The sequence below is a fragment of the Protopterus annectens genome, chromosome 7.part0, assembly GCF_019279795.1.
Source record: "Protopterus annectens isolate FY-2018-M chromosome 7.part0, PAN1.0, whole genome shotgun sequence".
Taxonomy (NCBI): domain Eukaryota; kingdom Metazoa; phylum Chordata; order Ceratodontiformes; family Protopteridae; genus Protopterus; species Protopterus annectens.
This window is the reverse complement of record NC_056739.1, coordinates 913,926,007-913,998,095: the sequence shown is the minus strand read 5'-3', so window position 1 is coordinate 913,998,095 and position 72,089 is coordinate 913,926,007.

Below are 72,089 nucleotides of genomic sequence, written 5' to 3'. Positions count from 1 at the left end.
TTGGAGCTCATTTGGACACAACCAAAACTATGTTTTTTTCTACCTCCAGACAGTGTGTCAACTCAGCGAATTCATGTCTCCCTGTCCCAGCAATTGCATCCCCTCCAGCAAAATTAGTACTAAGGGCATTAAGCTGTATGGCTGCCATGATAACACTACTACCTACAGCACGCTTACACATGCAAATCATACAGTGGACGTCATCAGTTCAGTGATCATTACATCAACATCCTCTGACTCAACCTATAATACTGTTACAAACATGCAAAGATTCTCTTCACTGGTAGCTTCATTCCTCAGAAGTTAACCAAGGTCATCCCTTTGTTCTTCCTCCATCGAATGTCATGCTGACCACAGATGCCTCCTAGTTGGGGGGGGCATTTTCTGGGACAGACAGTCCAAGGCACGAGACATCTCAGGTGACCAATTTGCATATTGATGTTCTGGAGATGAAAGTGGTGGTTCTGGCACTGCAAGCACTACACAACTTTCTTCCTCTGGGGACCATTGCAATTCAGACGGACAATATGTTCATAGTGTGGTACATCTACAAGCACAGGGGAACCAGATCTTATGCAGTGTCGAGGAGCAATGAGAGTGTGGCAATGGGTGATCTCTACCAACCACTTTCTAATTATAATGCACATTCTGAGGGAATCCAACCTTTTAGCAGATAGGCTCAGCAGAATTTTACTGATGCCTCACAAGTGGTCTCTAACCAGTCAGTAGCAAACATGATCTTCCTCAAGTGGGGTCAACCTTGCTGCGATCTCTCTGCCTCTCCCCACAACAACAAATGCAGCAAGTTCTTTGACTTGATCCCTCCTCAGGGACAGTCCCAAGAGATGCTCTAATCCATGCTTGGCCTCCTGGTCAACTTTATGCATTCCCTCACTTACCTCTGATTCCCAAATTCCTTAAGAAAGCTCATTGGTTGAAGAGCAAGGTAATCCTCATTACTCCTTTCTGGCCTCACCAGGTCTGGTTCACCTTCCTCTGGTCTCATCTAGTTTGTCCTCCATGGACTCTGGAACTGCTTCCAGACCTGTTGTCCCACCCCTCATGGCAGACTCATCTGAATCTTCAAGGTCTAAAATTGACTACATGGTTTCTCCATTTTCACTGATGGCTAGACATTCCAGGCTTTCATCTCCGGTCTGAGATATTCTGATATCAGCTTACAAAGCATCTACCAGAAAGCTATATTAGAGTAACTGGAAAAGATTCTCCATTTGGGCTCAACATAAGGTAATAGATCCTTTTACGGCTCCTGTTCCTGTGATTTTAGATCTCTTGGCTTCCCTCTTCCAGAATGGAGCCAGCTGTTCCACACTGAAGGTTCAGTTAGCCATTTTGCATTTCCACATTGGGGAAACTCTTCTTCTCTAGCTTCTTCTAAACTATGTAAGGTTTTTCTCAGAGGCACCTTTTTACTTCGTCCCCCAGTCAAGGATCCAACTCCCTTTTGGGATCTTACTTTGGTTTTACAAGCTTTGCCCCCCCCCTTATCATCCAGCAGCCAAGGTAGATCTAAAGTTTCTGTCCTGGAAAACAGCCTTTTTAGTATCTATTACACCATCAATAAAAGTATCCGAGCTTCAAGCCCTCTCTTCTAAATCTCCTTATTTAATCTTCTATAAGGACAGAGTATCTTTCTAGAGCAATACATTTTTTTTTATCTAAAGGGGCTACAGAAATATCAATCAGTCCATTCATCTTCCAGTTTTCTTAACCAGTTTTCAGAACAAGGGAGACTACACGCTACATCTTCCTGATGTTCATAGGCAGTTACGTTTTTATCTAGACAGGAAAATCCTTCAAAAAATCTGACCAGCTGTTCATATCCTTTTCAGAGGTTAGGAAAGGTACAGCAGTTACCAAACTTACTCTGGCCAAATGGTTACAAGATTGCATCTCCTTTGTTTATTCATCAAAAGGTATGTCTTTGTTGGGACATGTTAAAGCTCATTCTACAAGATCTATGGCAACTTCTCAAGCCTTTTGCTCAAGAATGTCAGTTGATGATTGTGCGGCTCTCTTGCTCAAGGTCTCATACCTTTATTTCTCATTACAAGCTAGACATTATTTTTAGGAATAGAACTGTTTTTGTCTCTATGGTGCCTTGGAATATCCTTCCATGAAGGCCACCCTAGGGATGGGTAGCTGGTGACTGTCTCACAGGTTGAGGAATGAATGACAATGACATCAGATAAAGGAAGTTATGTTCTTACCATAATGTTCCATCTGTATTGTTCATTTTCATTCTTCCTCAACCCTCCCCACCATTCCTCCCCCTGCCCTTTTTCTATGTAGACCTGATGGAGTTGGCTTCTTTTAGAAACTGTAGTTCCTGTGTGAGCCCCTGAACCTTTCTCCTCCTCTTTGACTATGTAGGTTTCTTAGGTGTATATTTCTAGAAGACTCAATCTGAGGTAATTTGGGGGACTGGGGCATTATGGGATGGAGAGGAGGAGCTTGAGCTTCAAATCTTAAGCTTGGAAAAGTGGCTGAGTCAGATCCAAGGTTGGAACCGAAACCCCCAAGTTGAGGAAGAATGAAAATGGACAACACAGATGGAACATTATGGTAAGAACATAACTTCTTTTTACCCTTTTGTGGTATCTCTGAGTACAGCAGTTAAGTCATTGACTCTGCCATTTACTATTTTACAGATTCTGTGGTTTTACTGTATAAGTCTTGGATTAGATTTGAGTTGTAATCTTCCTAGAGTCTTTTGATTCTTTCTGTATAGAGAGATAGAGACTGGCATATATAGACCCGCATATGCTGAGGTACATATAAGTAACCTACCTAAATCACAAAGGCTTTTTAAATGTAACTCAAGAAACAAATACCCTCAGCCACCACACAAACTCTTATGTCAAGCAACACCTACCATTAAACATACATTTGAGTCACACAGACTCAGTCCAAAAGCCCGTAAGGCAAACCACCAAACATACCAATATCCTCATCATAAGTGACTTCATAGTGAGACTCACTGATACACAGCTGTCCTGGCTGTGCAAAGAGAGGGTCATGGTTCACCACATCACACAAGTGCACATATGACACAGTCATTGTACATATGGGTGTATATGACTTGAGATATACTTCCCTGGACTGTATGAAGAGAGAGACATGATGTAGATTTCAGAATGTATCTGAGGCAGGTATGAACCTAGCTTTAACCGGTATTCCACGCTCACTAAGAGTGATGCCATAATATGATCAAAAGATAACTGGATTCATCAGTTGTCTTAGTGGTATCATTCTAAGAGGGTGCAACGTATATTGGCCAGGGAAGAAATGGTAGCTAGTCCAAACTGCTTTGCCAGAGATGGCCTGCACTTCTCCACCCAAGGCTTCTGTAAATTGGTTAAAATCTTGTCCGCCTTACTGTCTTTTTTTTTTAGGCAAAGTCAAGTCTTCCGTAATTTTAGCATAACTAAACCGAATCAAGACAACATTAAGGTACTGATACTCCAAGCTAGGAAGCCAGAAGCCTTAAAAACTCCACACCCTACAAGCACTATGTACTCTGGAAAATGTAAATATATGCATTGTCACGGAGATCTGGTTTAAGATTAGTGAAAATACTCCCATCAGTGAAAGGCTTAAATGCTTGTAACTCGTACAAGCCCACTGCATTAGAAGTAAGCACTAAAGTCGGAGGTGTCTCTATAGTCTTGAAAAAAAAATCTCACCTTCAGGTGTGTTAGACAACAAGATAGCAAATTTGAGCTCCTCCATGCCCAGCTTACTGTAAACAAAACCTTTTTATCACATCATTGCTAACAGGGCCCCTTCTGTATTCCCCGATGACCCAAAACTCCTACCTTACCAGTAATGGAGTCCCTATGTATTGAGCCAAACACCATTCTCCTAGGAAATTTCAAATATCCCACCATCAACTGGGGGACTTGTACATCCTCCGACATGAGCACCCAAAGATTTTTGGACTTCATAAGTACAAGCTCCGTGGACCCATTAGTCTATACCCCAACCAAGGGAGATAAAGTCATGGACCTGGTCTTTACTAATATGGGGCACTTCTGCTCCCTGCCTGTTGTAACCTTCTTCCTGGTCAAATTGGACCACTAGTTAGTCACTTTCCCCTTAAGACTTAAGCCAGAAGAGGGGGCTTTGCCTCTTGTTCTTCTGATAATAAAGCTCAGAGAGACTATGCCAGTGAAACCTTTTCCAGTGTTCCAAAGGAAAATGTTTGAGAGACAGAAAAGCATAAGAGCTGAGAAGAAGAACCAGGAGTATGTTGAAAATAGTTGGGAGGTGGAGATCAACAAGAAGAAAACCAGCAATTCAGAAATTAATGAAAAAAAATGTGGGATTACAAAGCATCAGTCACATTTTTGAAATATATTGGAACAAGAAAATATATTGGACTTTTTTGACTTTGTTAAACTTGTAAGGGACTCCAAGTCATATACCCTACTTCATGTCTTCAATGTTTGAAAGAACATTAAGGAGAGGGGAAGAGGAAGGAAAGGGGTAACTATAAGTAAACGTTTTTGTTCTTTTTATAAAGCATGACATATGCTGCCTTTTAGCAAAGCATTTTTAGTTATTTTTTGTGCTATAGGGATACTAACGTAAACAGGTGCCCTTTTTCCTTCTTTCTTTCTTCTTTAGTATTAAGAAATGTAGGCACTGCATTGTAAAAAGGGAAGAAAGCCTGGACAAAAGCATGTTTAAAATAGTTTGTAATCTTAAGGTGCTGAGGGTGAGGGACTAGTTGTAAAAAGTGTACAGAGCATAAGTAAAGTTGATATGCTTTTTCTTTTGCATTGGGGAATGACTGGAATAAGGCCTTAGGCTTGAACTACCAGTTAGTTTTAGGTGGAAGCAAATAAAGGAACACTGAATGTAATGAAATGATCCACTGTTGTCCAGATTCATATGATTCAGAACTCTGTTCTGACTTGGATCAAGCCTTGGCAACTTCAAACCTTGAGTCCTCACCTACCCATAATTCCCTCACCATTTTCAAATTACCTCAGGTCTCATTTGCTTTTTCAACTAAGTGGTCTCAGAGGTGTGAGCTCTTATTGGGAATAAGTGATTTTTCTCGCTTTCTCTTTCCTATACCATCAGAAATTGTTAATATGTCATACTTTTTTCTTTTATTTCTTCTCCTTGCCTTTCATATATAAAAAAATTCCTAGTAGAGTATTAGTTACTGTAATTTGAAATTTTTATAGCTACTACTTCTAGTTTTTTTTTGTACTTACTAGGTACTGTTGCTTAAGTGAGAATTGTAGGCTGTCCAAACTTTTCTCAAAATGTTGTAGAAAAGTTTTAAAAAATGTGACCACAAAATCCCTCCACAGGAACCCCATCCCATGGGCTTATATTGTTTGGGACTAGTGCACTTGGATACTGAATGCAAAGTCTGTGCTTCTTTTAACCATAAACTCTTCAGAACAGAAGAGACAGCTAATTCTAAATGGGCTACTACTTGATCTGCAGTGGTGTCTTCTGCATCTTTGACCCTGAGGGGAGAAAAAAATGAAAAAGATAAGGTAGCTTCCAATTTGAAGGAGCCTTCTAAATACAAGACTTCCAGAAAGGGCAGTGAAAAAGTCCCCAGATCCCCACAGCCTCAGTGGGCCCGTGCTAAAAATGCAGAAGCCCTCGGATCTGCTCTCCATCTCCGTCCAGGCTTTTCACTCAAGATCCAATTAGTCCTCTTCTCTGTTCCTCTAATCTTAAACAATGATCCAGGACTTCATCAGTTATTTCTTCAAAGTCTGTCTGTCCTAGTAAGAGTTGCACAGAAGCCAACATCAGGATGATGCAGAAATTCCTCAAGACAGATGCATTTGGAGGGCTCTCCCAGCTCTGTCCCCATTGATCGAGTCTGGAGCATCACCATCAACCCTTCCATGTTCAATTCAATTGCAGATCTGTTCATTGGAACTGAATCCCTCAGATCAGAAAAACTCCAGAGCACTTATAGTGCCATCCACTTTGGCTCTGACTATGACCCAGTCTTTCTTCACTCAAAGCCTCTCAGATTGAGATGAGAATTGGAGAAGTTGTCAGAGACGTACCTTCCTCTGAGTGTCAGCTCTCAATAGCTCTGCTCCAATATCAGCCTCAGAGCCAGGGAAAGCTGAGGCTTTGGGGTCTCTTTCAATACCTGTTGTTGGAGAGATTTCCTTGGCATCTCTCTCTTTTACTTGGCTTTTGAGACTTTCCATCAGCTTCTCTCACATTCAAGAGAAGAGGTGCCACCACCCCTTCTGGATCCAACCCAACCTTAAACATGTTTGGCTCTGAAATCCATTTCTCCTTGACAAGAACTTTTGAGACTCCAAGTCTTGGAAATACTGTCTTTGAGTTCTCAGTCTGGTTCAGACCTGTCACTAAATATTCCCCAATGGCAGGTACATAGAAAACAGACATATGAAAGGAAGCACTTAGATTCATCATAAGACACTGTCACAGAAGACAAGGATTTGGAAGAAAGGGAGATGTCTCCTTCAGAGAAATTCTGTAATTGGTCAAACAGGAAGGTGATTGGTCTACAGTTACACCTTCTCAGATAGCGTACATGTTCCTGTATGGCTGTTCTACAACCTGTATGGTTCCCCTCCCCTCAATACCCTTATCAGTGTGGTGGCTTAGCGAGCCTGGAAGGAGCCTGATAAAGCAGACCCCATACCTAGAAAGTCTAATAGGATTCTGGTGGTGGTGCCAAAAGACTTCACTGAAGTAAGGGTCTGCCTGTGGATACCGTAGTTGTAGCAGCAGCCTCAAAAATGGAGCTATAGAAGGAGGGTTTCTTTCCACCCCTCCCCCAGCAAGGAATCCAGGGCCTTGGACAGATTTGGAAAATGGACATATGCTTCACAGACTTTTTCCCTTACAGCGCTGAACTACATGGATGGGCTACATTATTCAGTTCCAAAGATAATTGACCAAATAGATTACCAGTTCTCCTTCAGGTAATTTGCCAGTGGATATCCAGAAGACAGTGGATCCCAGCTTTCTACTGTATCTTCTATTTTGAATATCTCCATGTGTCTGCTTTCAGATGCAGCTGATAGGGACAACCAGAGCAGCAGGCACCAGTTTAGCCTTATACTGTCATGCCTGGATGCTTTTGTAATTTTGGGAAGGGCTTTAAGACAGCCTTCATCAGTGCTCCTTTTAATGGTACTACATTGTTTGACCTAGAACCCAAGAGCACATGAGAAGTGAACAAGATGGTAAAACTCTTTTTGCTGTTGGAATCTTTCTCTCTGCTCTTCAGAGCTCCAGGAATCAGAAAAGGAGGGAAGAAAATGTGGTCCCCAAAATTGTAAGGTTCTACATAGGATGTTTCTTTGGAATGACCTTTCTGTGGCAGAGGAGGAGGTGATTTCAATAGATGTTACCCCCACTGGCAGAAGTGCACATCAAAACCAAGGATTCCACGGACCTTTTTCCAAGAAATCCTTCCAACACTCCTAAAGGGTTGCCCAACTGACACACCGTGGAAGCAGTCAGGAGCAGCTGTCCCTTACACCCTCAAACCAGGCGGACCATCATCTCAGATTCTTAGGTGCTAAGGATGATAACCAGAGAATACTCAAAACATTTCTAATAATGCCGCAGGCAAAATCAAGGGATGTTCTTTGTGTTTCACTGTTGCAGTCATCACATTTGGGTCATCTGCTTGTTGTAGCCCTCAGTTGGACTGATTATCAAAGTCTTGGGTCCTGCGTCGGTTGCTGTCTCATCTTCCATGACGTCAGGTAGTCAGGGGTATAAAGCATCCAGTCGACGACATTACATCAGTCTTTCTTGCCGTGTGGTGCCCGAAGCAGAAGCAGTTCGCAAGTGCCGGTTGGCCGACTCCTGAAATTTTCGTTTTCAAGTTTCAGAACCAAAGTCTTCAACTAAAGCTAAGTACCGCATTGGGGAAACTTTTTCTTGCTCTAAACTGATGTCAGTAAAGGTAATTGTTTTTCTTGTGGAAAGCAAATACCTCATAAAGATTTTCATTCGTACTGTATTCCTTGCCTAGGCCCTGACCACAACGTACCTCGCCGTCGGTTTTGTGCCTTATTTAAACCACGAACTATTCATTGTCGGTACATTTTCACTTCTAAATATTTTGTTACTCAGTTCAACTATCCAGATATGTCTTCTGTAAGCCACCCGACTACCAACATTCCGAAAAAACACAAAGATAAAGACAGAGACAGGCCCGCCTCAGTCCAAAGCTGCCAACAACGCTTCTCTTAAGCTAGTCACCAGTTTGCTGGTACTCAGTGAGGTGCTTTCGCAGCCCGTGATACCCGCTACTTCAGAATCACAGGCCTCTACTGAGACCCATTCAGAGTTCGGTATGCCGCGAGATGCTTCCAACTGTGGAACCTGTGGATGTCTCTACCTTGGATGGGTCCAGAGCCGCTGTGCAGGCACCGGCTTCTGAGGATGTATTCAGGCCTACTGACCTGCATATTAAACCAACGCCATCTTCTTCTTCTAGGCCTAAAACTCGAACCATGCCTAGGAAACCGATGCCCAGACCATATGGTCAGGCCTCTATGCCTAAAAAAACAAGTGATAAGAATGGCTGAAGACCGTATTACTTTAATCAGGGGAAGCCAGCCTTCCCCCTCTAAGAGACCTAGAACTGAATTTGCTTATGATACTTCTGACCAGGATTCTGAAATTTCTTGTCTCCTCTGATGACCAGGATTTACCCTTATCTACCTATGATGATTCTGATGCAGAGAACTCTATTCCCTCTGCTTCACCCCCAAAGGATTTTTCTTTTGGTGAAACCTTGCATACTCTTAGGGAGCATTTTCACTGGGAAAGCCAGGATTATGCTGATTCTAAAAAGAGGCTTAGAGATTTCTTACTCCTGCCCCAGCACAGGCCTTTAGCTATCCCTCCTGTGCTGGACATTGTTGATGCCTTTTCGGAATCTAGCTTGGCCTCTGACTCTTTACCTCATGCTCCCAGAAAACCTGATAGATGTTACTGGGTTCCTGATTCTCACAAGTTCCTTTTTAAAAATCCTACTGTGAATCCTGAGACCATTTCACAGGGACCCAAGGGCATTAAGGCTACTACTGCCAAAAATCCTACCCCCTCTGTTAGAGATTCCAGGGCCCTGGATAGATGGGGTAAGAAGGTATACACCTCTGCAACCGTGGCCATCCGGGCCTTAAATTGCCAGTTTCATATGTTGAAGTATCAGCAGCATATTATTGGATTGTTTAAACAGAAAATGCTGTTGATTCCTGATTGTGCTGAAAATAAGGATTTACAGGATTTAATGCCTTCTGCTAAACCGGTTGGAAAACATACTTTGCAATGTGGTTTTGATTTTGCCTAGAGGCATCTTGCAGGGCTGTTGTCACCAGGTCTGCATTTAGAAGGCATGCTTGGCTTAAGGAGCAATCTTTGCCAGATCATGTTAAAACTAAATTGCTGGATGCTTCTTTAAATCAGGACCACCTGTTTGGCGAAAAAGCAGAAGTTCTTAAAAAGATGGAGGAAAAAGCTAAATCTATGCAAATTGTCTAAGATTGCTTACAAGTACAGCCTCCTAGATTTAGTAGGCATTGGCCCTCAAAAAATTGGTCCTTTCCTGCCTCTCTCAGGCCTTCTTAGTTCAAACCCAGAACCAGCAGGATACCCAGGCTTCAGTTCTAGGGTATGCACAGGACTAAGCAGTGGGGGGGGCTCTCGCTTCCAAATCAGGGAGTAGTAAGACTCCCCCCTATGGTAAGCTGTCTCAATGACTTAATTTTAAATCTTCCAAGTACTTCTCAACTGACTGCTCCTTTAGGTGGAAAGATTGCTCTGCAAGCAAAAAACTGGGAAATCATTACCCAGGACAAATGGGTTTTAAACATAGTTTCCCAAGGATTCAGATTTCACTTCCACACATTACCAACCCCAAACGGTTGGCCAGATCTACCCCCAAATCAGTGGGCAGAGGCTCAAATGCAAGTACTTTAAGATTAGAGGCTATTCAGACTGTACCAGAAGGGGAAAAGGGACTAGGTTTCTACTCAGACTTTTCCTGGTACCCAGAAAAGACAACTCATGGCGTTCTATCCTGGACCTGTCTATCCTAAACACCTTTTTGGTGATTCCAAAATTCAAGATGCTAACTCTTCACCAGTTGCTTCCCATGATAGGCAAAGATGCCTGGTTGGCAATACTGGATTTAAAGGAAGCCTACCTGCACATCCCAATCAGGGAATCTTGCAGAAAATACTTATGCTTCAGAGCAGGCTGCATGCACTATCAGTTCTCTGCACTGCCCTGTGGCTTATCTACTGCGCCCAGGGTATTCACAAAGTGCCTAGTTCCCGTCATTGCATTTTGCAGGCAACAAAGTATTCAAATATACCCATACCTGGATGATTGTCTAATTCAGGCAGAAAGCCAGGACATACTTCTGAATCATATGGCATTTGTACAAAAGGTGTTAATTTGTCTGGGGTATACCATAAACGAAAATAAATCACATCTGGTACCCTGTCAACAAATTATATTCCTGGGAGCAAGCTTGAACACAACTTCCCAGATGGCTTTCCTCACACCAGAGAAACAAATTCGTTTGACAACTTACTTCAAACTAGTGGCCACAAAAACCCTGCTATTTGCAAGGCAAATACTGCAAGCCTTGGGGTTCATGGCCTCATGCATTCTACTAATTCCATATGTAAGACTGCATATGAGGAAACTACAGTGGTATCTAAAAGGTCTATGGTGTCAACATTCTCAGGATCTAGAAGCAATGATTCCTATCATACCTTGCCTACGGTTAGAATTCCTTTGGTGGGCAGAGGCCTGCCACCAAAACAAGGGACTACCATTCACTCTACCCCCTGCCACCCAAACCCTAACAACAGATGCATCAGACTATGCATGGGGGGCTCACCTGGCAGGGAAGTGCATTCAGGGCAAATGGAGCCCAAGTCAAATGCACCTGCATATCAATTTAAAAGAAATGTTAGCTGTACAGAATGCTCTGACAGCCTTCAAGGACCACATTCTTCTAGGACAATTAATGGTAAAGACAGACAACACCACTGTTATGTGGTACATAAACAAGCAAGGGGGTACCCATTCTTACCCCCTCTGCAGACTAGCCATGGCTCTGTGGAACACAGCCTTGAGCTACCTAAGTGCATCTGCAGTCTCAATTCCTGCCAGGAAAACTAAATACACTGGCAGACGAACTAAGCAGAAATCTCATGGACCCACACAAGTGGAAACTGGAACCAAAGATTTTCAACATGTTGATCAACAAATGGGGGATCCCAGATATAGACCGGTTTGCCTCCCCCCAGAACTACCAATTGGACAAATTCTGCACAAGGACTCCCCACAAACAAGCTTGGAAAGTGGATGCTCTGTCCTTCAGCTGGAAAAATCTATCAGTTTATGCCTTTACTCCTCTGCCTGTCCTCTCCAAAGTACTACTAAAGATCAAACAGGACAAACCAAGGATGATACTGATTGCACCAGACAGGCCATGCCAACACTGGTACCCCCTCTTGCGCAGTGTGTCACAGCTGGCCCCATGGCACCTACCTCAGACCCCTACCCTGCTGTCTCATCAGGAGAGCCGGATTCTGCACCCCCAGCTTCAAACCCTGAGCCTGGCTAATTACCTAATCTCTCTGTTACCATCCCTCAGTAAATAAGTCTTGGATGTCATTTTGGAGGCAAGGAGGCCTAGTACTAGAATATCTTATGCTGAAAAATGGAAAAAATTCTGTGCCTGGAACCAAACTCAAGAGATGGGCACAGCATCGCCCAATTTACGTCAGATTCTTCAATACTTAACTGAGATGCTTCACAAGGGCCTTTCCTTTTCCTCCATCAGAATTCATGCCTCAGCCATTTCAGCTCATTACAACACAGAACCACCTCTCTTTTCTCACCCACTGCTCAAGCAGTTCCTCAGAGGGGCCAAAAACTTAAGACCACCCAGGAGAGCCCCAACTCCAGCCTGGGACCTTAATTTTGTATTGGAGAAACTCACTCTTCCTCCTTTTGAGCCAGCTGCAACTGCAGAGTTAAAATTCATTTCTTGGAAAACAGCTTTCCTTTTAGCAAATCACTTCAGCAAGAAGGATATCTGAATTACAGGCCCTTATGGCAGTGGAGCCTTTGATCATCTTTCAGGCGGACAGGGTGTCCCTCAGGACCAGTCCCTCTTTCATGCCCAAGGTGGTATCCAGTGTGGCTCTTAATTGGTCCGTTCATTTGCCAACCTTCTTTTCTAATCCACAGAACAAAGGGGAATGGATACTGCACTCAGATGTGCACAGACAACTTAGATTTTACTTGAACAGCATTAAACCTCAAAGGAAATCTGAACAACTGCTGGTGGCATTTGCTGCAGGGACAGAGGGGAAGGCTTTTTCAAAGCAAATCACTTCTAAGTGGATAGGCCATTGCATTCATTTCCACTATAAGCACCATGAAAAACCTATCCCACAGGGGATTAGACCCCATCCAACCAGGGCTGCATCTACCTCTACTGCCTTTCTCAGAGGTGTCCCTACCAGAGACATCCTAAAAGCTGCTGCCTGGAGTTTTGTACATACTTTCACCAAGCATTACCATTTGACAATTTTCTCTAAATCCAGAGCTGGCTTTGCCACTGCAGTCTTGCAGGGCCTTATAGCTGGTCCTAATGCTATCTAAAGTCCTCCTCCCATTCTTAGCTTTGGAAATCTACCCAAATGTGATGACTACAACAGTGAAACACGAAGAACATATTACAGTCGTGTAGACTTACCATAAATGTAGATGTTCCAGTGTATTCACTGTTGCAGTCCTGGTTACCATCCCTCCAGCCCCGACTTCTTTTGGCTATACCTCTATTCTCCTTTACTATACTTAAAAGTTTTTTTTTAATTGCTTCCCATTAAGGGGGGCACCTAACATCTGGGGCAAGAAAAACTGATGTAATGGCGTTGGCTGCATGCTTTATACCCCTGACTACCTGACGTCGTGGAAGATGAGACAGCAACTGACACAGGACCCAAGACTTTGATAATCAGGCCGACTGAGGGCTACTGCAAGCAGATAACCCAGATGTGATGACTGCAACAGTGAAAACACTCAAACATCTACATTTATGGTAAGTGTACACAACTGTACTTTGTTAGTGCCACCCAATCATTTGGAATATGCAACAGTAGAAATAGACAAGCTGTTTGGGAAAAAAAAATAATCTAGCAGGCCCCACCAGACCAGATAATATCCAATGTCTACTCCAGGTACTTTTTAGTTCCAAAAACTTAGGTCATTTAAACCAATACATGAGATGGACAAAGTTCGGGATGGTCACTGTTCAGTCCGTTTTGCCTTCATTCAAAAAAGACAACCGGATGTGCTCCATCGAGCTCCAGGATGCTTATTACCATATAAAGATACACATGCACTCTAGGCGATTCCTCTGTTTCAGTATGGGAGAATCATTTTCATTTCAGAGCTCTGCCCTTTGGACTCACCATAGCCCCTCCAGGGTGTTTACCAAATGCATGACAGCAGTAACAGCCTACTTTGGTCTGCAAGGTTTCCAGGTGTTCCTATACTTTAATGATTGGCTACTTACTGCTCCAACCAAGGATCTGCTGATCATCCAAAAGGACCTCCTACTCCAACTACTTCACCTTCTGGGAATTACGATGAGCAGACAGAAGAGCAGTTTGCTTCTGACTCAAAGTTTATCTGATGCCACCTAAATACAGATAGCCACCTCACCTATGCATGATTCATTCAGTCCATCAAGTAGCATCACAAGTACTAAACAATTTGTCCCCTCCAGCACTCTTAATTCTAAAACTTCTCAGGCTGATGGCTTCAGCTATCATTCTTGTTCCTGTGTCCAGATTCTATATAAGGGTTCTGCAATGGACTCTCTCAGTCCAGTGGTCTCAATGTTATCAGCCCCTCAACACCCCAATCAAGTTAACTTTGGTATGCAGAACCCACATAAATTGGTGGTTCATATCAACATTGACAGATGGTTATCTGTCTACTCCACTCTCCCCCATGGCAGTAATTACCATGGATGCTTTCCTTTTAGGGTGGGGAGGCATTACAAGGGGACGATAGTTCAAGGTACATGGGCACACACACACAACCCAATCTTCACATCAGTGTTCTGGAAATGAGAGTAGTCCTTTTGATGTTTCAGGCATTTCAAGTTTCTCTTCCAGTGGGTGTGATTGTAATCCAGCCAGATGTGTCAATGGTCTGCTGCATCAAAAAACAGAGGGAACCAAATCTTTACCCTTTTGTGTTGAGAGGCCATGAGGGTTTGGCAATGGGCAGTGTCTTTCAATTGCCTCCTGATAGCAACACACATCCCAGGGTCTACCAATGTACTAGCCGACAAACTGAGCAGACGCATTCTTTTGTCTTACAAGTGGTCCCTCAATACTTCAGTGGCAAACAAAGTCTTCAGTCACTGGAGCCAACCTTGCTGCAACCTGTTTGCTCCTCACTGAACAACAAATGCCACATTTACTTTGCTGTGATCCCTCCACATAGTCAGTGAAGGACACTCTGATCTATAATTGTCTATGGATCTTCTTTATGCATTCCCTCCATTCCTCCTAATTATGAAATTCATTCAGAAAGGTCAAGGCCAAGGTGATTTTTATTGCTCCATACTGGCCTCAACAGGTTTGATTCCCACATCTTTGGTCTTAACTGCTCAGTCTACACTGGATTCTGGCCCATAGGCTGGATCTAATCTTTCATGGGTATCCTGTGTCAGACCTAGACTTCCTGAAATTAGTCACTTGGTTACTCCAATTCTAATGATAGCCAGGGGTGCCAGGTTTACAGAAAATGTTATTCATATTCTTTCTGCTTCACAACAAAATAAAGCACCAGAAGTGAGTATCAAAGCAAATGGAAAAGATTTGGATTCATTCTCAGCTCCTCTTCCCTGTATTCTAGAATTCCTGTTTAACCTATTTTAAAAGTGTTTAGTAAAGAGCAAAATGCACTCAGGCCCAGAAAGTGATTTAAACGCTTTTGTTCTGTTATTCCACAGAACTTCATCAGAAACCCTAACCAAATAATACAACTCTCTTTTATAATGATACCTTAATTAATTAATTAATTAACCAACCAATAACATTCAGTCCTCAATTGAATGCTAAAAATGCACAAATTCTAAAATAATAATTTGTTCTTTCACAAAAAAATTGTACTACCTTAAAAAAATCATTTAACAAGGTTCTTGTACAAAACACACACAAATATTTGCTATTTAAATGTTCTTAAATTTTGAGAAGCAGTTTATATTTTTTCATTAATTCCGGCCAAAATATCTGCCCTTAAAAAAAATCTGCAGTTTGAGTTCTAAATGCTCTAAATATGCATTAGAAGTGTCAGTAAACCTTTCATTGTTAACCTTTTCCAGTACCATGAATTGAAACTTTTTAAATTCTAAGTATGCCTGAGAGGGTTGTCATTCTTCATCATTGCCAAAATATGTTCCCTTATTCTATTCGCTGATCTGCATGTAGTTTTATATATGTAAAAATCTTACACGTTGAATATATTGCAACATAAACTAACCCCTCTGTCTGGCATGCAAATCTTTCTTTAGCCATATAAAGGAATTATTATGTTCAAAATAAAAATTACTCATAGTTAAAATGTGCCTGCATTGTGAACATCAATTACATGGGAAAGTTCCTACTCTCTTAATGATAGCCAGGGGCACCAAGTTTACAGAAAATGTTATTCATATTCTTCCTGCTTCACAACAAAATAAAACACCAGAAGTGAGAATCAAAACTGTTTTAAAAAAAGTTTAGTTTTTCAACAAAGTTCAACTGTTAAACATTTCAAATTTTCAGATGGGCCATAAGACTCTTATAGCTTCATTAAAGGTGTCTAAGGCTTTGCTTATGGGTATTTTTCTTCTTCACCCTCCAATCGGAGATCCTGTCCAGCTACAGGCTATCACACAATCCCCTTTTGAACCAGCATGTTCAGTGGATCTTAAGTTCTTGACATGGAAAATAATCATTTTTGTTGACAATCACTTCTGCTAAGAGGATTTCAGAACTTCAAGCTCTTTCATGTAAACTACCTTACTTGTTTTTTTCATAAGGATGAGATTTTCCTAAAGCTAAATCTCTTTTTTATTGCTAAGGTGTCAACAGAGTCCAACACAAATTAGACCATCAAGTAGCCTGTATTCTTTCCAAAATACTCTTAATAAAGGAGAATATGCACTGCACTTACTTGACGTATATAGACAACTTAGATTTTGCTTGCATAGAACTAAGAACTTCAAGAAGTCAGACCAATTATTCATTGCATTCTCTAAATCTGGGCTGGAACAAGGAGTTTCAAAGATCACTTTTTGAAGATGGCTGTTGAGCTGTATATCCTTTGTTTATGAAAAACTGGATCTGAAACTCTTAAAAAAAGAAAAAAAAGCTCTTTCCACAAGAGCTGTGGTAACTTCTACAGTTTTTCAACACCATTATCCAGTTGATGAGACTTGTGCAGCTGCTACAATGGTCTACAGGGTATAACTTTGTGTCTCACTGTAAATTGGATGTACATTCCTGAACTCATTCCTTGTTTGGCTCTGCTATTCTCAGTGACATCCTTCCACAAGTCCATTCAGGAAACTATGTAGCTAGGGATTTGTCCCAAATGTTGAATCAGATGAAAATGGACAACATCGGATACAAAAGTTATGTACTTACTACAACGATAGAGCCATGTTGTCCTGTTTTCATCTGGTTCAATATCCCTCCCACCATCCCCCTTCCAAATTATCACCTACAGCTCCTGGGAGAATGGGTAGCGTCTACGAGAGTCTACTTGTCTCTAACCTCAACAGGTTAGTTAGCATGCTATCTGTTTAGTATTCTTGCCATTCCATTCCCACTTAATTATTTTTGCCCATCTGTAATTTATTACTTGTTAGGTGTGTTCTTACATGAGGCAAACACGATCTGAGGTAATTTGACAGTGGCGAAGGAAATATGGGTAGGGGAGAAGTCATAGCCTTAGATCCAAAGGTTTGAAGTTGGTGAAGCTGGATCTGAGTTGGATCTAAGTTCCAAAGATTGAATCAGACAGGAAATAGGACAACACAGATCTATCGTTATGGTGAGTGCATAACGTTTGAAGTTCTGTAGTCCTATCTCGCCTTCATTCTTACATATGGGTTCGGAGCCGATTACAAATCTCAAAGTCTCTCAGTTGGCTCGTGGCAAGGTAGGTATCCCATAATGCACTAGTAAGAATCCCCAGATCTCCTTTGCCACGTCTACAAGTTCAGAAGTGCTTCTTTCTTGGCCGTGGCCTAGTTGGATATTTTCATTACTATTCTTATTCTTATTGATATTTTTGCATGTTTTATAACTTAGTTTTCATAGTTTAGGTAATAGTTCTTATTAGGTAGTAAACAGAAGTGTGTTTTGCTATTTTATGTAGTTATTGCTGAGAACTTCTTGGCCATTTCTAGGCCCTTTTTTTTTCTCCGAGTGGTATCCCTTGTGTGTGCTAGTTTTTTGAGATAGTTTTCTATTAGCATAGTTCCGCATTTATGTTAGGTCCTTTTCTTCTAGTATTGTATTTCACTAGAATAGTTTTTGTGTGTGCAGTGTGGTTTACTATTCTTATTGGCTAAATTTTAGCCTGTTTAAAATTTACAGCTAGTGGTGTCTTTGTTGACGTAGCTTTCATGTTTCTGTGACAGCTAGGTCCGTTTAAATTAGAGGACCTAGTCCTCTATTATTCTTTTCTGGTGTTCCTCATCTGGGCTAGGCCCGTTTAAGTTAGAGGACCTAGTCCTCTTGTTTTTGCTTGTCTGTGTGCGTGTTTATCTTTACGAGGGCTAGGTCCATTTAAGTTAGAGGACCTTGTCCTGTCTTTTGTCTTTGATAGTGTTCGGTCAGTAGTAAGCATGTCTAAGGAGTCTAAAGACCATAAACCTTCGGGTTTTAAAAAGTGCCTTAAGTGCTCCCAAAAAAATGTCTATAACTGACGGGCATAGTAACTGTGTTTACTGCCTCGGCGCCACTCATCTGCAGGAAACTTGTTCTTTCTGTCACTTCTTCAGCTCTCGAGTTCTCCAAGAAAGGAAGAACAAGCTAATCCTGAAAGGTCTCCTTAAGCCTTCCTTTGAGGAGGATTTAGCCAGCTCATCATCCTCACACTCCAAATCTCGTTCTTCAAAGGAAGAGATGGTCAAGTTGGCCAAGAGACATTCTCCTGCACCGACTATTTTGTCTGGACCGCCTCAAAAAGTTTTGATATTAGACAAGCATTCTACCTCTTCAGCTCCACTGTCCTCGGAGCCGGTCGAGGTTATCGATATTGACACTGCAGTGTCGACTCCCAAGTTTTTCAGAGCTGACCACTGAGAAATTACCTCGGAGCCGGTCCAGAGAATTATTGCCAGTCTCCCCAACTTTACGATTTCCCATATTGCAGAGATCTAGGTCGCCTAGCCTGTCATCCAGATCCTCCAAGAGCCTTTCTGAAGTGGATGTACAGAGAGTAGTGCTTAGACTCTTGAAGTCGTCTGCTTTACCAAAAGTGTTGCTGGCTCCGACGCAGTCGGTTGCAGAGCCATCTAAAACCATTCCCCCTGTTGCTGTTCCTCCACCAATCCATGTTGGTCCTTTGGAGCCACAGCTTTTGTTGCCACTTGTTGTGGAACACTTGGTTCCAGCACCCCATGTGTCTGTCTTGGAGCCAAGTTCTGCTCAGACACCTTCAGCGCCATCCTTGGTGTCTAGAAGCCAAAGCTCACCAGTCGGCCCCGACAGGGATGCTTGGACCTGAACTTCTTCGGTTCCGAGCCTACCTCTCGGTGCGTCTGCCAGGATGAGCTCGGTTCCTACATCCATCTCGGAGCCGATCGCTTTGGAGCTGAGGGCTACTTCCATTTCCCTCGGAACTGGGGCTGTACTCTGAGCAGTGGAGATCTGCATTCGAGATGATGAGTGTGCTGTCCAGGTCAGCTCCGCGTAAGGGTACCGATGCTCTTCCCCCTCAAGCACTGACCTCTGTCTCAGCACTCTCTCTCTTGGCAGCAGAGACCCGCGGTCTCAGCAGCCCCCGTTGGGTGGCCCCCAGTCTTCCGAGACCTCCCCAGAATACCCTTCTGAGGAGCCCCCTCAGAAGAAGACTTGCAAGAGGAAGCATGTAGACTCCCTGGATGAGTCCATCACCTCAGACACTGACCTTGAGGAATCAGAAGGGTCCCCTAGGTCATCCTCTGATGATATCTTCTTTGTAGATATCCTAGAGATCCTGAAGCAGAGAGGTGTCTGACCCACTGTCACCCCTTCTGATGAGGATTCAGTGTACCTGAAGGCTTTCGGGTCTCAACCTTCAGCCTCTTGGGTGTCTCCACCTTTTGATGAGCTGCTGGACCTAGTTAGTCGAAAGGTGTGGGAAACTCCTGAAGCTGTGGAACCAGTCCCCAGAAGGCCCAACAAATTTCTCTCAGCCCCCAAAGAGAAAGAGTTCTTGACCAAAGGTGTGCCTGTAGATGCCATGATGGTGGTGACAGCCACAAGGAAGGAACTAGCGGAGATTTCTTCATCTGTCCATCCACCAAACAAGGAGTCTTGAACAATGGATAGATACAGGAAGCGTATCTTCTCTTCAGCGACTTCCACTCTCAGATCGCTGAATTACCTTACCCATTTTACTAGGCTTCAAAGAGATCTTTTAAAGAACTAGGAGATACTCTCCAAAGTGCATCAATTGAAGGAGTTCCTGCTCAGTTGTCTACCTTAAACTCCATTGTTAACTCCTCCATGAGGCTGATATCCTATGCAGCAGATGGAGCGAGTAGGGCAGCAGGTTCAGGAGTTTCCCTTAGGAGACACTCCTGGATGCGCTTATGTAACTTTGTGGAGCCCTTCAAATCTACTTTTACCAATGCCCCCTGTGATGGTTCCTCTTTGTTTAGACCAAAGGTAAAAGATACACTCACCAGATGCTAGCAGGAAGGAAAACTCTCTCTGCCATGAGAGTACATTTTTCCTTCTCTTCTAGACCATACCCCAAGGGTCAGAGAGGCGGGAAAATGTGGTTCAAGAAATCCCAGTGATTTTTCCTGGATGCACAGGGTGATTCCGCCTTCAGAGGCAGAGGAGGAGCTAATGGTAGACGTCACCCTAGAGGCAGGGGGGTCCGCAAAACCAGGGTGGCCGTGATTCCTTTCGTGGTCGTCTCTATCAGCGCTCCTGAAGTGGGGCCCAACTGCGCTTCTCTGGAGCCAGTCGGGGGTCGTTTATCTTTGTATCCAGAAGCCTGGCTCAGCATCACCCAAGACAAGTGGGTACAAAGAATAATCACCAGAGGATACTCCTTACCCTTCTTTCTCCCACCTTATACCACCAAGAAGATCCCAGATGTTCCACCCAATCACAGGGATCAAGCAACCATAGAAATTCAAAAGTTGCTTACAAAGAGAGAGTCATCCAAACTGTCCCCACAGACCAGGTAGAATTCGGAACTTACTCCAGATTCGTTTTAGTGCCAAAACGAACAGGGGACTGGAGGCCCATTTTGGACCTCAGGAAATTAAATGAATCAGTAAAGAAGTCCAGGTTCTGAATGGTAACTCTGCAGTCAGTACTCCCTCTGTTAGGGAAAGCCAATTGGATGTGCTCCATAGACCTCCAAGATGCATACTACCACATCAAAATGGACAGAGCATCGAGGAGTCATTTATGCTTCTGGTTGGTAGCCAGTCATTACCAATTTCGTGCTCTGCCCTTTGGTCTCACCACAGCCCCCAGGGTTTTCAAATGCATGGCGTTAGTGACAGCTCACATGAGACATCTTGGATTCCAAGTGTTTCCGTACCTGGATGACTGGCTCCTGACCACCACCACCAGGCATCTACTTCTACAAGTCAGGAATTCAACCATTCAGCTCTGCACCCACCTAGGAATTATGATAAAATGGGAAAAGTCTGCCTTGTCGCCCTGTCAATATGTGACTTTTATAGGCACAGAAATAGACACAGTCGCCATGATGGCTTGTCTTCCCGCAGACAGAATTCAAAATTTCAGGCAACAGATATACACCCTACTTCCTCAACAGAGAGTCAAAGCCAAGACAGTATTGAAACGTTTAGGGACCATAGCTTCTACCATAATTCTAGTTCCACTAGCCAGACTACATATGCGAATCCTTCAATGTCTACTCTTTTCTCAGTGGTTTATCCAACAACTACCTCTGTCTCACCATATTCTGATAATGGAATCTTGCAAAAAGGACCTTCATTGGAAGATTCATCCCAATCAACTAACGAGAGGAACACCCTTCCTTCCTTCCTCACCAACCTATTGCTACTGTGACCACAGATGCCTCCCAGATGGGGGGGGACATTATCTAGGAAGGACTGTCCAAGGCACATAGTAAGATCACGAGGCTCACCCGCATATCAATGTCCTAGAGATGAGAGCAGTGGTACTAGCATTGCAAGCACTTCATGACTTTCTTCTTCTAGAGACGATAGCAATCCAATCGGGCAATATGTCAGTGGTATGGTATTTAAACAAACAAGGAGGAACCAGATCTTGCCCCCTATGTCGAGAAGCTTTTTGTGTTTTTGTCAGTGGGTGATATCTTCCCAGCGCTTTCTGGTAGCAACACATATCCCGGGGACAACCAGTGTGATAGCCAACAAGCTCAGCAGGGCAATCTTGATGCCTCATGAGTGGTCTCTGAATCAGAAAGTCACGGAGCAGATTTTCCGCAAATGGGGACAGCCTTGCTGCAATCTGTTTGCCAGTCCAATCAATGCCATATGCAGCAGCTACTTCTCCCTTATCCCCCCTCTGGGGGAGACGCCCAGAGATGCACTTGTTCACAATTGGCCTCCGGGACCTCTCTATGCATTTCCCCCCTTTCTGCTCATATCGAAAGTGATTCAGAAAGCAAAGTCCTTGGGAAGCAGAATGATTCTGAGACTCTATGCATTTCCCCCCTTTCCGCTCATATCAAAAGTGATTCAGAAAGCAGAGTCCTTGGGAAGCAGAATGATTCTGATAACTCCAATCTGGCCTCATCAGATTTGGTTCCCCTTTCTCGGGCCTCATCTTTTACACGACCCATGGAGTCTAGACCCAGTTCCAGACCTCTTGACACATGTCAGGCACCCTCCACCCCTGCCTCCACACCCTCAACTTGACAGCGTGGTTGCTCCACTTCCATCCCTAGTCAGGCTTCATAATCTTTCGCCTGCAGTTACCCATATCCTCACGTCTTCCCACAAACCTTCCACGAGGATATTATATGCTAGCAAATGGAAACGATTTTCTATTTGGGCAAGAGAGAAAAATGTCGATCCTTATACAGCATCCATTCCCTTGGTGTTAGAATTCCTAACTGAGCTTTTTCATCAGAGATCAGCTGCTGCTACAATCAAAGTTCAACTGGCAATGATATCCAGTTTTCTTTTGGGACAACATGAGCCTAATCATATGGCTCACAGATTGTGTAAGACTTTCCTCAAAGGCACTACCTTGCTAAGACCTCCGATTCAGGAACCTATGTCTCCTTGGGATCTAAATTTTGTTCTGTCCAAACTTACTTTCCAGCCTTTTGAACCCACACATTCTTGTGAACTGAAGTTCCTGTCTTGGAAGACCACTTTTTTAGTAGCTGTTACATCCATCAGAAGAGTGTCAGAGTTACAAGCACTGTCTGTCAAACCTCCTTACTTGCTTTTTCATAGAGACAGAGTTTCCCTTTGTACAAACTCATCTTTCGTCCCCAAGGTTTGCTCTGTCTAATTTGACTCAAACTATCGAACTGCCAATATTGTTTCAAACAGTGCAGAATATAAGTTTCATATCTTTTTCTGAGACTAGGATGGGTATGCCAGCCTCTAAGATAACTATCAAATTGGACCACAAACTGTATCTGGTTTATTTACTTTTCCAGTGGCAACCAACTTCCGTTTAAAATTAAGGCTCATTCAACCAGATCTTTATCCACATATGCTGCTTTTCAAGGCAGAGTTCCAACTGACAGTATTTGTGCAGCAGCAAATTGGGCTACCCCTCATACTTTTATTACTCATTAAAAATGGGATTTGACCTCCAGGGGTAGAGCCTCCTTTGGTTCTACGGTTCTTAGGAGTATATTCTTGTGAGCCACCCAAGAAAAAGGTGCTAGTGGCGCTGTCCCACATGTACAAATGAAGGCGAGATAGGACTACAGAACATAAAGAAGTTATGTACTCACTATAGCGTTCCATGTTTCTAGTTCATCTCGCCCTTCATTCTTATGAACCAACCACCTAATCCCTGACCATGTATTCTTGGAGGATCTGGAGACAAGATAGTATTGCTTCTTTGTAGAGACCTTTCATCTTGTGGTTCCTTGTGGAAAACTTGCCTATCACTTTTATAGTCAGCAGCAAACAAGATCTGGGGATTCTTACTAGTGCACTATGGGATACCTACCTTGCTACGAGCCAACTGAGAGACTTTGAGCTTTGTAATTGGCTGAGTCGGAGCTGAGGATTGGCTCCAAACCCATATGTAAGAATGAAGGGCGAGATGGACTACAAACATGGAATGTTATGGTGAGTACATAACTTCTTTTTTTTTCCCTTAGCAAATAAATGTTTCCAGTACAACATGATAAGCTTGTAGCTGAAGGCAACTGTGTGTCTGGTTGTCATGCTTCTATGGAGACAATCTGATAACAGGGCAATAAAAACAGAATAGTTTTTTCTTTCATTGGCTAAAAGATGATGTTTTCTGAAAGCATTCATGTTGTTTTCTATATCCGAGAGAGGAGTAAAGATAAGTCAAAAACAGAAAGCATTTGATGTAAGTAGAAGCACAGGCTGTACCATGGGTGTCTTACAATGGATAACCTTCATTATAGGTCAGTTAAAGGCTGTGACTGTAGCTGTCAGTTTGGAACAATTCCTATTAGGATGGTTAAACTTAATTATTTGATGTACATAGTTTTGAGTGCTTGTATTAAGTTAATAGGTTATGGGTTTGTTTCAGCAAGTTTTTTTTCATTACAACAAAGTCAAGTAAGAAGTGACATAAGTTCAAATGGATATGACAAGAAACAACTGTATAAAAGATCAACCTGCCAAACATTAGTGTATGCATGTAACAAAAACTGAAACTAGACATTTAAAAATGCTGTTATACTTAGGTGGGAAAATAATTTCTTATAATGACAGCACTTTCCATATACACATTTGGAAAGAACTGAGCTTGTGAATTTCATAAAGGATTTCAGGATGGTTATTCGTTGCACTATCTGGGACAAAGGAAACTGGGAGTGCTTAATATTAATTGCTAGAGGAGCTCCAATAGTGATAAAAGAGGAGAAAAAACACAGTGGCAGATTTGTAGTAATACGGGGGAGGAGGATTATGCTGGCATGTATTTATATTCCACCTAAAACTGCTACATTGGAGTTTAAGAAAATTATAGGGTAAATCACCTTTCAGCAGGGAATATTACTTATAGGTAGGGACTGCAATTTGATTTGCAGCAGTGAGGGTGTATCTGGGGGGGGGGGCTAGAAGAGAAAATATAATGAAAGAGGGTAGATTATTGAAGAAATGTATAATATATTTGGTATAGAAGATGTGAATTCAGTTGTAGGAGCTTGGAGAGAATTTACATATCATTCTCCAGTGCATAAAAACTGGACCAGGCTAGACAGACGTTATATTTCACAGGAACATGTGCATTTAATTAAAATCTTAATACATATCCCATAAGGATTTCAGATCATACGCCAATAGTAACTAAAATAAAAATGATACCCTGGCGCTTCCCCACCTGTCTGTTAAACAGGAATTTAAGGAATGGGTAGTGGAAGTTATTTAGGAGTTATTAGGGAAGATAGAAAACCCAGCCACTGGGGATGCACAAGCCAGTGCATTTCTTTGTGCCAGTCCCAAGCCCAGATAAATAGGGAGGGTTGTGTCAGGAAGGGCATCCGGCATAAAATTTTGCCAAATCATACATGCAGACAACAGTACAGATATACATACCAGATCAGTCGAGGCCCGGGTTAACAATGACTGCCACCAGTACTGGCGGAAATTGGGCTACTGTTGGCCAAAGGAGGAGAAGAGGGGGAAGGCATGCCCGAAGGCAGGTAAAGGCTAGGACTCTGATAGTGAGGGTTGGAACTTTGAATGTTGGCAGTATGGCTGGTATAGGGAGAGAGCTAGCTGATATGATGGACGGAAGGAAGGTTGGTATATTGTGTGTGCAAGAGACCAGATGGAAGGGGAGCAAGGCTAGGTGTACCGGAGGCGGGTTCAAATTGTTTTATCATGGTGTGGGTGGGAGGAGAAATGGCATAGGGGTTATCCTGAAGGAACAGTATGGTAAGAGTGTTTTGGAGGTGAAGAGAGTATCGGATAGAGTGATGATGTCCTTCAAGAATGCAACTGCAGTCCTGACATATGGGTTGTCCTGCCTCAGGCAGCCCTTCGGTCAGCCGGATTCCAAAGTTTGGGTCCGGCGTTGGCTGATGTCACCTCTTCCCTGACGTCAGAGCGGCTGGGGTATAAAAGCATCAGCCGACGCCATCTTCTTCAGTCTTTCTTGCCGCGCGGTGCCCGAAGCAGAAGCAGTTCGCAAGTGACGGTCGGCCAGCTCCTGTGTTTTCAGATCCAAAGTCATCAAAAAGCTAAGTACCCCGTTGGGGAACCTTTTCTTGCCTCAGCCGATGTCAGATAAAACTGCAAAAGTTAATAATTGCTTGTCTTGTGGTAAACAAATACCTCATAAGGACTTCCATTCTTACTGCCTTCCCTGCCTCGACCCAGACCACGACGTCTCTGCCTGTGCTTGCTTCAATAAGCGCACACTTAGGCGCCGGGCAGAATTTGCTGAAGACTTTTTTGGGGAAAATTACTCCTATATCATGCCGTCGGAACTACCGACAGCACATATTTCCAAAAAACGGAAGGACCGGGACAGACATTCGCGGCCCGCAACTTCCACCGACACCACGCTAAAGCCTACCACGAGTGCATCGGTCTCTTCGGAGGTGGTAATTCAACCGCTCCAGGCCGACGACACTGCTTTACCGCACACTTCGGTCCCAGAGGCTACCCCGGTGCCGGTTGTTGATTTTCCTCCTGAAACCGAAGCCCAAGATTTGCCTGACACCATACCGGTGGACAAAGTTACTCCAGCACGTGGGGCAGCTAGGCCTCCTGTGTCTGTCAATCAAGACCTACACACGTGCTAAGGCTGCCAGTCAGGCTAAGTCTCACCCTCCTAAATCTTTTTCACAGGGTCCCACTTCTGATAAACAGATCATGACTTTAGCTGCAGATCTAATTTCTTTAATCAGGGGCTCTCAGGCTCATCCAGACAGAGGTTCTCAGCCGCCTTCAGACAAAAGGCCTAGTGTTGAGCAGACAGATACCCTTTCCTCAGATGAAGCCTCTGGTGAGTCAGACCATTCAGATTCCCAGGAAGAATCCTTCCCGGCCTACGAGGATTCTGATGCTGATGAGTCCATTCCCTCTGCCTCTCCTCCTAAGGATATTTCTTTCAGGGAAATTCTCCACTCCATGAGAGAGCATTTTCAGTGGCAGGGCCAGGATTTCTCCGACTCCAGGAAAAAGCTTTGGACTTTCCTTAAGTTACCCCAGCACAGGCCTTTAGCTATTCCCCCAGTGTTAGATGTATTGGATGATGTGTTCTCAGACTCCAGTACTTCTCCTGATTCTCTCCCTCCTGCTCTTGTCAAGCCAGACAGATATTACAGGGTTCCTGAAACTCATAAACATCTCTTTGAGGCCCACTCTGTTGATCTAGAAACTATTTCTCAGGGGCCCAAAGGAGTGGCCACTTCCACGGCCAAAAATCCTGTGCCCGCAGACAGGGAATCTAGGTCCCTGGAGAGGTGGGGTAAAAAAGTTTATACCTCATCCACCCTTGCCATGAGGGCACTTAACTGTCTCTTTCATATGTTTCAGTATCAGGATTTCCTGATGGATGATTTGCAGAAAAAGTTAGCCTCTCCTGAGCCTTTAGATAGAAAGGCCTTGCAGGATTTGGTTCATAATACTCAGCAGGTTAGCAATCATTTTCTTCAGTGTGGTTATGATGCATTGGAAGCTTCATGTAGGGCAGCTATGACAGGGGCCGTCATACGTAGACATGCTTGGTTGAAAGAACAGACTTTGCCAGATCATGTTAAAGTAAAGCTTCTAGATGCACCTCTGGAAAAAGACAAGCTATTTGGTGCTAATGTACAGGTTGTGTTGAAATCAATTGAGGAAAAGGCTAAATCAGTACAAACAGTCAAAGATTTCCTCCAGGTTCAGCCACCAAGGTTCAGTAGGAATTGGCCTTCGAAGAATTGGTCCTTTCCAGACACTGACAAGTTCCAAAGGGGAAAAAACAGGCGTGCTTGAGGTAGAGGGCAATACCGAGACTCCTACAGAGGCCGCCAATGGCAACCAACTAATCAGAGAAGTAGCGCAGGGACTTCTACTGCTCCACAGGGACAATCACAATGACTTGACTTTGACACTGCCGACCAAGGCTCAAAGAGAAGCACCTTTAGGCGGAAAATTATCTTTATTTTCAAAAAATTGGCACATTTTTACAAAGGACAAATGGATTTTGGACATAATAGACAAAGGTTACAGGTTCCACTTCCATACCTTACCAACAAGACAAGGCATGCCAAACCTGCCACAGAATCAAAGGGCAGAGGCACTCATACAAGTCTCAAAGCTGCTACAAATCAAAGCAATAGAAAAGGTTCCTCCTCAGGAACAAGGCCAGGGATTCTACTCAAGACTGTTCCTTGTTCCAAGAAAAGAAAAGCAATGGAGACCTATACTGGACTTGTCCGCTGTAAACACTTTTCTCATTGTGCCAAAATTCAAAATGCTGACGTTACAGCAACTTCTTCCCATGCTGGGCAGGGGGTCTTGGCTGGTTACTCTGGACCTCAAGGAGGCATACCTGCATGTCCCAATCAGACACAGCTGCAGAAGATACCTCAGATTTCTTGCAGGGTCAGAGCATTATCAATTCTCAGCATTGCCTTTTGGCTTATCTACTGCACCCAGAGTATTCACGAAATGCCTGGCATCAGTAATTCCACATTGCAGACTTCAGGGGATACAAATATACCCTTACCTGGACAACTGCCTTATACAAGTGGACAGCAAGCAAGCCTTGATAAGAAACTTGGACTATGTCATTCACTTACTACAGGCTTTGGGATACACAGTCAACATTCAAAAATCAAGACTACTGCCATCCCAACAAATAATTTTTCTAGGAGCCAAACTGGACACAAACTCACAAATGGCTTTCCTCACAGAAGAAAAACAAGAACAATTACCAGATTACTTCAAAAGCCTAGCAAAGCGCACCCAGATGACTGCAAGGAAAATCCTGCAGGCCCTGGGTTTCATGGCCTCTTGCATTCTTCTGATTCCACTGGCAAGACTACACATGAGAAAACTACAATGGTACCTAAAAAGTTTATGGTCTCAACACAGCCACAACTTGGAAGCAATTATTCCACTCATTCCATGTCTACAAAAGGAATTTTTGTGGTGGGCACAAGCAAGCCAGCTAAACAAAGGCATGTCTTTCAACAATCCTCAAGCAAGCCAAACCATTACAACAGACGCCTCAGATCATGGATGGGGGGGCACATGGAGGGCAGATGCATTCAAGGGCAATGGGCACCCCGAGAATTGCATCTGCACATCAATCAAAAAGAGATGTTGGCAGTGATTCATGCAATCGAGGCCTTTGGAAAATTTCTTCAGCAAGGTCATCTGCTAATAAAGACAGACAACACCACTGTTATGTGGTACATAAACAAACAGGGAGGCACCCATTCTTACCCCCTCTGCAGACTAACAGTGACTCTTTGGGAAAAGTCCCTGAAACTGAACATACAGTTGCAATCCCAGTTTGTCTCAGGCAAGGACAATGTTCTGGCGGACAGTCTAAGCAGAAACATTATGGACCCGCACGAATGGATGTTGCATCCAGACATTTTTTCACAGATAACTCATGCATGGGGAAGGCCGGACATAGATCTCTTTGCCTCACACCTCAATCATCATCTGAAGAAGTTCTGCTCAAGGACACACCATCCTCAAGCCTGGAGAATGGATGCTCTCTCCTTCAGCTGGAATTCTCTAACAATCTATGCATTTCCACCTCTACCATTAATGACCAAGGTGTTACTGAAGATCAAAGCAGAACAACCGAAAGGCATTTTGATAGCACCAGACTGGCCAAGACAGCACTGGTATCCATTACTAAGGAGCATAACTTGCACCAAGCTGTGGCTCCTGCCTCAATGGCCTCTGCTTATAACTCAGCACAATTACAGAACTGTTCATCCCAACCTGCAAACATTGCAACTGAGGGTTCCATGACTTCTTCCCATATCTCTCTCTCCAAAAAAGTTCAAGAGATCTTACTGGAAGCACGCAGGCCTTCCACCAGAAGAACTTATTCAGCCAAATGGAAGAGATTCAACATCTGGAATGCCAACAAGGGTCAGGATGCTTCAGTAATGAGCATCCCACAGATACTAGAATACTTGGCAGAAATGCTTCACAATGGCCTTTCATATTCTTCCATAAAAATACACGCTTCAGCAATTTCAGCAAAATACAACTCTGATCCACCTGTGTTTTCACATCCTTTGCTAAGACAGTTTCTAAGAGGGATAAAGAATATTAAACCTCCAAGAAAACCACCAGTGCCTGCATGGGACCTCAACTTCGTCTTGGAAAAATTAACTCTTCCTCCTTTTGAGCCAGCAGCATCTTCAGAATTGCAATTTCTCTCCTGGAAAACAGTTTTCCTGTTGGCAATTACTTCAGCAAGAAGAGTCTCGGAGATACAGGCCCTCATGGCAGTACCTCCATTTCTCATTTTCCATCAGGACAGAGTCTCTCTAAGAACCAATCCTTCATTCATGCCAAAAGTGATATACAGGGTTTCTCTAAATCAAGCAATTCACCTGCCTACTTTCTTTCCCAATCCTCAAAATAAAGGAGAAAAGCTTCTGCACACTTTGGACATACACAGGCAATTGCGCTACTACTTGGACAGAACAAAGGCCAACAGAAAGTCTGACCAACTATTTGTAGCTTACGATGCTGGAGTACAAGGAAAGGCAATTTCCAAACAAACAATTTCAAAATGGATTGGAAACTGCATCAGATTCTGCTACTCTTTCCATGGAAAAGGTGTGCCAGCCAATATCAGGCCACACTCCACGAGAGCTACAGCCACCTCCACGGCCTTTCTAAGAGGGGTGGCTACAAAGGACATTCTAGAAGCTGCTACATGGAGCTCCGTGCATACATTTTCCAAACATTACAACCTGCCTTTATATTCCAGATCCCGAGCAGGCTTTGCTTCTGCAGTCCTGCAGGGCATTTTAGCTACACCATCCTTATCTTAGATCCTACCACCCCCAGCTTGGCTATGGTATTCAACCCATATGTCAGGACTGCAGTTGCATTCTTGAAGGACATAGTACAGTTTTGTACCTACCATAAATGTAGATGTCCGATAGATATGCAACTGCAGTCAGGGTTTCCCTCCCTCCTACCCCTCTGTAATTCTCTTTTTTTAGGGTCCACTCCCCCTTTTTCAAATTTGCTGGGGATATCTGTTATGGTGTATCTGTTTATTACTGTTGTGCATGTCTGGAATTTTTATCCATTCTCTAAATTTAGCCTTCCTTGGAGGGCACCTGGCATCTGGGGCAAGAAACACTGAAGAAGATGGCGTCGGCTGATGCTTTTATACCCCAGCCACTCTGATGTCAGGGAAGAGGCAACATCAGCCGACGCCGGACCCAGACTTTGGAATCCGGCCGACCGAAGGGCTGCCTGCGGCAGGACAACCCATATGTCAGGACTGCAGTTGCATATCTATCGGACATCTACATTTATGGTAGGTACAAAACTGTACTTTTATGAAGCTGGAAATTGATGGTGTAACGATGAATGTTGGTAGTGCATATGCTCCACAAGTTGGGTGTGAAATGGATGAGAAAGAAAAATTTTGGAGTGAGTTGGGTGAAGTGGTGATGACTGTACCCATGGGTGAGAGACTGGTGATTAGAGCAGATTTCAATGGGCATGTTGGTGAAGGGAACAGAGGGGATGGGGAAGTGATGGGTAGGTATGGTGTTAAGCAAAGGAATGCAGAAGGTCAGATGGTAGTGGATTTTGCGAAAAGGATGGATATGGCTGTGGTGAATACATATTTTAACAAGAGGGAGGGGTATAGGGTGACATACAAGAGTGGAGGAAGATGCACACAGGTGGATTATATCTTATGTAGAAGGGCCAGTCTGAAGGAGATTGGAGACTGTAAAGTGGTGGCAGGGGAAAGTGTAGTTAGGCAGCATAGGATTGTGGTTTTTAGGATGACATTGGTGATCAAGAAGAGGAGGATGTGTGTGAGGGCAGCACTAAGGATCAAATGGTGGAAAATTGAAACAGGGTAATTGTAAGGTGGAGTTCAGGGAAGAGTTAAGACAGGCATTGGGTGGCAGTGAAGAGTTACCGAATAGCTGGGTAACTACAGCAGAGCTAGTAAGCGAGATGGCTAGAAAAGTGCTTGGTGTGACATCTGGAAAGTGGAAGGAGGACAAGGAGAGCTGGTGGTGGAATGAAGAAGTACAGGAGAGTATACAGAGAAAGAGGGTGGCGAAGAAGAAGTGGGATTGTCAGAGAGATGAAGAAAGTAGACGAGTATAAGGAGATGAGGTGCATGGCAAAGAGAGAGGTGGCTAAGGATAAGGTGTATGAAGAGTTGTATGAAAGGTTGAACACTAAGGAGGGAGAAAAGGACCTGTACCGATTGGCTAGATAGAGGGACCGAGCTAGTAAAGATGTGCAGCAGGTAAGGGTGATAAAGGATAATGAGGGAAATGTGCTCACAAGCGAGGAGAGTGTGTTGAGCAGATGGAAAGAGTACTTTGAGGGGCTGATGAATGAAGAGAATGAGAGGGAGAGAAGGTTGGATGATGTGTGGATAGTGAATCATGAAGTGCAGTGGATTAGCAAGGAGGAAGTAAGGATAGCTATGAAGAGGATGAAGAATGGAAAGGCTGTTGGTCCAGATGACATAGTTGTGGAAGCATGGAGGTGTTTAGGTGAAATGGCAGTGGAGTTTTTAACTAGATTGTTTAATGAAATCTTGGAAAGTGAGAGGATGTTTGAGAGGAATGGAGAAAAAGTGTTTTGGTACCGATTTTTAAGAATAAGGGTGATGTGCAGAGCTGTAGTAACTACAGAGGGATTAAAGTGATCAGTCACAACATGAAGTTATGGGAAAGTGTAGTGGAAACTAGGTTAAGAAGAGAGGTGATGATTAGTGATCAGCAGTATGGTTTCATGCCAGGAAAGAGCACTACAGATGCAATGTTTGCTCTGAGAGTGTTGTTGGAGAAGTACAGAGAAGGTCAGAAGGAGTTGCATTGTGTCTTTGTGGACTTAGAGAAAGCATATGACAGGGTGCCTAAAGAGGAGTTGTGGTATTGTATGAGGAAGTCAGGAGTGTCAGAGAAGTATGTAATAGTGGTAGTGGATATGTACAAGGGTTGTGTGACAGTGGTGAGATCTGCAGTGGGAGTGACAGATGTGTTTAAGGTGGAGGTGGTATTACATCAAGGATCAGCTCTGAGCCCTTTCTTATTTGCAATGGTGATGGACAGTTTGACAGACGAGATCAGACAGGAGTCCTCGTGGACTATGATGTTTGCAGATGACATTGTGATCTGTAGTGAGAGTAGGGAACAGGTGGAGGAGACCCTGGAGAGGTGGAGATATGCTCTAGAGAGAAGAGGAATGAAGGTCAGCAGGACTAAGACAGAATGTGTGTGTGTGAATGAGAGGGAGGATAGTGAAATGGTGAGGATGCAGGGAGTAGAGGTGGTGAAGGTTGGATGAGTTTAAATACTTGGGATCAACAGTTCAGAGTAATGGTGAGTGTGGAAGAGAGGTGAAGAAGAGAGTACAGGCAGGATGGAGTGGGTGGAGAAGAGTGTCAGGAGTGATTTGTGACAGACGAGTACCAGTAAGAGTGAAAGGGAAGGTCTACAAGAGGGTAGTGAGACCAGCTATGTTATATGGGTTGGAGACAGTGGCAATGACAAAAAGGCAGGAGTGTGTGCTTCACGTGGCAGAGATGAAGATGTTAAGATTTGCACTGGGTGTGACGAAGATGGACAGGATTAGGAATAAGTATATTAGAGGGTCAGCCCAGGTTGGAAGGTTTGGAGACAAAGCCAGAGAGGCAAGATTACGTTGGTTTGGACATGTGCTGAGGAGGGATGCAGAGTATATTGGGAAAAAGATGCTAAGGATGAAGCTGCCAGGTAACAGGAAAAGAGGAAGGCCTAAGATAAGGTTTATGGATGTGGTGAGAGAGGACATGCAGGTGGTTGGTGTGACAGAGCAAGATGCAGAGGACAGGAAGACATGGAAACAGTTGATCTGCTATGGCAACCCGTAACGGAAGCAGCTGAAAGAAGATGAGGAAAGATAGAAATTTCTTCAGAAAATATAGCTAGGGACTGTGATAAAATGAAAGTGGAGTTTAAGAATAGGGTAGAAATAAAAGAAAAAGAGATATGTTTAAGAAGTAAGAAGAATTTTTTAGACTGACAAAGGTTAAAGTGTTTCAGAACAGGAGGAATCTCACAGAAAAAGAAGAGAGTGCTAAATAGGGAATAAGGGACTACCTGGATAATATGCATGTGTTTAGAAAACTTGCAGTTAAGCAACTGTTTTTCATAATAACTGCAGAGCACAATAGCTTTTAGCAAAACAGATCAGGCAACAGAAAGTAGAAAGGGTTATTGTCAAGGTTAGGGAGTTTATAACAAAAATAACCACAGATCCTGTGGAGGTATTATAAATATTTTGGAAATATTATGAAAAACTTTATAAATCAGAGAAATGTGAAACTCAAGAAAAGAATGTTTATGAAGGAATTAAATATGCCAAGGTTAGACGTAGGTGAGGTTCTACTATTAACAGGACAGGAGGAGATGAGATAAAATGGTGTTGCATGACCAGTCTACAAGAAAGCCTCCAGGAATAGATGGTATTTGTATGGAAATTTGGAAGCTAGAAGGGAGGAAAATGATAAAGATCTGGAAGGCTTTTAACAGTATTTTAAAAAGCGGAGAAACACCAAAATCCTAGAAGAAAGCTGTGGTGGCTGTAATACCTAAAGATGGTAAAGACCCATCAGATCCATCTTCATACAAGCCCATTTCAATTCTAAACCATGTTTATGTCTATAATGGCAAAAAGAGTGGCAAAGGTGATGCCAAAATTGATATGGATTAATATGGTTTTGTGGAGGGTGAGGCAAATATTTGACAACATTAATAGAACAATGATGATCCAGAGGGAAGCAGAATTTAAGAAAATATCACTGTTGATGCAGAGAAGGCATTCAACAGAATAAACTGAGATTTTATGAGTAGGGCAATGAAAGCATTTGCATTCCCTGACACAATAATAAGGTTAATTAGGAAGATATTTGAGGTGAAAATTTAAGTAGCGGGGGTTCCTTTCTGATGAGTTCTGTTTGAACAGCAAAACCAGGCAGGGGTGTCCTGTTTCCCCTTTATTTGTGTTATATTTAGAACCATTGGCAAAGAAAATACGAGTCTCAGAAATTCATGGATATAATTGGTATGGTAATCAAGAAAACTTTTTATTTGCAGATGATTCTTTATACCTGATAAAGCCAGAAAAGGACTTTTCAGTGTTGTGGAATATTCTGAGAGTTTCATGTATTTTTGAGATACAAAGTTAATGAAGATAAAACAAAGGCAATAGCTCTAAACTATGTACCCACACATAAATTGGTTCAGCAATACCAATATTTATGGGGACATGATAAAATGAATTAAAAAGGATTATGTTATGGCAGCTAAGGATATGTGGGAAGAGACTAAACAAAAGATAATATAAAAACTTAGAAACTGAAAGCTCTATTTTATGGAAATGGATAGCAAGATACAAGCAGTGAAAATGTTTTTAGTCCGTTTAGTTTTATACATGGGTCAGGCATATTTTTATCAACCAGAGGAAAAGTTGTGGATAGCAATTAAAGAGTTGAAATAATTTTTATCTGGAAGGGCCAGAGGGCAAGAGTCAAGTAGGGTTAGTTGATCCTTCCAATACAGCAAGGTAGTTTGAGATTTCCTGATTTGAATGGGTATTTTAAGAGCTACACAGTTAAATCTATACATAGCACAAGCAGAAAGCTGTAACTTAAAATGGAAAAAGATAATGAAACAGGGATGGCAATAAAAGTTCAATAAATAAAGACAAGGATTTTGGCTGTAGGTCCTTAAGGAGAATAACAGTTACCATACAGAGTATTATATTCATAAAGTTGCAGAACGTAGTCTAAGAACTAAGCAAGCACTATAATAAAGAATGATGATTTTGCCAATAGGGATGACTGTAATTGGGAGTACAGAGAATAGACAAGAGGGAGATGGAAATTACTGGAGAATACTGGCAAATGAACCAAGGTATTAGAAGCAAATAATTAGAGAGGGAAGGGTAATAGAATAGGAAAAGGCCACATATTAATTTGTACTGCAGGCTAGAGATTGCAATTCCTGTCAAGGATTGGTAAGAATATAGACAGAGAGATGAATAGTGAAAGACCAGCACTGATAGACTTTTCATAGGCTCTAGAACAGAGGCTGCTGTTGAAAAAAGGATAATTAGTAGGGCATACAAGATATTGCATGATAACTATAGGAATAAATGAGAGGAAGTTAGAAAGGATTAAGAAGAGAGATCAGATAAGCAATTTGCAAGGAAACAATGGGGGGATATATACGTATGGCTCCTAACTACGCAACAAAGTCTGGGAGATTTAGGATCTTTGCTTGAAGTGTTTGAGTAGATATTTTTGTACCCCAAGCAGACTCCAGAGAATTTTCCTCAGGTAGATTGCAAATGTTGGAGGTGTGATGGGGAAGAAAAAGGAAATTCTGACTAAATTAGAGTATAATGAATTGCCAGATTTTAAAATTTCCCAGCAGACTACTCTGTCAGAAATACTGAGTGAGCAAATTGGTAAAACTAAGGAAATTTTTTTTTGAGCTGTTACAGAATTGGAATTGCCTAGACATAGCCTTAATGAGTTTAATTCTGGTGGCTGCTAAAAAGCAATTATTAGAAAATGGAAATCAAATCTAAACCAACCATACTAGAAGTGGTGAATATTGTAACAGAGATAAAGGAACTGGAAGTGGGATCTTAATAATAGGGTAGGAGCAGATTACATAGAAAAAATGGGAATTATGGAAACAATCCATGCAGGATAATGTTTTTGGTGGAGGAATGAGGTTTAGAAGAAGGCAGGAATTGAATGAGCTGTGTAACTTTCGATTGACAATGACTGTACAGAAGCTATACATTTGATGTATAATGTTTGCAAATGAAAATATCTCAATATGGTTTTCATTTTTATAAATGTATGATTGTGTATGTCATGAGTGATAATTCAATAAAGATGCTTCTTTAAAAAAAAAAAAAAAAAAAAAAACAATGAAGCCACCTCTAGTACCTCAGTTTTCAGAGATTATGCAAAGGCTAATCTACTAAAACTGAATGATCTGTCCGAATTCAGAAGCTCCTTCCATCTTGATGATCTCACTTCTTATGTAGAATCATTTACAGCCAAGTTCCTATTTATCATATTCAAAAATTATAAAATAAACCCTTATGGCTGAGCCCTAGTATAAACTTGGCTGTACATTAAAAGAAAGAAAAAAATAAATGCAATGACAATCAAGAAGCAAAAAATGATCTTTCTAAACTAAACAAAAGGAACTCTGAATCCTGATCAGATTAACCAAAGACAGATATTGGAAAAAATAATCATCCAGGCAAAGAGAACCACAAAGCCTTCTTTAAGTATGTTAAAAATCTCAAAAACAATGCCCAGCAATGTGTAGAGATGGTAGTAAATGATGTCACATACTCAGACCTAGAGGACATAGCCAGTGTAGTCACAGACTAATAGTGAATGCTTGTACTTGGAGTCCTAGATTGGAATTTGTTGATTTTGAGCAGTGAGAGCCGTAACCCCTCCACATACAAAAATAAGTTCTAGAAAGATGCTTGCATATCTTAAATGAGACTATGCTTAGTCTTGTTTATCCATGTAGAGTAGGAACAGGAAGCAGTAAACTGGCTCAAATATGGCAGATTAAAAAAAAAAGAGCTTATACTGACGTCAGGGCTTCACTTGTAAACCAGTTGTACTTTAGTCTTATGAGATTTCAGCATAAATGTAAGCACTTAACATTGTTTTTCAAGTTCAAGTTTGAAATACTGAAACATTGATGGCAACTGTTTATTTGCATTTGCCACTTGTGACATTTGGTGATAAGGTTGCTTATCTCAGTTCTAGGAGGTTAGAGAAAGATGAAGAGTGCAGAGAGAAGCACTGAGGAAGACGCAGACTTTGTGACCTCTCAAAAGAGGGGCTTATACAGATAACTTTAGAGAGAGAGAGACTGAAAGACATGGTTAGGCCAGTCAAGATGTGGATATTGAAAACCTGTGTAAGAGAAGTATGAGGAACAAAACAGTGGAGAACTAAGCACAAAGCCTGATGCTGCCTGCAGTGAGAGAGAGGAACAGCTGTATTCCTGTGCCATACTGTCTGGGCCCAACATCTTCAGACCTTTTCCTGTTCAAGGGTACAAATTTTACATTAATTGCAACATGGACTAAAGTTGATGTCCAGGTAACTATTTGATATCCTGAGACTCGTCAGTGTGAGTCCCAGAATAGTGAGACTGAATGACTGAAAATGTGGACTTGCACAAGTCCAAGATTTCCTTTTCTTAGAATATTTCCTTTTCTCCAAGGTGTGTTGAACTCAAGAGTTGGTATGTACAAGTGTTGGTGTATTTGGGGGTTTCATCCCCCCATACTTTTGTAGAGTGGGCGGGCTGCACCCTGCAAACAACAACTTTAAAGAACAGAGAAGTTGGTCATTCACTGTTATGTATTTTCAGACTTTTTCCTAATTCCAGGGCTCACACAAGTCTCAGAATTACAATAGGGAGACTGATATAATGAGTAAACTTTACTGTGTTAGCTCACAGCCTTATGCATATCCTGAATATATCAGAGTTTGAGTTCTGTGCAAAAATAAACCACTGAAGTACAAACCTAAAATTTCTGTATCTGTTTTCACATACCATAAACAAATAGATGTGATAAAACTAAATCCCTACCACATCATTAGTATTCTATAGTCCATTCAAAGTTGTAACCAGACAGTAGAAGACGTATGCTTCTGAGTAACTTCAGTCCCGTTTTGATTGGTTTTCAGTATATTACCACTGTTGCGCCAAATACAGGAAAATCTACTTGTAAGACCTGTGGAAGGGGTAATTATTTCTCAGTCTTTGGAAAGAGAAACATTGTTGAACTTGCTGAAGTCAAAAGTAGTCATAAAAGAGAAAAACTTTATACTCATCTAAGTAAAACAGCCACAATATTCCAACAAGAATGAAGTATGAAAGACATATCCACATGAGTAGTAGCTCTACTAGATAAGAACCACTTGTATGGTATTTTAAAATGGAAAAGAAATTACAAAATATAGCATATATGCCCTATGTAAGATGAAAACACAATAATGCTAAGTTGTTCATAGGTAAATACTAGTAATTAAGTCTTCAGACCATTAGAAGCCTAGCCAATAAATCATATTCAAAAGTTCCTTTTGGCTTAGAATAGGGATGAGTAAGATAGAGAGTAAAATTTCAGGCTTTCCTTCCAGTTATCTACTTTTACCTTAAAGGTAGCAAGGGTGCTGCTTGACATGTAATTAAAGTTTGTTAGAAAGGCGGGGGTAATATGTTGGGGTATGAATTTATCATGCCATTCTGCCTTATGTATCTGTTAATGAAGGTGTAGGTGTTTAACCAGGTATTTGAGGAAGCATTTTTTTCTCTGTAGCAGTAAGATATCAAAAAGAGTCCAGTCTTTTATGGCTTGAAAGACTAGACACAGATTACTAGAGATGAGTTTATAAGAGACTGATACAGGGAGAAAATAGCCAGTCTGTTGAGATAAGTGTTGATGTTCATCATTATGATCATTGCTGCAGTAGCCTTAGTTGTACGGGTTGTATCTTGCATTAGATGTAACAGCTGTCCAGTTTCTAAAGTTTCAGGGCACCTTCCACTCATCCAAACCTTTACGCAGCTCAAGCTGAGCTGACTAAAACTCAAGTTTGGACACCAAGCCCTTCAGAACTTTCCTGTCACCAAGAGAACTCCTCTGAAACCTTTTGAGAATCAACGGTTAGCTAACATTGTTTCATTGCTGGGCAAATAAATTCCCTGCCCTACTCACAGCCTGCAGTTTTCCTGGCAGTCCCAGCCGCTATAGTCTTACCCTTTTGATAAAGATGGGAGGGTGGCCTAATGGGTAAGGTGTTTGCCTTATAAACATAAAGTGCAGGGTTTGAGTCTCACAAGGGATAATTGGCTAAGCTTAAAATGGCTCACAAGAGCAGTTAGCTTAGTACTAACCTATGAACCTATGAGAAAGCTTTTGATAAGTTTTGCAGGAGAAGTTTATACTTCTACAACTTTAATTTGTAGAATTCTATACTGTCAGGCTCACATGCTTACATTTATCCTGACTTATTGTGAAAGTGAGAGTTACGTTTTGAGATCAGTTTCCTCTTGTGAGGAAAATCTGCACTAAGTAATCTAGTTTTTTCTATTTCTCAAGTCACTACTCATTGCTTAAAATGTCTTTATGGCTCTGTAGATTGTACTTCTAGGGCTGCTGCCACTGGATAAACCAAAAAATGGACCAGCAAACAAGGCACATAAAAATAATGGAAAATACTTTAATAAAAGTATTAGGTTCAATTAAACAGACTGGTTTTGGCAATTACTTTACAGAGCCTACATCAGTGTTTCAGTGTATACAGAAAAAGAGCCTATATATAAGAAATTCCTTGAATCATGTGATTCATTACAAATGTTCATTGAGACCAGGCTTAAAGAGCCCACCAAGTTTAATAATCCATTTTTTCTCCATTGTATTCAATAACTCATGCCAACCTAATTTATTATTTCTAGATCTCAAAATTTTGTCAATAACGATGAAACTGAAACATGCATTATGATGATTTAAAGAATGTTTATATAGAGCATTCATTTCCCTCTTGTTCCTAATGTCATTGAGATGCTCAGATATGCGCAGTTTCAATGGACTAGAGGTTTGGCCAACATAAAATGCAGAACAAGTGCACTTAGCCAAGTAAATGACCCAGTCGGAGGAGCAATTAGCAAAGAATTTAATATTATATACCTCAGGGGTATTGACTGGTAAAACTTTTAGTTTTAAGTAAATTGGTACAATAGGTGCAATGTCCACAAGGAAAACATCCAAATAAAGGTTCACCTGATAATGTAGTCTGTATGGTGTGAGTGGTTTTGGCATCGCAGTGTTTAAAATGATTAAAGAAAGCAGATAAATTTTTACCCTTACGAAAAGAAAATGAACATCTGTCACCAAGGATTTCCTGAAGTCTGGGTTCACATGTTAATATATTCCAATTTTGTTGGACCATATTAATCAATTTATTGGTGTTACGTCCATAAGTGGTGATGAATCTGGGAGGTACGGAGTTGGATTTAAAACTGGTCTTATATTGTAATAACTCTTCACGTTTCATGCTGTCAACAATATGTTTGGTATGTACAAGATGACCCAATTTATATCCACGATCGTGAAATCTATGTACAAGATCATCCCTGAAACGTGTGTATGTGTCTTGATCAGAACAAATGTGTTTGATACGCATGAACTGAGATTTGGGAATGTTTTTGCAAATGTGTGGGGGATGGAAGCTGGAGGCATGGAGTAGTGAATTATTTTTGGGGAATGTTCGGTGAATTTCTGTAGACAGCGTATGATCTGATGTGCGGCAAACCAAAACATCTAAAAAAATTATTTTATTTTTATCAAAGCTGACAGAAAATTAGATTCTCCATTTATTATCATCCAAATAAGTTATAAATTCTGAGAGATATTCACTGTCTGACCTCCATACCAACCAGCAATCATCTAGGTACCTACGCCAAATGTCCATCTCATCAATATAAATATTGTGAGATCTGTCATAAATGACCTGTTCTTCAAAATATGCCATGAACAAATCCGCGTATATGGGTGCAAAAGAAGCCCCCATGGCTGTCCCCTTTGTTTGCAAATAACACTTTCCCTTAAAACACATTCTTAGTCAGTACATGTTCCGTCAAACACAACAAAAGAGTATTAAAACCTGGCCTATATAGTTCTGTCTTATTGAGCCAAAATTCCAAAGCTTCCAAACCGGCCCAGTGTGGAATGTTCATATATAATGATTTGACGTCTAAGGTGCATAGTAACCAGTCTGGCTCAATTTGTGTGTCTGAAATTATTTGAAGAAATTCAGTAGTGTCCCTGATCCTAGCTCGGACACATTGTAAAAGAGGCTGTAAATGTTTAGTCAAAAATAAAGAAAGTGGCTCGGTTAATGAATTTTTGCCAGAAACAATGGGTCTGCCTTGGGGGTTGTGAAGATCTTTATGGATTTTATGTAGAAAGTATATCTATTGTGGGCAGGGATTGGTAATGGTAAGTTGGAACTGTGTATTTTTCGTAATGATCCCCTCTTCAACAGCTGATATCAGAAAATAATCTATCTGTTTTTTAAAAATAGGTGTGGGATCCATGGATAATTCAGAATAATAACGTGCATTAGATAACTGGCTGAATGCTTCATGATCATATTGTGAGATATCCTGAACAATTGATCCTCCTTTATCAGCACCAATAATAACCAACTCATGATTGTTGGCTAGATTAGTGATATTCTCCATACATGTTTTAGACACATTATTTGATAAGGGCAGAATAGATCTTGAATGGAAATGAAGCTCTTTTAACATAGCTTGTTGAAACATGGAAACATGGTGATTCATAGGCAGCATGAAAGAAGATCTGTGGTATTTGAATTCATCAGAGATCTTTGATGGTTGTTGATCCTGAAATAATAGTTTTAAATTAAGTGTTCTACAAAATGAAATAATATCCTGAGCAAAACTTTCTTCTGAAACAAAAAAGCCAGGGATGAAAGATAATCCTTTATTCAAGATCTCAATTTCAGAGGAGGAGAGAACATGTGATGAAATGTTGGTGATGTTAACATTATTCACTTTGTCACAAACATTTGCAATAGAGTTTCCATATTGTCTACAACCTTTATGTTTTCTGCCCCCCCTCCTCCTCCGTGTAAACCCTGCGTGATTGTAGAGTTCCTTCTTTTTAATGCTGGTGACCCTGTGGCACCCCCTGAGTCAGTATCTGGACCAGAAGAGGAATGATCATCAGTTGAAGTATCATCAGTATTTGTATTTGAAAATGTACCTTTTTTAAGAATAGATTTTGTCCGTTTTCTTTTAGCGGTAGTCCAGTTTTGGGCAATGAAACGGACATATTTGGCTTTGTTTTCAAAATTAAAAGGGTCACCTTTAGTATAATCATCAAGATCCCTGTGAAACTTTTTCTTTTTCCTTTCTTTCAACTGGGATTCTAATGTAAGTAATTCCTTGCTCAAATTTTTGATACTGTCAGTGTAAATAGTCTGACCCTCAAATTCCTTAGCCTGTTCACTAAGCAAAGTAATAGATGAGATTTCTTGTTCTATGATTATATTGTGGTAATTAGCCAATATTTCAACAAATTTAAGAGATGCTTCTTGTTGAACCTCACTCCATTGTTTGAGCAAGAGTTCATCGGGGGAATTCACCAAAGGTTGTGTACGTATCCTCAGCCCCCGTGGGGTTATTCCTTTAAGCAAGTAGGCACGGAAGAGCTTATAGTGCCATACATTGTTACGTAAAACTCTCATATGTTTATTTATTTATTTATTTTTATTTTTATTTTATTTTACATTTGTTAACCGGGAAAAGTCCGACTGGATATATATCCATTTACAGCGGAGGCCCAGAGAGAAAAGCTCCAAGTTATGAAAAATTTAGTAACAATAAAAAATTAGGTAATAGCATATCTAAAATTTAACAATGAATCTATTTATACTACTTAAAAAATGCAGGTTACAAGGATCTCTATAAGGTTAACAGTTGGGCAAGGACAAAAGATATATATTAGCTATAAATAGATAGGAGAAAAAACATTATAGCTTAGGCAGTAAATATACAGGGAAAAAACTGTTTTAGAGAGGTGTGTCTGAAGGATAAGAATTTTCAGTTAGCGAGTGATGAAGAAGAAATAGAGATGGTAGTATAGTCATCTAAGAAGGAGAAAAGGGAAACCACAATTGAGAGCTAAGTTTGGTCTAAAATGTTTATTGGTGTGTTTTTAGGTTAGTCAGGGTTGAGATATGAGCATGAGTATAGTTTGATTATCTCAAGTCTACTTTATATAGTTAGTTGGGATTTAGGCATGGACATAGCCAGACTCTGTGCATGTGTGTTTTCAGGGAAATTTTGAATTGAGGAAAGGAGCTATTAGTGGTTACTTCTGGAGGCAGGGAGTTCCATTTTTTACCAGCAGAGTTGGAAAACAATGAATCTCCAGCTGAGTTGTAGGCTTTGGTTGTTTGTACTAGCACTCTGCTGGATGAGCGTAGGGATGTTAGGTTGTTATAGGGGGTTATAAGTTTAGATAGACTAGGGGTACTGGTAGGTTGGTAGAGGATTTTATGTACAACTATGAGTTGGTTATAAAATATTTGATTGGGAAGTTCTAGCCAGCCTAATTTGTGAAAGTTATGACAATGGTGGGTTCTGTATGTGGAGCCTGTGGCAAATCTAGCTATATTGTTATAGCAGCTGGTGATTTTGTTGAGGTTTGCTTTAGATAGATTAGTGAGGATGGGTGAGGCATATAGAAGGGAAGATAGAAGATGTGTGCGGGCTATTGCGGTTCTGGCAGTTGGGGTTAGAAATTTCTTTATCCTGTACATGGAGCCTATTTTTTTATTTACTGTTTTTATGGTTTTGTCTATATGGGCATTATAATTCAGATTGTTGTCAATGATTATACCTAGTAGTTTAGTGTTTGGTTCAGGAGGGATTATGGTGCCATTGTTTGAAGATACTGTAATTATTGGTGGTGTTAGCTTATGGGTGGGGGAGAAAAGTAGTCGTTTGGTTTTGTTTGGGTTCAATTAGAGAAGACAATTATTGTCAGTTCTCTACTTTGTTGAAGGTAGTCTGGGTTATGAATTGTAATTCTGTGGGAGTAGAGGCAGTGCAGATTAGAGTAGAATCATCTGCGTACTGTATGGTAGTTGCCTGTGGTATGACTTTTGGCAGATCATTGATGAATATAGAGAAAAGAAGGGGACCCAGAATAGAACCTTGGGGTACTCCAAGGGTGACAGGTAGAAGGGGGGATAGTTTATCTTTCCACAAGACAGCTTGTTGTTGATCTTTCAGGTATGAGTGGAACCAGTTACATACTGGGTTACAGTGATTTAAATTTGAAAAAATATTTTCACAACTGTCACTGGTTGCTGCAACACCAAAATAATTCATCTGTTCACCAGTTGGACCTAGTCCAAAAACTGAAATGTCATCTCTATCGGCAGATAGACCTGTGAGCAACTGGTGTAGTTCCATGGTCAATCGTGAAAATAGTATTGACAAAAAACACCCAGAAATGGATGACTAACAAATCTAGGAAGTGATATTGGCCGGTTCAAACCAGGATCAATAAGCAATATGATTAGGATAATTATAGAAAACTGCAGTCTATATAAGAGTGCCTCCAAAATAATTGGTGTTCATAAGATAAATAATTTGCCGGTCCTAGTTGAGCCAATAAGCCAAAAAGACAGATGCTACACTTAGTCCAAATATGACTTACTTCAAAAATTGAAATGGAGGTATATGGTGCTTACAGCGACCAAATGAACAGAGGTGAGCCTAAAAAAAAAACGGAACATCAAATATTGTGAAAGAATATAAATTAAGTTACCCATATTTGAGTTCAAGATAATAGAATAGAATCATGGAACAATAAATCCATCACAATAGACTGTGAAATATAAATGTGAAAAATAGAAGGACATATATATATATATATATATATATATATATATATATATATATATATATATATAAAAATAGTAATAACCCAATTGTTAAATATAATACCATTAAAGGAGGGATTATGTTCTGTGGATAATAATATAGGAATCAAAAAATGGGTCAAATGAACAATAGCCACCTTGGTATCATAAAATTGGAAATATAGAAAGAAAGAATATGTATCTGAAATAAATACCCTATTAACTGTGTCTAAACCTAACCAGTTTAAATTGTGCACAAATAGTGAGAAATCACTACTGGAATAATGGTGCCACAGGATTAGGTAGCTGTGTGGGAGTAGTGAAGCCCAACATATCAAAAAATCAAATATGGAGTAAAGTTGCATAACATAATGCTTAAACACCATCAAATATATTACAATTGGTTCAGACAACAATGTGCAACACTATTTGTCGATAGCATATGTGATATTAATGATTCCAAAATAAAAAACAAATATCTTGCATATAACAGCAATATTTCCTTAAGGTGCACAATAATTGCATACCTAAGGGATAAAGCCTTGTTTCTGGCAAAAATTCATTAACCGAGCCACTTTGTTTTTGACTAAACATTTACAGCCTCTTTTACAATGTGTCCGAGCTAGGATCAGGGACACTACTGAATTTCTTCAAATAATTTCAAACACACAACTTGAGCCAGACTGGTTACTATGCACCTTAGATGTCAAATCATTATATACGAACATTCCACACTGGGCCGGTTTGAAAGCTTTGGAATTTTGGCTCAATAAGACAGAACTATATAGGCCAGGTTTTAATACTCTTTTGTTGTGTTTGACGGAACATGTACTGACTAAGAATGTGTTTTTCTATAAGGGAAAGTGTTATTTGCAAACAAAGGGGACAGCCATGGGGGCTTCTTTTGCACCCGTATACGTGGATTTGTTCATGGCGTATTTTAAAGAACAGGTCATTTATGACAGATCTCACAATATTTATATGGATGAGATGGACATTTGGCGTAGGTACCTAGATGATTGCTGGTTGGTATGGAGGTCAGACAGTGAATATCTCTCAGAATTTATAACTTATTTGAATGATAATAAATGGAGAATCGAATTTTCTGTCAGCTTTGATAAAAATAAATTTTTTTTAGATGTTTTGGTTTGCAGCACATCAGATCATACGCTGTCTACAGAAATTCACTGAACATTCCCCAGAAATAATTCACTACTCCATGCCTCCAGCTTCCATCCCCCACACATTTGCAAAAACATTCCCAAATCTCAGTTCATGCGTATCAAATGCATTTGTTCTGATCAAGACACATACACACGTTTCAGGGATGATCTTGTACATAGATTTCACGATCGTGGATATAAATTGGGTCATCTTGTACATACCAAACATATTGTTGACAGCATGAAACGTGAAGAGTTATTACAATATAAGACCAGTTATAAATCCAACTCTGAACCTCCCAGATTCATCACCACTTATGGACGTAACACCAATAAATTGATTAATATGGTCCAACAAAATTGGAATATATTAACATGTGAACCCAGACTTCAGGAAATCCTTGGTGACAGATGTTCATTTTCTTTTCACAAGGGTAAAAATGTATCTGCTTTCTTTAATCATTTTAAACACTGCGATGCCAAAACCACTCACACCATACAGACTACATTATCAGGTGAACCTTTATTTGGATGTTTTCCTTGCGGACATTGCACATACTGTACCAAGTTACTTAAAACTAAAAGTTTTACCCCTGAGGTATATAATATTAAATTCTTTGCTAATTGCTCCTCCGACTGGGTCATTTACTTGGCTAAGTGCACTTGTTCTGCATTTTATGTTGGTCAAACCTCTAGACCATTGAAACTACGCGTATCTGAGCATCTCAGTGACATTAGGAACAAGAGGGAAACGAATGCTCTATATAAACATTCTTTAAATCATCATAATGCATGTTTCAGTTTTATCATTATTGACAAAATTTTGAGATCTACATTTGTTAAAATAAATAAATAAATAAAAATATTATTTCTAGATCTCAAAATAAATTAGGTTGGCATGAGGTATTGAATGCAATGGAGAAAAAATGGATTATTAAACTTGGGCTCTTTAAGCCTGGTCTCAATGAACATTTGTAATGAATCACATGATTCAAGGAATTTCTTATATATAGGTTCTTTTTCTGTATACATTGAAACACTGATGAAGGCTCTATAAAGTAATTGCCAAAACCGGTCTGTTTAATTGAAACTAATACTTTTATTAAAGTATTTTCCATTATTTTTGTGTGCCTTGTTTGCTGGTCCATTTTTTGCTTTATGTACTTGCTCTTTAGGACCCTGCAGCTGCCATACTCGCAGAGGCTGCTTCATTCTCTGCTGCCACTGGAACCATTTTAATGAGGTTTGCCTGATTTTCTCAGAATTTCCCAGATGGTGAAATTATCAAAAGGTGTGATGAGAGGGGAAAGCGTAATTCAAGGAATCACTCAGATTTTTCAGCCCTCCTTAAGTTTTCCAAGGGATTCTCTGCTCTCTCATGTAACTTTGGCAAAAAAAAAAAATAGTCTCAGTAGAATGCTGGTAAGCAGACAATTAAAAAGAGATGGCAAAAGGAAGTTCCAAAAAGAAAGCAGACCCCCCTGAGTAAAGGACAGTCAAGTCAGAATTACTATATGAGGGACCGCCCCCTCCCCAGCAGTCCCTTTATTCTCCCAAAAATTCTGAATTTCCATTTCTGTCTTTCACAAGATTTTAGACTGGTTTTAAATGTGATCCACCTGGGCAATGAACGTCTTCCTTTACAAGGGATTCCTTCTCATGTGCCAGGCTAAACTTTTTCCTCCTGCCTTATATCACATGCTGCCTTGGGGGTAATAGAAGCTGTTCCTCCTCTTTACTTGGGTTAGGATTTTATTCAAGAATGCTTCTGGTGCTGGCCTTCCAAGATGGTGGCACACTGATCAACAGCTTAATTTCAACTCCCCCATTGTGAGAAAGAAACTGAAAAAAAAGACCCAGTGATATTGTAAATGTGAGTAAACTTCAGATGTTCTTCGTGTTTCACTGTTATAGTCATCGCACTTGGATTATCCTGCCTGGGGTATCCCTCAGTAGGCCCGAATACCTACTTGGGTTAGGATTTTATTCAAGAATGCTTCTGGTGCTGGCCTTCCAAGATGGTGGCACACTGATCAACAGCTTAATTTCAACTCCCCCATTGTGAGAAAGAAACTGAAAAAAAAAGACCCAGTGATATTGTAAATGTGAGTAAACTTCAGATGTTCTTCGTGTTTCACTGTTATAGTCATCACACTTGGATTATCCTGCCTGGGGTATCCCTCAGTTGGCCCGAATACCAGAGGCTTAGTATTTCTGTGTCAGTTGCTGTCGCTCCAGGACTGACGTCAGGTCATCAGTAGTATAAAAACAGGCAGCCGATGCCATTACATCAGTATTTCTTGCCGAGGAGCTCGAAGCAGAAGCAGTTCGCATGAGTGCCGGTCCCTGAGTTTTCATTTCCAAAATTGAAGTTGAACTCTTCTAAAGCTAAGTACTCCATTGGGGATACTTTTTTCTTGCTCTAACTGATGTCAGAAAAAGTTAACAATTGTCTCGCCTGTGGAAAGCAAATAAAGCACCGAGATTTCCATTCTTACTGTGTCACCTGTTTAGGCCCAGACCACGACATCCCTCGCTGTCGGTTTTGTGCTTTGTTCAATGCCAGAACTATATGTCGTCGGGCCCTTATCATAGCTAAATACTTTCGTTCTCTATCTCCATATCCCGAAATGGCTTTGGTAAGCCATCCAACTACCAATCTTCCGAAAAAACGTAAGGATAAAGACAGAGACAGACTGCACAGTTCCAAAACTGCCAACGATGCTTCTGTTAAGCTAGTCGCCAGCTTTCGCAGCCCCTGATGCCCGCTACTATGGATTCGCATGCCGCTACCGAGACCCATTCGGAGTCCGGTATGCCGCAAGACTCTTCTTTGACAATGGAACATGCGGATGTCTCTACCTTGGATGGGTCTGGACCCGCTGTGCAGGCACCGGCTTCTGAGGAATTTCTTTGCGCTACCGATATTCAACACAAACCGACGACTTCATTCGCATCTTCAGTTCTTTCTAAAACTACTGAGCTTCTAAAACCCAGGGTACAAACCACGTCTAAAAAAATGACCCAAGCTTAAGCGCCTGCTTCCATGCCTCAATCTCAAATGCTTAAAATGGTGGAAGACATTATCATGCTGATTAGGGAAAGTCATCCTACCCCAGCTAAAGGAAAAAGAGACTTGTCCCCAGCAGCTTTATCCAACCAAGAGTCCGATGACTCTGAGGTTTCTGATTATGAAGACATGCCCTTATCTGCTTATGATGATTCAGATGCAGAGGAATCCATTCCTTCTGCCTCTCCTCCAGATAATTTTTCTTTTGGTGAAACCTTACATACTTTGAGAGAGTATTTCCATTGGGAATGCCAGGATTATCCTCAGTCCAAAAAGAGACTCAGGGGAATTTTTAGATTTGCAACAGCACAGACCGTTAGCAATTCCTTCTGTGCTGGATGATGTTTTTATGGAATCCAGTCTAACTCCTGATACTCTACTTCCTGCTCCCAGGAAACCTGACAGGTATTACAAAGTTCCTGACTCACACAAATTTCTTTTCAAAAATCCTACTGATGACCCAGAGGTCATCTCCCAAAGACCTAAAGGAATAAAAGCAACCACAGCTAAGAATCCCTCCCCTTGGACAGGGATTCCCAAGCTTTATAGGTTCATAGGTTCATAGGTTCATACTAGGCTATCTGCCCGAGGGCATTTACAAGCCTAGCCCATCGTTTTGTGGCTTACGCCACCCCTTTAGTATGGGGAACTATACCCATTATTTTGCTGTGCCTCTGTCGAGCAGTGACACTGAGGTAATCCCTGGGGTATATCTGCGATCTCCCATCCATTGGTCAAGATTTCTCTTGAACAAGGCCAGCGAGGTGCTCTGCCTCACATGTACCGGGATTTTGTTCCACAGCATAGGGAGTCTTTGGGTGATGAATCTATCCCTCCAGCACGTCCTATTAATAGCTGTGTCAAGGTTTAAGTCTCCGCCCTTGTGGCTCTGATGGATCTAGATTTTTGAGGTGAAGCATATTCATCAAATCTGGGTTTGACATGGCCTTGTATGTTAGGCAAAGGTCACCTCTGAGCAAGCGGTAAGTGACTGAATAGAGCTGGAGTTCTTTCAGTCGGGCAGCATAGGACAGATTTTTGAGACCCTTTATCCTTTTGGTGAGGAACTTTGTGGCCTCTCCAGCTGCTGCAAGTGTCGGGTCAGATACATTCCGAATGGGGCATTGTACTCAATCATTGGTCTGATGAGTGATGAGTAAAGGGAGACTATGACCTCCCTTGATCTAGATGAGAATCCCTTCATGATAAGGTGGGCAATGTAGAAGGTCTTCCTAACTACTTTAGCTACATGGGTGTCGAATGACAGACTACTATCAACCTGGGTCCCCAGGTCCCTGATAACTTCTTCTGTGCTCAGTGGATTGCCACCTATTTGGTAGCTAGGGGTAACCTTGTTTTTCCCGAAGGGTATGACTATGCATTTTTGGCATTTAACTTTAGGCCGTGGCTCTGGCACCAGTTATCCGCTTTCTGTGAGACCCTTCTGAAGGATATCTGTGTCAGATGTGTTTTCTACTATGGCGCCCAGTTTGCAGTCATCTGCAAACTTTGTCAGCCATAACCCTCCTGTGTTTGCTTGTACTTCGGAAAAGTAGATGCCAAACAAGAGTGGGCCCAGGACTGAGCCCTGTGGGACACCACTTGTGACAGGCTTTGAGTCTGACATGGCGCCAGCAACTCTGACCCTGTGGGTTCTGTCACTCAGCCAGTTTGCAACCCATCTTGTGATGTATAGGTTGACATTTAAGCTGATGAGTTTTTCAATGATACCCGAGTGGGGTATTGTATCAAAGGCCTTAGCCAGATCGAGGTAGGCTGTATGGACTGCCTTTCCCTCATCAATGGCTTTGGTGACTGTTTCGAAAAAGTCAACCAAGTTTAAAAGGCATGATCTGCCTTTGACAAAGCCAAACTGGGTTGGATCCAAAGTCTGCAAATTCCCTATGTCTTTATTTATGAGGTCCATTATGATCCTCTCCATGGCTTTGCAGATAAGGCTTGTCAAGCTAATGGGCCGGTAATTTCCAGGGTCGGTGGAGGCACCGCCTTTGTGAAGTGGTACCACAGTTGCAGTGCGCCACTCCTGGGTGCGTATCCAGAGGTAAGACTATGATTAAACAGCTGTCCTAGCTGTGGGTTTAATTCCTCATTGAGTTCATGGAGCACACAGCCGGGGACACCATCAGGTCCCATGGATGCTGTGTTTATTGCTTAGGAGAGGGCAGTTCTCACTTGTGCGCTGGAGAAGTTTGTGGGGCTGCAATCGATTGGTATAGATATCTCTCCTTTGGGGAGGGGAGAAGTTTGCACTGAACCTGTCAGCCAGTATGTTGGCAATGTCTGTAGGATCAGTAATCTTCACACCATTTTGAACTAGTTCTGAGCATATCTGGGAGTTTCCTCCCAGGTTTCTAACATAGCTAAAGAAGGCCTTATGATTGTCTTTTGAGTCTTTAGCTATTTTTCTCTCGAAATTTGCTTTGGATGATTTTATGAGAGCTCTTAGTTTTTACTTATAGTGATCAAGGGTGTCTTACCTTTTAAGGATTTTGCTCTATCTTGTAGTAGCTTCCTCCTTTTGTTGTAGAGTTTGTTTATGGCTGGGGTCCACCAGACTGGACGCTTGCCTTTGGTACAAAGAGTCTTTGTTTTGCTTGGGATTGCCTTATCCATGCAGTCCTGCAGGTGCTAGTAGAAGGCATTTGTAAGTGATTCAGCGGCTTGAGTACTGTTTTCCGCCGGCTCGGGGCCTTAAAGGAGACCACACTAGTCTTTAGAAGTGTGAAGTCGGCTTTTGAGAAGTTCTTTACTGTGGTCTTTTTATTTCAGGTGGGGTGGGATGAGGACCTCCAGCGAGATTAGTTTGTGGTCTGATCTCACCAGTGAGGGGTACACCTCCGGTGTTGAACATTGTGCTCCCATGTTCGTGATGATGAGATCAAGTATGTTATCTCCTCTTGTGGGGATGGTGACTAGTTGTTCCATGGCATTTGAGTTTATGAATTCCAGGAACTTTTGGGCTAGGGTGTTTGGGCTTGAGTAGTGATCCCAGTCTATATTAGGGTAATTGAAGTCACCTAGTATGATGGTGTTTGGTGATACATTTATCCCTCTAGTGTTTTCAGGAAGGCCATGTGAGGTTCCTGAGTTTGTGAGGGTGGCCTGTAACATGCTACAATTTGCAGAGCAGTCTTGCCTATGGTTAATTGCATCTGGATGGTCTCCGATGCATCGTGCGTTGCCACCAGTCTTGAGGTGTGGGTGTCCTTGATGAATATGGATACCCTCCTTTCTTGGTATTGTCCGGATTTTGGGGCCGGAACGCATGATATGAGGTAAAACCTGATAGCGCTGGGGTGCTCTCAGGAGCCTTGAACCAGGTTTCTGTCACAGCACAGACATCGGTGTTCTCCATACTGAGAAGGGCCTCGAGTGCGTGCATTTTGAGATTTAGACTTCTGGCATTGAGCAGCATTACCCTTAGTTTTCTGCCTTTTTGTGTTGTAGGGTGGTAGGTTTAGAATTTGAGCCTTGCCTAAAAAAGGCACTATGGGGGTGGCAAGAGCCTTTGCGAATATCCGAATCCCAGGGTGACAGGTGCAAGCCGTCCCTTGAAGCAGCGTGGCTTGTCCAGCATGTCATCCCAGGCAGACAGACACTGGATCCCCTTTGAATGACACCAGTGTTTAAGCCAATTGTTAAAGCTGATCATCTTATCTCCGTATTGTGGCATCATTCTTGGTGAAGGTAGGATACTGCTCAAGGTCAGGGTCATACCTGCCTGGGCTACATAATCAGAGAGCTCCTCAATGTCTCTTTTCATGTAGTCCAAGGAGGTACGTCTCAGGTCGCTTACACCAGCGTGGACAATGACTGAGTCATATTTGTACCTGCTGTTGAGAGACCTGAGTGCTTGCGTTATGTGGCGGATTCTAGCGCCCGACAGGCAGCTTACTGTGACCTTCTCCTTACTCAGTCTGGTGAGCAGGACGTCAGTGTGTCTGACTATGGAGTCACCAATGACTAGTGTGTCTGGCATTGTGTTTGGCCTTAAGGGCTGTGACTGTTTGACACTCTGACTGTGAGGTCTATGTGTTGCAGGTGTTGTGTTCTGAGGTGGTGGTTGTTTGGGTGTCTGCTTTGGTGGCCTCTGCTGTTTTGGTAGATTTTGATCAGAGCCTCCAGTATGTCTTTGTGTGTTTATGTGTATGATTTGAGGTTGTAATGGTACTATGTGAGACTGGGTCTATAGTGTGTGTGGTAACCTTCTCCTCCTGACTGGTCTTGCCAGTCCTATGTTGAGAGAGCTCAGCCTCCAGTTTGGCCGTATAGTTGCATCTCTCGCATGTATTTGTGTTTTGTGGGAGGAGGAGAGGGTTGTCTGTGTACATGAGGCAATTGTAACATTGCCTCAATATTCCCAGGTTCACCAGCTGAGCAGGAGAGGACACTAGCAACTGATCCCTCGACATGCTAGAAGGAATAGACAAAAAAAACTTTAAAAAAGATTCCGGGGGACGAGGGTGACCGAGAAATGGGGGGTTGCCTTTTTGGGGTACTATCTATGACAAGAGTGCCGTATCAAGGTAATAAGTACTGTAGGAGCAAGACGGGGTAAAAGCAACTCTTGACATTAGAGGATTAAATTGTCAGTTCCACATGCTGAAATACCAGCAACATACTATGGAACTTATTAAACAAAAATTATCTACCTTCCCAGACTGTGCAGAAAATAAAGAATTACAGGAGCTTAGGCATACTGCAAGCCAAGTTTCTAAGCATACCCTGCAATGTGGGTTTGATGCCCTAGAAGCAGCCTGCAGGGCAGCAGTCACAGGTTCTGTACTTAGAATGCATGCTTGGCTTAAGGAACAGACCTTGCCAGACCATGTCAAATCAAAACTATTGGATGCACCACTGAACAAAGACAATCTGGCACCAAAGCAGAGAAAGGTTTAAAAAAGATGGAAGAAAAAGCTAAGTCTATGCAGGCAGTTAAAGACTTTTTGCAAGTCCAGCCTCTGAGATTCAGTAGGCATTGCCCCTCAAAACTTTGATCCTTTCCAGCCCCCTCAAGACCACCTCAGACTAGACCTAGGGGAAGCAGACTCCCCCCCCCCAGACAGCAGTTCCAGGGAATGCAGAGATCTAAGCAATGGAGTACCTCCACTTCAAAAACAGGGAGTGCTAAGCCACCATGACTTCTCCAACCCACCTCTTACCTATGCCCACCTGCTTGTACCTCTAGGAGGAAAATTTGCCTCCCATGCAAGACACTGGGCCTCCATCACCAACGATTGATGGGTCCTCAACATTGTGTCCCAGGGGTACAAATTTTATTTCCACACACTGCCAACCCCAAAAGGGTTCCCAGATCTTCCTCCAAACCAGTGGACAGAAGCACAAAATCAAGTTAATTCCCTGCTCTCCATGAGGGCAATTCAGCCTGTTCCTGCAGACCAGATAGACCAAGGTGTCTATTCCAGACTTTTCTTGGTACCCAGAAAAGAGGGCACCTGGCACCCAATCTTAGATCTATCCATTCTAAACACCTTCCTGGTGGTACCAAAATTCAAAATGCTCACCCTCCAGCAGCTTCTTCCTATGCTGTCCAAAGATGCCTGGTTAGCCACCCTAGACCTAAAAGAGGCCTATCTGCACATCCCAATCAGAGACTCTTGCAGGAAATATCTATGTTTCAGGGCAGGATCTATGCATTATCAGTTCTCTGCACTTCCCTTTTGGCTTATCCACTGCTCCCAGAGTTTTCACAAAATGCCTGGCTCCAGCCATTGCTTTTTGCAGACAAAGAAATATTCATATTTACCCCTACTTGGACAACTGCCTGATTCAGGCAGTCAGGAAAAGCTGTTACAACACCTGACATTTGTAAAGAACCTCCTGACCTCACTGGGGTACACTGTAAATGGAAAGAAATCCAAACTAGTTCCCAGTCAGAAAATTGTATTCCTGGGAGCAAGCCTGGACACAGCATCCCAGATGGCATTCCTTACTCCAGAAAAACAAGTCTATCTGACAGGCTACTTCTCTCAACTGGCCAGCAGAACACAGTTATCTGCAAGGAAAATCCTTCAAGCTCTAGGGTTCATGGCCTCCTGCATTCTTTTAATTCCATATGCCGGACTGCATATGAGGAAACTTCACTGGTACTTAAAGAGCCTTTGGTGTCAACATTCTCAGGACCTGGAAACTATTACACGTATGATACCTTGTGTAAGGAAAGATTTTTTTTGGTAGGCAGCAGCATGCAACCACAACAAGGGACTTCCCTTTTCATAACCCTATGCCACCCAGACCCTAACCACAGACACATCAGACTATGCCTGAGGTGCACACCTGGACGGCAGGTGCATTCATGGTCACTGGAGCCCAATCAAATTCATCTGCACATCAACCAAAAAGAGATGCTAGCTGTTCAGCATGCTCTAACAGCTTTCAAACCCCTACTCTCTCCAGGCCCTCTACTAATCAAAACAGACAACACCACAGTGATGTGGCACATCAACAAGCAGGGGGGAACCCACTCTTACTCACTCTGCAGGCTAGCCATAACCCTTTGGAACACGGCCTCAGACATGCATATTCACCTGCTATAGCACAATTCCTGCCAGGCAACCAAAACTCTCTGGCAGACAACATAAGCAGAACTCTCCTAGACCCACACGAGTGGCAATTAAACCACACCTTCAGCCTCGTAACCCAGAAATGGAGTACCCCAAAGGTGGACCTATTTGCCTCCCACAACAACCACCAGCTCAGCAAATTCTGCAGCAGGGAACCTCACAGCAAGGCCTGGAAAGTGGATGCCCTATCCTTCCAATGGGTAAACCTCTCGATACATGCATTTCCCCCTCTACCTCTTCTTATAAGGGTATTACTCAAAATAAGGGAGGAAAGACCAAGGGCAATCCTGATTGCCCCAAACTGGTCATCCCAACACTAGCACCCACTACTGCGCAGCCTGTCACTGTTGCCTCCATGGTACCTCCCTCAGATTCCAACTCTCCTGACTCAGCAGGAGGGAGAGTTCTTGCATCCAGAATTACAGACCCTGAACCTGGCAGCCTGGCTTATTCCGTGACCTTTACTCCAATGGCCAGCCTAAGCAAGCAGGTCCTGGACATTATACATGAAGCCAGATGACCTAGCACTAGAAACTCCTATGCTGACAAGTGGAAAAGGTATTGTTCCTGGATCCAGGCTAAAGGAGCTGAACCAGCACAGCCCTCCTTACCTCTCATCCTGGATTACCTAGCAGACCTAATTCACAGAGGCCTATCCTTCTCTTCTATTAAAATCCATGCCTCTGCCATCTCTGTTCATTACAGCACAGAGCCACCTCTCTTTTCACACCCTCTCATCAAGCAGTTCCTTAGAGGGGCTAACAACTTAAGGCCACCCAGAAGAGCCCCTACCCCTGCTTGGGACCTTAACATTGTGTTGGAAAAGCTCACTCTACACCTTTTGAGCCTGCAGCTTCAGCAGAGTTAAAATTCCTCTCTTGGAAAACAGCCTTGCTTCTGGCCATCACTTCAGCTAGAAGAGTGTCTGAGCTACAAGCATTCATGGCTGTGGAACCCTTCATCATTTTTCATGCTGACAGGGTCTCACTCAGGACAAACCAACTTTCATGCCTAAAGTGGTGTCCAGTGTGGCTCTCAACCAATCTATTCATTTGCCCACCTTTTTCCCTAAACTTCAAAATAAGGGGGAAAGGATCCTGCACTCTGTAGATGTGCACATACAGCTCAGATTCTTTCTGGATAGGACTAAGCCCTTTAGGAAATCTGACCAGTTACTAGTCAGATTTGCATCAGGGGCAGGGGGCAAGGCCATATCAAAACAAGCCATTTCCAAATGGATAGCACACTGTATCCATTTCTGTTACAAACACCATGGGAAACAACCCCCACAGGTGGTCAGAATGCATTCCACCTCTGCAGCCTTTCTCAGCGGGGTCCCTACCAGGGACATCCTGGAAGCTGCAATATGGAGCTCTGTTCATACCTTCACCAAGCATTACCACCTGCCTATCTTTTTCAAATCAAGGGCAGGCTTTTCAACCGCAGTCCTGCAGGGCATACTAGCCAGCCCCAACTCTTCTTGACTGCCTTGACCTGTTCAGCTTTGGGAATCAACCCAAGTGTAATGACTGCAACAGTGAAACACGAAGAACATAGTATATTTGTGTACACTTACCATAAATGTAGATGTTCGAGTGTATTCGCTGTTGCAGTCCTGGTTTCCCACCCTCCATCACCCTTGCCTTTCTGTCTCTCTCTTCCTCACTCTTTACAGGGCTATTTGGTACTTACTTTCTACTGGTGGTGTTATTCCACCATAACCTAGTTCCCTATTTGGGGGCTCCTGACATTTGGGGCAAGAAGAACTGATGTAATGGCATCGGCTGCCTGCTTTTATACCACTGACGACCTGACATCAGTCCTGGAGCAACAGCAACCAACACAGAAATACTAACCCTCTGGTATTCGGGCCGACTGAGGGCTACTCCAGGCAGGATAACCCAAGTATGATGACTGCAACAGTGAATACACTTGAACATCTACATTTATGCTAAGTGTACACAACTGTACTTTACTGGCTATTAAGTACACTGCCTGGATGCCAGCAAATAAGAAATTTGGAGATCCTAAAAGAAAATCAACCAGAAAAGGTCAGGAGAAAACACTAGGTGGGAAGAGTCCTGCAGCTGTTTAACAAAAAGCAGTTTAAGCTTCAGATTTTGGTACAAGAGATGGCTTCCAGTAATTTAGAGGAAAAATAAATGTACTCTGATGTGATTAAATGAATGAAACATTGAAGGAGTATATAAACTCAAATAAAAGGCTGGAAAAAACAGATGAAGCTTTAAGTAAATATTCAGATGAACTGATACACCAGCAAACATCAGTAGTTGAAATGCAGAAAAGGATGGCTGAATATGAGACATCTCAAGAAGAGCTGTTTCAAAAAATGTTAGCGTTAGAAGACAGTGTGCAGAGAAAACTTGAGATTTCTGCCATACCAGAGAAAGTGGAATAAACAAACTGTATTAATTTTATGAAAGCACAAATAAACTACTGGACTGGCATTACAATGCAGGATTTGTTAATTGAAAGGGCAAATCAAGTATATGCTCAAAGTTTGGCCATGAGAAAGTAGCCAAGAGCTGCATTAGTGAAGATGCATTTATACCTGCAGAGAGAGAGTTCATTCCCATGCTGGTGTGATGATAGCTACAAAGAAGGAAAAGATATGTAATGTATAATGTACATAAATGGAAAAATGTTAATATGGTTTGTTTGCTTTTCTGTTATTCTATGCTTGCCTATGTCTTAGGTGACAATTTATTAAGGATGTTAAAAAAGTAGGTTTCTGGTGCCAAAGAAAGAAGATTCTTGGAGATCAGTTTTGGGTCTTTCATTCCTCAAAACAGTTTGGAATAGTATCCAAGTTCAAAATGATTTCACTTTGTAACCTGTTACCCCTGCTTCCTCATTTGAGTTTGACGAACTTCAGATTGAAAAGATGCATTCCATCACATTCTTATTCATCCATATTTCAAGCATTTAAAGTTGTATGTGTCTGGATCCCACTGTCAGTTCTCTGCCTTCCCTTTGGGCTATCCTCTGCTTCCAGAGTGTTCATAAAGTGTTTAGCTCCTGTGATAGCCCACTGCAGACTGCAGAGTATCAACGTTCCCAATATTTATCAGAGTGTTTTGTAAAGTGTTAGGAATCAATTCTCTTTCTCTCTGTCTCTAGTCAGAGATGTTCCACTGAGGCTGGGATTCCAGAAAAACATTCAAAAGTCTCTTCTAACTCCTTCTCATACGATTATTTTTCTGGGGTGCCTGATGGATACAGCAGTATAAAGAGCTTTTCTTCCACAGGGAAAAAAAAATACATCTATATCTAGATTAATTTCTGGGGTTCCACTCACACTTTGGTCTCTGCAATGGAGTACCTCATGATTCTGGGTCTTGTGGCTTCCATCTTTCTTGTGATACCTCTTGCAAGACTCCATATGTGAAAGATACAGTGATATTTGAAATCTAAACAATCAGCTGGCAATATTGTATTCCTGAACTCCATGCTAAAAGACCTGGAAGACAGATGCCTTTTCTTTTCATTGCACAGGAATGTTCCTGTACACGTGTTCACCATTTTCACAGATTTACAAGATGCTTATGAAGATTTAGGGGAATTCTCCAAAGATCATTGTGATGTTTCCCTTGTGTGCCAGGCAACAGTGATTCTCCTCTCTCTTATTTTATTTTATTTTTTTAAATTAGCCAGGGGCAGTACCAGAGGTTTCTTCATAGACTGAGTTTGCTCACAGAAGTGTAGGGTTGTCTGACGCCCTAAACAATTGCAACTGACTGCTGGGATGATAGGGTCTTGATACTTTTTAGGCACCTGTTTTCTGAAGACATGGAGTAGGTATTAAAGGATGAAAGACAGCCTGCTACTAGAAAATCATTTTGTTAGCACATGGAAAAGGTTTTCTAGTTGGTGACACCAAAAGAACTAGCACCCATTCAGGGCTAGTGTTTCTCTGGATTGACAGTATTTGTGTGAGTTACTATCGAATGGCCTGTCTTACTCCTCAGTCAGTGTTCATTTTTTTGGTCATTTCAGCATGTCTGCTCATGGATCCCCTCTTTTATTGCAATCCCATGAACATTTTTTTTAATTTAGAACTAACCCTACATTTTTGCCTAAAGTAGTCAATGATGTGTCTTTGAATCAGTCTATCCATCATCTATCTTTTTTCCTTCTCCTCAAAACACAAATGAGAGGATTCTTCATTCTTTAGGGTTGTATAGACAGTTCGGATACTACCATAACAAAAACAAAACCAAGGAGATTAGGAAACCTGAGCAGCTTTTTGTTTCCTGGCTAAGAAGTTGTGTTTGTTGGACTTCCAAGATGGCTGCACATTGAGTAACAGCTTACTTCTAGCTCTCCCAGTGTGAAAACAGAAACTCTGCAGAGAAGGCTAGTAGACTTGTGTTTATGGGTAAATTTTAGTAACTGGCTAGTAAGTGTACTGCCTGGATGCCAGGAAAAAAATACAGAGGCCCTGGAAAAATAAGCTACAAAAAGTGAGGAAAAAACACTGACTGGGGAAAGTTCTGCAGCTGTTCAGCAAAAAGCAATGCAATCTTCAGACATGAATTCCAGTAACCTGCAGGAAGATACAAGACAACTGCAGACAGACCTGGTTAAAATAAACAAAACACTGATGGAGTACATCAACACAAACAACAAAAGTCTGGAAAAATGGAAGAAGCTTTAAACAAATATTCAGATGAGGTGATAAAGCTGCAAAAAAATCAGAGGGTGAATTGAAGAAAAGACTGGCTGAATATGACACTGCTCAGTAACCGATGTTTCAAAAAATAACAGAATTAGAGGACAGAGACTTTCAGCTATACCAGAGAAGCTGGAAGGAACATACTGTATTAATTTTATGAAAGCACAAATAAGCAACTGGACTGGTATTCCACAGCAGGAGTTATGTTAGTTGAAAGGGTATATTATGTGTATGCTCCATACCTGACTATGAGAAAGCAACCTAGGCCTTTAATAGTAAAGATGCAATTCTACCAGCAGAAGGAGTTGATTTTGATAAAACTGTGGCAGAAGGACAAAGTACTAATAGTGGGAGACAGCAGAGTGTTTGTGGAGAACGATTACTTATTGTCCAGGCAGAAGAGAAGCACATTTATTCCACTACTCAGGGAATGTAGAGACACAAATGTGAGATTCAAACTGCTGTACCCAGCTGTATTCAAAATATTCTTCCCTGGAGGGACAAAATCATTTTTGATGAAGTACATGCTAAGGAGAAAATACAAATGTTTGTCCAACAAAAATGAGCTGTGAGACAGAAAGGGATTCTGCTTCTTGTTCTTCTGGTAATAAAGACCACAGAGAGACTGTACCTGTGAAATATTTTCCATTGTTTAAAATTAAAATGTTTTAGTGAAGGAGGGGAGCATGAGAGTCGATTAGAAGAATTGAGAGTACATTGGAAATGAAGCAGAGACATGATTTGGGAGATGGTGATGAAGATGAACAGTAATAAAACCATTAACTTAATGTGGGATTACAATGCAACAATTATGTGTGAAATAAACTTGTCCCTACAAGTTTAACAAAGGCCAAACAAGTCCAACATTTCCAGATTCTTTTGTTCTATTCCTGTTTATTTCCATCTTCAGCGCACTCTCAATTCTAGTCAACTTCTGTGCTTTTTTCTCTGTCAAACATTTTCCAATGAAACACTGGGGAAAGGTTTCACTGGCACAGTCTCTCTGTGGTCTTTATTACCAGAAGAACAAGAAGCAGAATCTCTTTCTGTTTCATAGCTCACTTTTTGTTGGACAAACTTTTGTATTTCTTCCTTAGCATGTACTTCATCAAAAACTGTTTTTGTTCCCCTAGGGAAAAATATTTTGAGGATAGCTGGGTACAACAGTTTGAATTTCATGCCTGCTTCTCAGCATGCCCTATATAATGGAATAAATGTATTCCTCTTCTGCCTGGTGTGCAATGAGTAGTCATTCTCTACAAACACTCTGCTGTCTCCCAGTTTTAGTACTTTGTCCTTCAGCCACAGTTTTGTCAGAATGAACTCCTTGTGCTGATAAGATTACATTTTTACTATTAAAGGTCTAGGTTGGTTTTTCACCTTATCTGAATATCTGTCCAAAGCGTCTTCCATTTCCAGCTTTTTATTGTTTTTGTTGATATACTCCATCAGTGTTTCATTTATTTTAACCAGGTCTGTGTGCAGCTGCTTTATACTTTCCTCCAGGTTACTGGAAGTCATGCCTGGAACTTGCACTGCTGCTTTCTGAACGACTGCAGTACTTTTCCCAGTCTGTGTTTTTCCCTTAACTTTTGTAGCTGATTTTCCTCCAGCTCCTTTATATTTCTTTTTTCCTGTCATCTAGGCATTTCACTTACTAGTCAGTTACTGAAATTTACCCAGAAATCTAGGTCCACTGTCTTTTTCTGCTAAGTTTCTGTTTTCAGACTGGGAGAGTTGGTTTGCTGCATAGCATAGTGAAATTGTACAGTTTTTCTTTTCCCACGTATCCTTAGCTGCCATAAAAAAGTCTTTTTAATCCATACTCCTAAATACTTCATCATATCATGTCCCCGTGGTATTGCTGAACCAATTTGTGTGTGTGTGTGTGTGTACATAATTTGTGGTTATATACTTTGTTTTACCTTCATTAATTTCGTATCCGGAAAAGACTTGAAGCTGTTTCAAAATGTTCCACAACACTGAGTTACTTTTTCTGGATTTATCAGGTAAAAAATATAATTTCCAAATAAAGCCAACTTTTCTTGAGTACCATATCAAAGATATCCCTTATTTTCTTTGCCAGTGGTTCTAAATATAAAGCAAATAACAAAGGAGAACGAGGACACCCCTGTCTAGTTCCTCTTCAAATACAGTTTGAGGGGAATCCTCCCACTTGAATTCTTGCCTCTGTTCTTTCATATATCCATCTAATTAGCCTTATTATTGTTTCAGGGAATGCAAATGCTTCCAATGCCCTACTCACAAACTCTCAAGTTACTTTGTCAAATGCTTTCTCTGCATCAAGACTCATTAACAACAGAGGTATTTTTGTACATTCTGCTTCCCTCTGGATCACCATTGTTCTATTAATGTTGTCAAATGTTTGCCTCCCCTCCAAAAAAACACAGTAATCCATATCAATTTTGGCAATACCTTTGCAATTCTTTTAGCTAGTATACACATAAACACTTTACAATCATGACTTAGAATTGAAATAACTCTATATAAAGCTGGGTCTGAAGGGTCTTTGTCATCCTTAGGTAACACAGCCACCACAGGTTTCTTCCAAGATGTTTGTGCTTCCTTTTCTAGTTTACCTCAAGAAGTACAACTTTATTTTCCTTTCAGAGATGAGATTTTGTCTGTCAGCTATATCTTTATGAAAGGTCCAAAAGTAATTGTTCCAAAGTCCTTGCAAAAAGAGTACCTTACTGTCTTGCACTGTGGTCACCAAGGTACCAACTCTACCAAAAGAAAGGTGAGAGGACTAGTATTTAGGCCTTCTATGTCAGAAGACATTGAGGGAGCACTTTCCCGTGTATAATAGTACAAAGCCTCATCAACAGAAGGAACCACTTCAGCTAAACCAAATTCCAGAACTACCTTGGTCAACAGTAGCCACTATCATCTTCGAGTGGAATGGTCAACATTATTTGGTTTTAGTAGACTCTTATTCCAATTGGTTCAAGATTGACCTACTTCCTAACCTAGCATCTAGTATTGTCATTGCTAAGATGAAGTGTCATTTTGCATTACATGGTAGTCTGCACAAGTTATTTCTGACAGTGGCACACAGTTTACATGCCAACAGTTCAAAAGATTTGCTGAAGAATGGGACTTTACTTGTGTCACATATAGCCCAGACTACCTGCAGTTGAATAGTTTGGCAGAATGTGCAGTTCAAAGTGCAAAACAGTTAATAGAGAAGTCAAAACGAGACAATAGTGATGTTCTTCTGAATCTCTTGAATCTCAGAAATGTTCCTCGTGATAAACATTTTGGTTCACCTGCTCAGAGACTTCTGTCGAGACAAACCAGAGCCACATTACCACTCAGTAATCAATTGTTGGTTCCATGTGTCAAGAACAGGTCAGTAAAAACATTCTACTGAAGAAGCGTTTAACCCAGAAGTCCTATTACGATAAGACCAGCAAACCACTCAATCCATTATGGGAAGGAGACATGGTAAGGATACAAATGTCCAAAGGTTATAATCAGATTGGTGTCATGAAGAGTATTTGCCCACAGCTGAGATTTTACATTGTGGAATCACAAGGAGCAGACTTTAGGTGGAATCAGAAGCATTTGAGACCGGTGTCTGAGCCTATGTCACAGCACGTAGTCTGTGAGAAAGGCTCTTTATCTCAGAGTGAGTTGTCCGGTGTTCCAATTCCAGAGGAAGTTCCAGAGAATATTAATGTTCCTGTGACAAATCTAGAAGTTCCTGATATGAGTTTTTCACCAAAGACTGTCACTGTTGCTAAATGTCATCCAGATTGTTATGTTACAGGATATGGTCGCATTTCTAAACCCTGTAACAGATACAAATCACTTAGACATGAACATTGTGTTTTGTTTCTAATGTATATAATGTTTATAATGTATATTATAGTGCTTGTCTAACTCTAATGTTTTTACAAAGGGCAATCTTTTTTAGAGGGAGGATGTAGATCAATATGTGTGTATGTACCTTTAAAAAGCTATCCAAGGGCTTGCAGAAGTGTATAAATACTGCGCACATGCGAGTCTGACTGCCATTTTGTAGTTAGCTGTTGGATGTAAGCCAGTTATTTTGTATTTTATGATGCTGCTTTCCATCCTGATGTGTTTCTATGTATTAAAACATCTAAACAAAATACCCCACCTGCTTGTCATCTATGTTAGGGACGAGAGACAATAGGGATGATTTCAATTAAGGACACAGATGATAGGCACGAGGGGGCTGGAATTTACTGGAAAAAAATGAGAAAGGAAAAAAGGTATTGGGAGCAAACAGTGGGAAGAGGCCAATAATTTATATGGACTGCAGGCTAGAGATTAATTTCCCTATCAAGGACTGATGTCAAAGTATAGGCAAAAAGAAAGAAAGAGGGAATCCTAAGTGAAAAACCAACACTTGTAGTTTTTTAGCAGAATCTAGAACAGAAGCAGCTGTTAAAGGGATAATTTGTAGAACATATAAAATACTGCATGATACCTATGAGAATCAGTCACAGGAGGTTAGAAAGGATTGGGAAGAGAAACTGGATAAGCAATTCACAAAGAAACAATGGGGGGATATATGTATGACTCCCAAATTATGCAACAAAATCTAAAAGATTTAGGATCTTTGCTTGGAAATGGTTTGCATAGATATTTTTATACCCCAGGCAGACTCCAAATAATTTTTCCTCAGGTGGACTGCAAATGTTGGAGGTGTAATAGGGAAGAAAGAGGTAATTGGGAACATATTTTTGGCAGTGGAATGAGTTGACAGACTTTAAAAACTCCCTGCAGACTGCTCTATCAGAAATACTGGGTGAAAATTTGGTATATCAAAGGAAATGATTTTTTGAGCTGTGATATAGAATTGGAATTGCCTTGACGTAGTAAGGCCTTGCTGAATCTAATTAAGATAGCTGCAAAAAAAGCAATTACCAGAAAACTTTAACATCTTTCATTCACTGTTTTTGTCTACTAACTACATCTTCTACTCTACTCATCTTAACATCTCTGTTTAACATTCTATTTTCCTGGCTGTAGACTCACACTTCTCTACAACTTGTTTTCTTTTCCTTCTATGCCTGTCATATAATCCCTTACTACTACACATGGCTTCTTCTTCCCAACCTACTGAGTTCCACCTCATATCAAACTACATTGCTCTATTGTCATCTGCTATGTATTTACTCAAACTTCTTAGTTGTATCCTGTGTATTTAAAAAATCTCCTGTAAATGCTGTTTTCCTCTATTTGAAAACATTTTTGAATTTATCTTCCTAATTGTTTCTGTAGGGTGCTTTCCCCTCGGGCCTCCTCTGAAAATGGGCTAGTGCTCAGTCAGACATACCCAGTTAAATATCAAACTAAAATAAAAAAGTCTAAACCAACTGTACTAGAAGTAGTACATATAGTAACAGAAATAAAACAGCTAGAAATGGGATTTTCAGAAAAGGGTAGGAGCAAATTACATATAAAAAATGGGAATTGTGGGAACAATAAATGCAGAATAACATGGAGGAAGAATGAGGTTTAAAAGAAGGCAGGATTTGAATAAGGTATGTAATGTCTGACGACTGGAATATAACTGATGTATAATGTTTGCAACTAAAACATGTCAATATGGTATGCTTTCATTTATATAAATGTATGTTTACTTATGTTGTAAGTGATCATTTAATAAAGATTTAATGTATATAAAAAGTGCTTTTCATAGGTTCATAGGTTTGTACTAGGATAATGGCCCTGGAGCCTTTACAAGCCTAACCCAAAAAAAATGCCCAGGGACCGTGCCACCCGATGTTAGTTCACAGTGCCCATATCCAGTAGGGCAACTGGAGTGATCCCTGGAGTGAACTTTCTATTACCCATCCACTCATCAAGATTTCTCTTGAAGAGGGCCAGCGATGTGCTCTGCTTGACATGAATAGGAAGCTTATTACAGAATATAGGCAGTCTTTGGGAAATGAGCCTGTCCCTCCAGCATGTTCTGTTAATTCTGGTAATGACGGTGTAATCTCTGGAGTGTGTTTCATGGGGGGACTGGGATTTCTTTAGGTGTAGCATTTCAAGTAGGGCTGAGTCGGACATGGCTTTGTAAGTCAAGCAGAGATCACCTCTATGTAGATGATAAGAGACTGAGAACAGCTGAAGTTTCTTGAGTCTGTCCATGAAGGACACATGTTTAAGGCCTAGGATCCTTTTTGTGAGGTACTATTGTGGCCTCCCCAGCTGTTGTAGGTGTCTACTCAGGTACATGCCAAATGGGGCATTATATTCAATGATTGGTCTAATGAAGGATGAGTAGAGAAGGATGATGACCTCCTTCCTCCTGGATGCGAGACCTTTGGTTATAGGATGTGCCATGTAGAAGGACTTTCTGACCACAGTGGCAATGTGGTGGTTGAAGGTGAGGTGGCTGTCGACCTGGGTGCCCAGATCTCTTATGGTCCCTTCAGTGTTCAGTGGGCACCCATCAATGTGGTAATTTGTGGGAACTGAGTTTTTTCCAAAGGGGATGATAACGCATTTTTGAGCGTTAAGCTTCAGGCCATGGTTCCGACACCAGTCATTGGTTTCAGAGAGGCCCTTTTGTAGGATGTCTGCATCACTTGGGGAGTTGTATAATGACTCCTAGCTTGTAGTCATCAGCAAACGTGGTCAGCCAGAGTCCTTCTGTGTTGACCTGGACTTCTGAGAAGTAGATGCCAAACAGGCGAGGGCCTAGGACCAAGCCCTGTGGGACTCCACTCATGACTGATCGACAGTCTGACTTTGAATCTGTAACTTTCACTCTGTGGGTCCTGTCAGTGAGCCAGTTTGCAACCCACCTAGTGATGTAAGGATTGATGCCCAGTTTTCTGAGGTTATCAATGATACCTGAGTGGGGAATGGTATCAAAGGCCTTGGCCAAGTCGAGGTAGGCTGTATGTGCTGCCTTACCCTCGTCCACAGCCTTGGTGACTGCCTCGAAGAAGTCAACTAAGTTCAGCAGGCAGGATCACCCCGGGACAAAGCCAAACTGTGTGGTGTCAAGAGTTTGGAGATTGCCTATATCTTTGTTAAGCAAGTCCGTGATGATGCTGTCCATAGCTTTGCATAGCAGACTAGTCAGGCTAATGGGGCGATAGTTCCCAGGGTCTGTAGTTGCTCCCCCTTTATGAAGTGGGATGACTGTAGCAGTGCACCATTCGTTAGGGACATAGCCTGAGGTAAGGCTGTGATTGAACAGGGCACACAGATGTGCCAGTTTGTTTTGTAGCTCATGTAGGACGCAGCCAGGGATGTTATCAGGTCCCATGAATGCTGTATTCTTGGTTTTGGACAATGCAGCTTTTACCTGTACCACAGAAATGGTGGGTACCAGGCTTTCTTCTGGTATTGTGATAGGGCCCTTGGGGAGGGGGTTAAGTTGGCACTGAATCTGTTGGCTCAGTGTAGGAGGTGCAATTGTGCAAAAACTCAGAGCAAATCTGGGTATTGCCTTTAAGGTTTTTGATATAGCTATAGAAGGCTTTGTGGTTGTTTTGGTGTCAACCAAAATTCTGCCTTCATAGCTGGCTTTAGAGAATTTGATAAGGGATCTCAGCTTTTTGTTGAGACTGATAAGGGAGGTTTTCCAGTCTTGTGACTTCATTTTTTTCTGCAACAGTTTCTTCCTTCTGTTGTAGAGTTTATTATGGCTGGGGACCACCAGATTGGCTTCCTTTTTTTGGAGAAGAGCATCTTAGTTCTATTTGGTATGGCAAGGTCCACGCATTTGTGTACATGCTCCTACAGTGCATTGGTGTGTGATTCGGCAGTCATGCAGCTATTTTCCATTGGCATGGGTGTCGAGAAGTTAGCCACCTCTGTTTTTAGGAGCCCAAAGTCAGTTTTAGAGAAGTTTTGCAGGGAGGTCACCTTAGTGGGGAGTGTAGTTGAGATGGAGATTTCCATGGTGATCGGTTTGTGATCATATATAACCAGAGAGGAATTGACTATAGGTGTGGAGCAATGGTCTCCCATGTTGGTGATAACCAGGTTGAGGATGTTGCTTCCTCTAGTGGGGGTCAGAATGAGCTGGTCCAGGGCATTGAAATTGATAAATTCCAGAAAGTGTTGGGCCTGTACATTGGTACTTGAATAGTTTTCCCAGTTGATGGAAGGGTAGTTGAAGTCACCCGGTATGAGAGTATTGGGTTGGACCTTGATAGATTTCATGGTGCCTAAGAAGTTGGAGTGAGAGTCTGGGGACGTTTGGGGTTCTGTAGCAGGCTATGACTTGTATCACCATCTTACCCAGTGTTAGTTGTACCTGAAGTATCTTGGATGCATTATGCTGGGCTACCAGTCTAGAGGTGTGCTTATCCCTTAAGAATATGGAGACACCACCACCTTTGGAGCTTCCAGCCGTATTCTGGGGCTGAAAGATATGGAATGAGTTGTAGCCTGGGAGCACAGGGATGCTTTCTGCCTCTTTAAAACAGGCGTCCGTTACAGCACAGATGTCAACATTCTCCATTTTGAGGAGAGCTTCGAGTGAGTGCATCTTGAGATTTAGACTTCTAGCATTGAGCAGCACGACCCTCAGATTGCATTTGTTTGTAGCTGTTATGGTGGAATTTTGGTGTTTGGAACACTGCCTAAAAAGTCATTATAGGGGTGGCAAGAGCATTAGCCAGTACCCAGAATCCCAGGGGTGACAGATGCAGGCCATCTCTGGCAAAGCATCGAGGTCTATCAATCATGTTGTCCCAGGCAGACAGATACTGGATCCCCTTAGAATGACACCAGTAACTTAGGCAATTGTTGAAGTCAGTCATTTTCTGCTCATACTGTGGTATCATTCTGAGTGACGGGGAGGCTAACATTTGATCCAGAGGGAAATAGAATGTAAGAACATACTGCTGTTATTGGTGGGTCTTGATGCAGAGAAAGCATTCGACAGAGTAAGCTGGGATTTTATGAGTAGGCAATGGAAGCATTTGCATTCCATGATAAAATTCTAAGGTTAATTAAGAGGATATATGAAGCACTGGGGGCAAAAATTTAAGTGGGAGGGTTCCTCTCTGAAATGTTGTGTCTCAACAGAGGACCCAGGCAATGGATGTCCTCTTTGCCCTTTATTTGCTTTTTATTTAGAACCATTGGGGGGAAAAAAGGGACTTGGAAATTTAAGGCTGTAATTGGTATGGTAATCAAGAAAAGTTGGCTTTGTTTGCAAACAGTATTATTTTGCACCTAATAAAACCAGAAAAGGACTGTTGTGGACTGTTTTGAGATAGTTTCAAGCCTTTTCAGGATATAAAATTAATGAAGATAAAACAAAGGCTGTAGCCATAAACTATGTACCCACACATGAATTGGTTCAGCAATATCCATATTTATGAGGATACAATAAAATGAAGTATTTAGGAGTATAGATTAAAAAGGATTCTGTTATGGGAGCTAAGGATATGGGCCAAGAGACTAAACAAAAGATAATACAAAAACTGAGAAACTGGAAGTGTGTGTTTATGGATATGGATAGAGAGACTGCCTTCCCTGTCAAAGATTGATATCAATACAGGCAAAGAGAAAGAGTTAGGGTAATCCTAAGTGAAAGACCTCCTCTGGTTGAGTTTTAGTTGAATCTAGAAAAGAAGCTTCTACTAAAAATGGATAATTAACAGGCCATAACAGTTTACAAAAAATGGGAAGTCGTGTGTGTGTATATATATATATATATATATATATATATATCTCCCAGTTATGCAACAACGTTTAGAAGATTTAGGATTTTTGCTTGGCAGTATTTGCATAGGTAGTTTTATACCCCAAGCAGACTGCAAACAATTTTTTCCTCAGCTAGATGCCAAATGTTGGAGGTGTGATGGGGAAGAAAAAGGTAATTGGGAACATATATTTTGTGAGTGTAATAAGTTGACAGGCTTTGAAAATTTCCTACAGAGTACTTTGTCAGAAATAGTGGGTGAGAAAAATGGTTATAACTAAGGAAATACTTTTTTGAGCTGGGATACAGGATCTGAATTGCCAAGATATAGTGATGCCTTGTTAGGTCTAATTCTGGTGGCTGCCAAAAAAGCAATTACTAGAAAATGGAAATCAAAGTCAAATCCAACTATACTTGAAGTAGTGAATATTTTAACAGAGATAAAAGAACTGGAAATGGGATCTTTAGGAAAGGGTAGGGGCCAATTACATAGAAATAAGTAGAAATTCTGTGAAGAATACATGCAGAATAATGTTCTGGTGGAAGAGAGAGGTTCAAGGAAGGCAGAAATTGAGCAATTTATGTAACGCTGGATTGATGATAGTTACACTAAAGAATACACGTGATGTATATAATGTTTGTAACTGGGAACATGTTAAGACGGTTTGTTTTCTTTTATATAAATGTATTGTTGCCTATGTCTTAAGTGATAATTCAATAAAGGTGTTAAAAAATAATGCCAGGCTGTGTGGCATAGAGTGCTGCATTCCTAGCTGTGACCCAGATGACCCAAGTTTGATTGGCAATTGTCAGCTCACCCATTTTAAGACTGATGGCAGAGGACTGTGCTGGTGATTGAGAATTAATACATGGTGCCTGTGGATAGTGCTGTGACCATTGAAAAATTGCTGTAAGTTCTGCTCTGTGAGGGTCTGGAGCTGACATATGCTAGATGCAATGATGTGTGTGTGATGTCAGGAAACTCCACCCAATTACAGTTCATTCCCCTACTAGTATTTAAAAAAATACCCCACCAGACTGAGTGGATAGTATAGTACAGAACATCCTAATTTTCTCTCAGTCCTCCTTCCCCAGCTGCCTGCACTGTGAATCTCTGCTCTGCTGTTCCCTAAATAAATAGATCAATCACATAATTAATGAGATAATCCTCCTGACTTTAAAACAGATTTTAAAGAACAATACTCACTCAAGCCAGAAGAATTAAGTGAATTTAATGTAGTGATCCATTCATATTGTCAGACCTCAGTTCATGTATGTATGTGCATATGTGATTAATCTATTTTTTTTATATTTAGTAGGTAGAATGCAACAACTTTTTAGTTTTAATGAGTATTGTTACATAAAACTTTTAAATAAGGATGAATTTTATCATTAATAGTATGATTAGTCTAATTTATTTATATGAACGGGAGGTAAGAGTTTTTCATTACTTGAAAAAGCATGTTGTGTACATGAAAGCTTTTATTTATTAAACTGTTAACTTGTTTGTAAAGAAGTAAGTTATTTAATTACCCACAATGCTTTGCATGTGCATGTAAATCATTGCTCAGTACCTACCATGGCATCATTCTTTGTGTATGGTTATAGAGAAAAACTGAGTAAACAGTTCTTAACCAAAAAGATACACTCAGACCCTCTATAGTCAAGACACG